This window comes from Lonchura striata, chromosome 7, assembly GCF_050655825.1.
Source record: "Lonchura striata isolate lonStrDom1 chromosome 7, ASM5065582v1, whole genome shotgun sequence".
NCBI classification, from domain to species: domain Eukaryota; kingdom Metazoa; phylum Chordata; class Aves; order Passeriformes; family Estrildidae; genus Lonchura; species Lonchura striata.
In genome coordinates this window covers 14,189,105-14,259,403 of record NC_140709.1, presented here as the reverse complement: position 1 = coordinate 14,259,403, position 70,299 = coordinate 14,189,105, and the positions used below count along the sequence as shown (strand labels likewise).

The 70,299-nt window shown below is 42.1% G+C and overlaps 1 long non-coding RNA gene across 1 annotated transcript; it reads left to right on the top strand.

Annotated features, from left to right (window-relative positions):
- Positions 1 to 11,562: 11,562 nt before the first annotated feature.
- On the top strand, positions 11,563 to 62,040 carry LOC146766889 (uncharacterized). Its single transcript, XR_014956504.1, has 3 exons — positions 11,563 to 42,766; positions 51,160 to 53,259; positions 54,320 to 62,040. It is a non-coding gene; the product is annotated as an uncharacterized LOC146766889 (long non-coding RNA).
- Positions 62,041 to 70,299: the final 8,259 nt, after the last annotated feature.

The following is a 70,299-nucleotide window of genomic DNA, read 5'->3' as shown; positions in this document are numbered from 1 at the left end:
CCAAGTTTTAAGCATCCTCCTTGGATATCTGCTAAAGTTTTCAGCTGAATTTTTCCAGAGTCAGTCCCTACTTAACTCCTGAGAAGTTCATGTTGGTGCAAGAAGCTGTAGGTTTGTGACCTCTGTTATCTCAGGTTATCAAAGAGGTCCCATAGGTGTGATGGCTGCAGTGATTGCATGCAGCATGCAGGCATGGTCATGCATGGGGGTTTCCTTTACTTCCTGACTGGGAGGGCAGGGAGTCTGTGTTGTGAGGGGCTCACACTTCACTCTGGCTGTTGGGGTAGGTAAGGACCAGCACTGGGAATAGCTCATTTCTTACCTGACCAGGGCAGAAATGTTCATGCAGAGCTGTTCCCCCTGCGCTGGGCTCGGGGGCGGTGGGGCAGGACATGGCACGGGCCTTGTCAGTGTGCACCAGCTCGAGGTGAACTCTGCAGGACCCTCTGGCAAAGCTCTGCAGAGCTGCTCACACTCGGATCTGCACTTGGAGGTGAGGAGTTCGTGGGCTGGTGGCCCTGGCCCATGGGAGGTGTGGGGGTGAGGAGGCCGGGACACGGCTCGAGGCTGCCGGGGCTGCTGTGCGCTGGAGCACTGCTGGGACCTGAGCTGACATCATGCCTGCTGATAATAACACGCTCTTTGGCACAAACACCTGCTCTGCTCTCTCAGTCCCCAAGCCCTGGAGTCTGCTACAGGAGGCTGTCAGTTGTAATCTCTCCCCCTCAAACGTTTTTGGGGATACCCAAGGCACACACTGTGACAGCATCACTGGAAAGCAGATTAAATAGCAGACAGGGAACACCTTGCTTGTCACCACTTAGCATCCAAGCTGCAATGGCTTTGAGGAATTGTCTGGGCCCTTCCAGAGTCCCTGAGCAGCTCTTTTTGCTAGTACCAGTCCAGAACAATCAGCAAATTGAATTCTTTTTATTAACTTTAAAATAAGACATTAGCCTCAGCCAGGAGAATAAAACCAATTTATGAGGCAATTAGCTCTGCAAAAACATTTCAGTCTCCCCAGAGCAGCCATCTGAGGAGCATCTTATTCCAGCTGCACAGGTTCTTCTGGCCTTGGGTTTACAGCACACTTCATTTATCATAAATAACAATAATAATGAATAAACAAATGGCTTCCTGATGAGTGTGTGAGACAGCCAGGAAAGTCTTCTCTGCCTGAAATTAAACTATGCTTTTGACTTCCTCCTTCCAGGTGTCATTCTTGTGGCCCGTTGCTTGCTTGTGAATAATTTTGATACTTAAGCTCTTTATAAGCAGTATAATCTTATGTGGGTTTCTTGTGGGATTTTGCAGCAGGGTTAGGTGCAATTCAAAGGACCTGGACTACACAAAGGTGCCATAGCAGCAGACTGGAGAGCTCTATGTGTATTTTATAAGTCCCATTGTAGAAATTGCAGCTTTCTCAAGAACTGCCTATTAATGCTGGAAATTTGCGCAACAGCCAGGAATGGAGTCTTCCTCTGCCATTGTTCTGATACGGAAAGTTCTGGGTGATGAAGATGATGCAGGAATAAATGTGGATTGGAATTAAAACAAATTTGATTTTCTATTTCTGGGCTAGCCTGAGACTTTCAAATTTGCCGTAAAAGCAAACTGAGATTAAAAGTTAAAACTCTGTTTCAGTGAGTTTCATAATACCAGTCTGCCAAACACAGAACTCCTATTTTCTGTATTTTCCTGTTCCAATTTTTCCATTTTTATTATAAACATCTATTTCCTGATATTAATTACACAGTGCTATTGCAAAAGCAAAAAGTAGAAAATAAAAACATTAGAACATAATATTCCTACTACAAATATTCTACATATTTTACAATTTTGTTAATTAAGCTTTTTTTTTTTTGTGTAAGCTGTTGACCAGCTTTGCTTAGCTTAGATATGGAGCACTCCCAGGCAGAGCCCTTGGCTTGCACTATTTTTATCTCCAGCAGCAGGAGGGAATCCTGTAGATCTTAGTGTGTGTTAAGAAACTCAAGGGGAAAGAAAGTGCAACTGCTGTGATCTTCTTAACACATCCAGAAAAAGAATGAGCTGAATCCCAGGCTTTTCAATAGGAATCGAGATGCCCAAAAGAAAATTGGACATGGGGGTTTCTCAGGTGTTAAAGTTGGGCTCTCTGTACCTCTGTTTCTCTCTGAGCTCTGTTTCTGAATCTCAAGAAATATGTATCCATGCCAGAAGTGCAACACTCCTTACAGCTATTAGGCTAAAGAGCATGAAAGGACAGGGGCAATTGATGAAAGCCAATGTTCAGAGTCACACCAGCAGCAGTCCTGCTGCTGTGACTGCTGGATGCAGCTGTGGATACAGCACAGGATACAGCAAGAACACCTTTGGATTAAAGACCTTCTGGGACCTGTGCCTCAGGCATGGTGGCTGTGAGCCCTTGAGAGGTGAGCTGCTTGGGAGAGGCAGTGTGAGGCATCCAGTGGGCTCAAGCCTTCTGCAGCGACTTCCCGTGCAGTTCCCAGTTGTGCATTTGCTTCATGCTCCACCATGAAGATGGGATTTACAGCCACTCAGCAGTGCTGCTATCAGTAGCTTGACCAGCTCAAGTCTATCAGGCTTTAAAGGAATTTTTTTTCTTTATTTTTAAAAATCTTTTCCTGCTCCACTTCTTTCTCCATCGAGTTAAAAGTCTTTTAGCATCTCCTTCGGAATAATTCTGCCTTTAAATTTTGATGAGTCAGTGAGTCCATGCAAAGCTTTTTAAAAGCTTTTAATTCTAAGCTTGGGATTTTACACAGCCAGTTTAATCTGTAATGACTTTTTTTTCATTTCCACTTGAACTTTCTGCTGTTCTGGTGCTCTTTAACTCCTGCAAGGCCTCATTTATGTTCTCTTGAAACACTTCACTGGGAGATGAATGGTTCTTCCAATACTCCCTTTTTATTAATGTGTAGGTTTATAAGTGAAGGAATTAAATGTAGCTTGAAGAAGACCTCACCTCGTAAGGTGTTTGCTGTTGTGGCTGCACCATTCTTTGGGGAGTCTGTAGCAGCTGAGCTGCAGCCTCTGTGTGTGTGTGTGTAACAGAGTGTGTTTGCACAGCACTGAAGCCATTCCTGCATCTCCCCTCACTGTGCACAGTGATGTTCACCCAAGCAGTTTTTGCATCTTAGGGACATGGATGCCACAACAACCCATGACAGCCTTCCAGAAAGGACCAGACCCAGCTTGGTTTTTAGAACTGAGGGGTTGGTTTTGTGCTGGGGGATGGTGCTAACCATCATACTGGCTGAGCAGAAAGAACTTGAGCTGCAGAAAACAAAATTGGACTTTGCATAGCTAAAGGTGAAGGGACACATTAGCACAACAGGAGCAAAGAGAGCAATGTTTCAGTGGCCCTTCTCTGCAGGACAGGTAGTCAGGCCAAGCCTTTGTGACACATGGAATGTCTCAGAGCAGCAGCACTCCTAAAACATCCCTGCTTCACCTGTCTTCAGGTGTGAGTGAGGTAGTCACTAGGCAGCTGCTTGAGTGGAGAAAAAGGAAAAAAATAAGCAAAGAAAATGAGGGGGAAAAGGGTGATTTGTGTTGTACTTTGAAACCCTCTTCTGATATATGTGTTGTAACATGTCTGAGCTTTGATAGCTGCTTAGTTATCTTCTGGCCAAATGTGATGATGTGCAAAAGCTGTCCCCCTTTGATACTCACACAAACATAGGCACTGTAGTGGAAGCAGCTGTCAGCTGGGAAATTGCACAGAAGCTGCTGGGTTTTCATGTCAATTATGCAACTATTCAGACATCCTAGTGGGAGGCTACAGCGTGATGTTTGGGCTGGATTTTCTACAGTGTTTAGGTGCTGGAAGATTCAGATAAATACTTATGGGGACTGATTGAGAAGCCTCCATGCCTACATCCTATTGAAATCATGGGTGTTTTGCTTTCAGAGGTGCCAAGACACTTCTGAGAAGTCCTATTTTCAAGAATGTCAGTCACATGTCCCAGAGAGCTGGCAGCTACAGAAATTCCCAGTGCCAAGGCAGAGTAAACAAGATAAATGTACAATTTGGTGTTCTTGCCATTGATAAAGGATTGCCACTGGAACATCAAAGATCATCTCTAAATAAGGGTAGGTGGGTCAGGAAAGAAGCTCAGCTGCAATGGCTTCAGGAGAGTTGGCTTTGGGCCTTTCCCTGCCCCAGATTTGCTACATAATCACAGGAGATCATGGAGTTCCAGGCTCTTAAGAACAGGGTAGCTGATGTTGGTTTATAGGTCTCTCACCCCACATCCTGTTTAGTTCCCGAACAGGTTTTGATGGCCACTGTGTTCAGGTTCTGTCAGAAATCATTAACATATTTGGCTTCCTATGGAACGAGATAGACTTCTTCTCATCTCCAGAAGTACTATTATTCATGTTTTCTCAGCAGGAAACCTGTCACAAGAGTCCAGTGTCATGGTAGGCTAGCATGATATGTCTCCTAAGGGTTGATTTTCCTTTTGGGACGGCCTGGATGGAACATGTCTCTCTTACAACAGCCATTGCAGAAGGGACAAAGTGTCTTTCAGTGTTTCTAGGGGCAGCACTGTATGACTTTGCTTCTTCAGATTCTATACTACATGGCAATGGGCTACCAGCTGTTGGGTATGAGAACAAGTAATGCCCTCCTCTTACAGCTTCTTCCAGACTCAATTCTTCTTCATGGCATTCAGATCTTTCTTTCCCACTACAGCCAGGGTCCTGGCTGGCTCAGGAGCTGGCTTTGGCAGTGGTGAGTCCTTGCTTGCAAACCATTTCTTGACAGCTCTTGTAGGACTTGCTGCATTTGGGGCTTTTGCCATGATCCTGACACTATGCAGCTGTTTCTGCTGAGGAAAAGCATTGCTGTTTCAGCAGAAATAGCTCACAAAGACCTCAGCCCTGTGGTGTTGCAGCCTGGCTCTGAGTTTAGGGGGAAAAAAATCTGAGTGGGATGGAGGTTGTGGAGCCCCAGCAGTTAGCATGCTTCTTGCATCCTGTCTCCTGCTGTGGCTGGAAATTGTATTGCAGGTGTCACTGGTCCATGGGATGGGATGGAAGAAAGATAACAGGCCCCATCTCAGCTGGGGAAAAGAGTTTTGTAATTAGGATAAAGCCTGCAGCTGCCAGAGTTGCTATTTCTTTTCTGCTTTCTTACTATTGGGAGCAAGTTGTATCACTCACTCCTCAGAGGATAAAAGTTCTCTTGTTTGAGGATGGATCACACCAGGAGTGTGGGCCAGCCATCAGATGGAGAAGGGCAGAGCATAATGGCAGCTGGGCAGATCTTTCAGCAGCAAATAAGAAGACAAGGCCAACTTCTCTGATGAGGAGCTGGGGTGTGTATGTTAAAGTTATTAACATGAACTTTAAAAGAACCAGCAACTCCCTGTGTTTTTTAAAGTCCAGTCAATAGCACTTAATAGCCCTGGCTCCCTGCAGAACTCCCTCAGCCTGTTTGCAGTCACTCCCAGCAGTGAGACTGGTAGATTTATATGATTTCACAGGGTACAGAGGACTTGCTTTGCAGCACAGCACCGTTTCTCCTTAATGGACTCTGCGACAAAGCAAATTTTGGTGATGTAAAAGTGCCTGGGCTGCTGGACCAAAGCACTTCATTTGCAACACCCTGTGGTGAGTGAAAGCCACAGGACTGGTTATAGCCACACTGAAAGGTTGTGAAAGCACTGATCACACCAGGCACTTATAACAGCCAGATTTATAGCACTGACCTGTGCATTAGAAAGAGCAGCACACCTTTTTCTCCTAAATTCAGGCTAATGTTAAAGAGTCAGTGTGCTGAGTGCTGCCAGAGCTTTGCAGACAGGGATCTCCATGAACACTTCAGGGAGCTGCTGTGTGTTACTGACATGCTTGTGCAAAGGGCACATTTCTTCCTTCAAGGTGGCTCAGCTCCTGTGAGGAAGCAAAAGAGTCCCTGTGAGGTGGCCAGGTCTCCTGGGAGCAGCAGGACCCCTCAGCCATTGCAAGGTTGCAGGAGGCAGGTTGTGAACAAGAAAGGATGCTTGAAGGGTGGTCCTGGAAGAAGAGGGATTTCACTGTGGGGAGAGAGAGAGAGATCCTACAGTCAGGGTTGAAACACTGCCACAGTTTGCAGATAAGTGGCCAGGTATGGGACTTTATATCATGATGCCAAGCAAAGTCTCTGCCCTTCAAACCCTCCATGTGGTTTTTTCGAGCTGCAGCATTCCTCCCAGTGATGAAGACTGGGAGGCTCAGCTATAGCTCTGTCACAGGGAACCTGGACTGATGGATTGGTGTCACAGCTGACACCTGAGTTCCTTTTATCAGCACAGCACAGCCATGAATGCCATGCCTGGTTAACATATTACTGGGCTTTAGGAATGAGATACATCTATTCCACTTTGGGAACTTGTCTGGCTGAAGCCACAAGCAGTTTGAGAGCTTTCTTCAAGGCTGTGGGGGCTCCTGCCTAACCCAGGCTACACAAAGATCCTTTAGGCAGCTGAACTTGCTGCCTTGCTGCTGTGCAGCTCTGCAGGAGCAGCTCAGGGTGGCAGTGTTGCTCTGTGATTTGCACAGTTCCCTGTGCTCATTCCATTTTCTTGCTGACACACGGGGAATTGTATCCCCAGAAGGACCATCGGGGGTTTCATACAAAATAGTCCACAGATGCAAACTGCAGAAGTCTGTCCTGCCATGCTGGGTTAGTTAAGGGCACTCTGGAAAAGTCTCTGTTTTGTAACATCTCTCTTCAGTCACACTGTGTTGGAATTCAAGTGGCTTTATGGCAAGACTGAGTTTGGGCTCACATCTGGCGATATTAAATCACTGCCATGCAGAAAGAGAAGGTTATTTCTATTTTCTCTATTTTTTGAAGTTCAAATGACCACGTATACCCAACACACATTTCTGCTGTAAGTGGTAGAAAGCATGTAACCTCTGTAGGAATTTACTGGAAAGGAGCACTGTAAAATGTCACCCCATTGATCATTAGCACTGTCTAGTCCCAAAGGAAAGTGTTGCCTTTGAGTGACAGCTCTTCATCTGGCTGAGAGGGAGCAGTGGCACATGAGTCTGGAACAGACACAGCCTCGTGATGTGCTGGTTGCTGTTTCATTTGTGCTCTCAGCACTGACCTGTCTCCTGGGGATGATTGACAGAATTTCATGGGTTTGAGTAACTTCAAGCAGCTGATAAATGGCTGTAAAGTCTGCCTGCTCGATATATTTAATTTATTTTCTTGTACAATTTATTATCTGTCAAATCTATTTATCCCATATAACTTACGTACCTACCTAATTAGACACAGTTGTATAAATAAATATAAAGGCAATGGAACATTATATTTTCTCCTAGGCATTTTATTGACAAAAATAATTGTTCAGTTTGATGTTAAGAATTTTGCTTGTTTTTCCTGGATTTCCAGTGACATAAGGTACCTAAGCTGTACTCTTACCTTTTCCCTGACAACATATCTGCTGTGTGGATGCTCTGTGCTTTTTCCATGAAACTGTGGCCCATGTGCTTAAGAGCATGTATATGTGTCCAGGAGCTCCCAGACAGAAATAAGGCAGCCCTCATGATGTATAAAGAGACTCAGAAATACATTTATGTGTCTGTGTATGAGTCATGAATTCACCCACTGCTATTCCCAGTGTCTTTCTGTCAGCTTTGCAGGGGAGAGTTTCAGGAGCCCTGGCAGGGAGGTGTCCTGTCATGGGCATCCTGCTGGGTGGCACAGCATACAGGTGAGTACATGTGTATATCTCCATGCTTCTTCTCTGTAATACATCACTCATGGTTATCCCAGCCTTGGAGGTAACATCCCATCCTGGTGAAGTGGCAGGTTTAAGGCCTGAAATATCCTTGAAGCTTTGGTGATTTGGGAATCAAAGCCTCTCTACTTGTTCTAGACAGCATCAGGGCTTCCCCTGAGGTTTGGAATTGCCCAGGGCAGCTAGCTAGATTTTGAATCATCATTTCTTCTCCTCATCCAGCTGGAGGCTTCCCTCACCAGCTCCTTTCCCTGTGCTGTGCTTTGGATCTGCTCCTTGTACAGTGAAGTAACTCTGAGCCATACATGAGCTGGTCGTGCTGATACAGCACGGCAGAGTGTCAGTGGTGCTTGGGCACGGCAGGTCACAGGGGTGGACACATCTCCACTCCTTTCCAGACCTGGTTTCTGTATCTCTATGGCTCCGTGGAATCAAATCCCGAGTTGCCTAAGGGGAAACAGCTCCATCAGAAAGAAGACTTGCTTTCTGGTCCTGCATTCATTTCCCCTAAGCATAAACAGCAGGGGTGTTTTACTGAGGCTGTAGAGACTCTTTGTCTGGACCTAGCAAAAGGCAAAGCACAAAAAAGAAAGAGAAGTAGTGATATGTAAAACAGAGCCAAATAAACTTTTCCAGGATTTACAAACCCCACAAAATCCAGGCAGGGCATTTTATCCTTAAGAACAGGGACAGCAGTGGCATTTTTGGAGGATGAAATATTCTGTTGACTGTCTGCAGCACAGATCTCTGCTGCTGTGTTTCTCCTGCTGCTGCTAGAAAGGGAGCACAAAGGCTGCTGCTTAGTAGATATGGCCAAGAATCTCTCTAAAGCATCAGATGTCAAATCAACCAGCATTTTCAATCTCTTCTCTCAGCCTGAGTTTTCCTTCATGTTCTTCTCACTCCTTTTCTCCTTCTAAATCCTCCCCTTCCTTCTCACTGATCAAATCCTTTCTCTCATGGCAAACATCATCACTTTAGCAGGTGAGATGAAAGACACCTCAGTCTACCTCTATACCAGTGCAGACAGAAAACCAGGAGAGAAGGGCAAAGAACAGCAAATAAGGAGGTTTGCAGAATGCCAACACAGCAATGACAGTGAGAAATCCAAGACAAAGCAGTTAACCACACAAGGAAATAAATGCTCCTGTGGGAAAAATCATACACTAATGCCTATTAGCTTAATAGCCCTGTGGTTTAGCAGAGGGCTCAGAGACAGGGGGTCTGGGCTCTGTGTGCTGCTCAGCTGCAGCCTGGCTGTCACTTGGGAGGCTGGATCCTCACTCTGCCCTTGCTCATCTTTGCTTTCAGCTTTGCCACTTCCAGTGTAAAACAGAATCCAGTTTCTCATGGGGCTGTTGGACACTGGCAGAGGCCAGGAGCACCCGAAGGAACCTGAGCTGCTGGATGAAGGATTTCAGCAGATGTATGCACACACTTGTGCAAGGGACAGGTCTGTCCCCATGTGTGGCTCCTCATCTCATTCTCTGTCCAGAAGTTGGAGATGAGTGAAGTCTTCAGAGACTTCACACAGTTTGCCCAGTCCAAACCCCAAGTGCTCTGGTGTTTTTTTATTGGTTGTTGGGACTCTGGGGGCTGAACCTCAGAGCAAAAAGGTCAGAGCAAAAAGACCTCATATTAAATGGAAACAAATGACAGAGCCAGTCCAACAGAGAGCAGGAGAAAATTGGCAGTACCAGTTTACTAGGAAGGTTTATGAGGGAAGGAGAGCAAAGATTCCCTTGGAGAAAAGATAAAGAAGCAGATTATGATATATTTTGCTTCATAGTGCTTCCTGAAATGGAGCTGAGGGCATTGTTTTCTGTTTTAATATATTGTGTTAAACATTAAAGGAATGAAGGCAGGGAGTCTGAGTAGCAACGAGTTAATCTGAAAAGCAGACATATTTTAGACTGGGGAGTAGAGGAAAGAAGAGGAACTTTATTGGTTATTATTAGACTTTTCAGCTCACAATGGACAAGTCAATATTTTTTCTTTTGACTGCTGCTGTTTCCTCCTTTGATTGTTAAACCCCCTCTCTGCCTAGAAGTACCCTGCTTTGAACAGAGTCTGCTTGTATTTAGCAAATGGCCTGAGGATGCTGAGCATTGAGTCTGTGGGGCATATGACTCAGTCTGAGCACTGCAGCAGCAAGTTTTGGGGAGGTATTGGGTTAATAGGAGATAATAGCCCTGCTCTAGCTCTCAGCATGAGGATTTGGGGCAGGCATGAATCAGCTCCCATCATCTTTTTGTTGTGGAAAGAATAAGACCTTAGAGAGGATAAATAATGGGATAAAATTCTGTGTTATGGGTTATGAATATTCTGGACAAGAAATTTTAAAGAAAAGTAGTTGAATGGAGATCCTAGTACTAGTAACTCAAGGTATGAGACCTTTGTCACTCTTTAGCCTTCTAAGACTGCCAGGAGTTGACACAAAAATAGTTGTTGGACAGTGAATAGATGGTGATGCTTAAACACTGCAGGGAAAAGAGAGGTCTCTAATGATGAAGATGTTGCCAAATACTGCAAAAGGCTTCATCAAGACAAATATTACAATTAACTGTTGTTACCTACTGCTCCTTACATTGCTTAAGAAGGAAGGACAAGGTTCCCTATACCTGGAAACTTCTACAGGCATGAGGATGATTTTTGATTAGAAATTTAAAAAGAAGGTGAAACATTATATGTTTTCTTTTATGACCATGCCATATCAGATTTACTGCCATGCAGCAGCAGGCAAGAAACTTATTAGGAACTAATACTGCTATCTCAGAGATGGGATATTAATTTTTAATCAATTACTTCTTTGTGATGATGATAGAAGTGGAATATCAAAGATGGGTGAATAGTGTAGCACATGCTCTTGCTGTTCTGGAAGCACATGCTAAGCCCCAAGCTGTTTTTAAAGCTTTCCTTTCCCAGCTGGCCAAAATAAGCTGTGCCAGCCTTCTCCTGCATCTTGCTAGCTTGTGAGCATCTCCCAGGCTCTAATGCATTCTTTATCACTGTGCCACCACAGGTGACAGATGGGGAAGCAAGGGCAGGAGGAAGGGTTAAAGCTTTTGGTCCCAGCAGGAATGAATCACTGAAAAATGGTTTATGATATTGATGAAAATGAGTAGAAATGCCCTGGCAGAGGAAGCAGAATTTGCATCACTCATGATCTGGAGGGGACAACCAAAGCATGGCACAGGACACCCAGGCTTGTCTTGGAAGGGAACTGCTGTGTGCAAGCACCACCAGAGAGGCACAAGCAGGGAACCCTGGCTCCTGCCATGGCTGCTGCACTGGCAGCCCAGTGCCACTCACTTGTGGGTGTCACCAGGATCCAGCTCTTCAGTTTGAGTGTCTTTGGCTTTTCCTGTGAGGTGGGTACCCAAGGCTTTAACCAGCTCCAAACAAATGCTCCCCAAAGACTCTGGTTGGAAAAGCAACTTCTTCCCCAAGGCTGTCTTCTCTACCTGCAAAATATGTTATTCACTGGAAAGAAAAGATCAGTTGCCTACACATGATAAGACTGAAAAGCCAGCATCTGAGGATAAAATAGGAATGGAAAAAGTTTTCTCCAGTTTCAGCTCCTAGTGGAGAGCAGCATGGAGTCAGGGAGGCTGAGAACCAGCCAGGGGAACACCAGCCCTCAGCCTCTCCCTGGATAAGGTTCTGGTAAACCATGCTTGCCACAAATGGTTTTGTGGCAAAACCATTTGTCCTTGCTTTTCAACACTCCACCCAAGGAAATGGCCCCTCTATGCCCCCAGCCCCTAAAGCTGCAATAATCTGGCCACTAGTGTGAATCATGAATACAATGATTTACATTAGTGGCCAAATTATTGCAGCAAATTCTTAGAAAAAGTTTCTTCTTAGAAACTTCATGAAGCAGTTATGAAGCAACAAACTTTGGCTTTCAAAGAGCAGGTGCAATCAGAGCTTCTGGTGGTGGGAGGATGTCCATGTGCATGCATACATACACAGATGTTATTTGCAAACAAATTAGGGCTTGTTTTCCAAAAGGACTTAGCTCCTGATTTTTGGCTTTCATTTGGCTTTGCAAACTTTACAAATCTTTCTAAGGTTGCAAATTTCCCCCAGAAGCTTTCAATCCCCCTTAATCTGACTCTGTTATCTCAGCTGCATAACAGCTCAGTGCAGCATGGGCTGAGGGACATGGTTTTCAGCCTTCTGTGAAAAACACAGGCAGAAAGAGCTCATTGCAGCTGACAGATATTGATATTTTGTGAGTGTGTGTGCACCCATGTATATTTTAGCCTCAGAAAACACAGATCTGCCACCTGCTTGGAAGCCTGCTTTGAAGCCTCAATAGCAAAGCAAGCAACAATGGGAAATGTGAAGCAAATTTTCCCCTTTTTTCTCTTTTGGCCTTTCTGATTCATAAAGAAATTCTCCAATGAACACTCTTGAATTTGTAGAAGCTTAGCTGGCAATGAAAGGACAAGCTAGAAGTAATGCAGTGAGTTGCTGTTGGAAGTTTGTTTCTATTCCTGATGGTTCTTTGTAGTACCCTGGGTTGCATGAACACAGTGTGCTTCACACAGGCTCACACTGCAATCTTCCTCCCTCAAAGGCAAGTCTTGGAGCTCAAAATCACAAATCCAGCTCTGCTCCTGTATTGCAGATGTGCCTTCAAGGGTCACAGCTGGAGGAGAAAGTTAGAGGTAAGTGTGCTTTCAGCCCCTGCTTCCACTGGGCTCAGAGCGAGCACTAAGCCAGGCTGTGGCTCCTTGCCTGTTATGCAAAGCAAATATTAGTGCATCCTAAATTCTGTGCACTCACAGACTCCAGCTTTACAAAGCTCCTAATGGGGCTTGTGATTTAGCACAAGCAAAAGGTCACAGCTGGGGAAAAGTCCTCTGGGAAGGGTCCACCACATTTGGTTCCACCTGAAAAGGGACTCTCCAGGAAGAGGAAGCATCTTGTCGCTTTCTGCTTTCAAGAAACAGAGATGGAAAAGGCTTCCCTGTTCTCATCAGTCTTCACTTCTTCACCTGACTGCTAGGTGCTTGTTGAGGGATTTAAACCACAGTGTGGGACACCTGGCTCCAGTGGGAGCTGGATTTGACTGTTCTGACTTAGTTGAGTTAGAATTTTTCTTCTAGAAACTGTCAGAGGGCATCATCCATTACTGTCATGTTTGGGTTTGGATCGATGAGCATCATCTCTGCCCACAGGGACAAAGCTGTCACTGGTCAGTCTGGACCAGAAGAGAAAAGAAACCTTCTGTGATTTCAGAGAAAGGAATATCTACTCTCTGGAAAATAAGTATGGTAGGCTTTTCAAAAAGTAGCTTTTTTTACTTATCCGTCTTTCTCTAAAGGATAAAAAGCAATTCAAGAATAAGAAAGAAGGAAAACAGAGCTAGGATTTACAAGCAAAAGTAGTCTATTGTGTAGCAGGACTGAACCCATCCTCAGGTTTACATTTCCCTGCTCATCTTGGGGCAAAATTCAATCCTGAAGTTTGCCTTCTCCTCTGCACTGAACACAGCGATTATGTTCATCCTATTCAGATTTCAGACTCAATTTTCCCTTTTCAAAGGCCTGTGCTGTTATTTTCCATCCATCCATTCTACAAGTTAGAAAACATACATTTTAGAGGCTGACTTGGTTTGCTCTTTCCCTTGGGGAATAATAGATGTCATGCTGTTCAGAAAAATGAAAAGGGAAAAAAAACCCTTTCCATGCACCAAAGGGTGTGGGGAGAAAACCCTATTAAAAACCTGCATTCTAAATACTGTTATCTAAAGCTGATAAAGAGGTCACAGACTTATTTTCCTCTTCAGGCTCAACTTTCCTTTAATCAATACAAAAATTTCTTGTAGCTCCTGTCTCTCCAGGGAGTTTGACCAGCATTGTCTCAAGCTGTGCTTTCCTCACTATTAATAGGTAACAATTGTGTAAGCTGTGACTCTTTTTGTTAATATTCTAGCAAAACAGATTTTCCAAACAACCACAACTCTTTTGTCCCTTTCAGGCCTGTCTGATACCTCATTGTAGGTGCCAGTGAAAGGCAAATAGACATCTGTGGAATCTAAAGAGAAGATCTGGCAATTTTACACAGTCCCCTGCTGCCTGCCTCTATAATCTGACAATAAAATTGAATTTTTGGTATCTCTTTAACACTCCAAAAAGTAAACCCCTTTCATAACATGTATCATTTTCCAAGGTAATTTGAAGAGAATACCTTTCACTTTCAAATTGCCCTTTGGCAGCTTTCAAACCACTGTTGTTTCGTGAAAGCTCTTGGCATTTAAAACTGCTTTGTAAGGACGAGGAGGAATAATAACAAAAAAAAGTTCCCAACCCTGGCTACTTCACGTTTGTTCTGCTCTGTCCAGAGCTTTTCAAGTGAGTGGGAGCACGCCGACAAATGCATTCTGAAGAAAATCTCATTTCGACCCTAAATGGTTCTTCACAATTTCCAATTCACGCTGTTGCCATTTTTGCAGGGGTTGATGGCTGCCATTGTTATCAGAGCTGACAGGCCCCGGGTAGGTTGCACAATCAGCACAACCTGCCCGAGCCTTTCATTATTCCCAAGTGCAGGTTCTCATGATATCTCTCTTTTATAGGCACTGCTCATTTCTATTTTGCATTTGACAGGGCTGCCCCACTCGCTCGCTGCTGGGGTGCCCAGATAAAATGGCTTCTCTGAAGTTAAAGGAACAAAGCTCCCACATGTGCCCAAAGTGGCTGGCAGCTCCCATCCTTCCAGCACATTCCAGATCAGAGGCTGTTTGTGCAAATTAGCACTTGGGTAATTGCCCAGTATGTGGCTCCATTCTGCTCAGCTCTGGTGTTCCAGCAGTGCTTTGCAGACATGCAAGTGTCCTCTAAAAGCAAATCCAAATCAAAGGTTTGGGAAGCTTTTGTGTTTACAATAATAAAGAGGACAGTGTTTTTGTTGAGCTGTTTTTTCCCCCTAGAAGTCTCTTTTTATCTCAGCTGGAAGAACCTGAAAGTGTGCTGAAACATTCCCCAAATGACCAAACTGGCCATCAGACTGTGAAATAGGACAAATGGGAAAAGGGTGACCAGCTCCCCAGGAGCATGAACCAGCTCAATGGAAGATAAAGCTCCCAGCAGCCAAGAGCTGTCTGCTTGCATGAGCTCAATGCAGACAACCCTAAAGGTTGATATCCCCCTCCCTTACACATTTTCTAATCTGTAAAACTCCAGCTAGAGGTTCTGCTCAAGCCTATATAGGGCCTATGATTTGATGAGCTTGTTGTGTGACAGAGACAGAACTAAAGGGCAAAAAAACCCAACCAACCAACCAAACAAAAAAACCAAAAAGCCCCCAACCTTTTGACTACACCTTGATAAACCTAATATTTCAGAATTTTACTCTGTAAGGTTTACATAATGTCATATAGGTGATACCTGGTGGATCTGACAGGAGATCCTCTTTTATTATCCCAAGGTCTTTGTGTTTGTCCCTACCCAATTCTCATAGATTTCTTATCTTGCCTTTGCCTTTAACCCCAGCTGTGCTTTCAGCCTGATTTTTTTTTTTAAATTATTTTAAATTACTTATCCTGAAATTTAACTTTGAAGTTGTTCTTTCTGCAGCTAACTCTCTGTGAGGAGAGCCCTGTGGCTGCCAGCTGTGTCTGTCCTGCTCAGAAGTGCAGGATCTGATCTGCAGTGGGTTTCTCTCCACCGCTGGACCTCAGGTCAGCTCTCTGAAGGTGGGAGCCACCAAGTGGTGTGTGGGACCAGCTGTATAAATGTAGTTCTGCAGCTGTTCTGTGTTTGCACTTACACAATTTAGAGGGAATGTGAGGAGGAGGAATCTCTTCTGCACCAACTCTGGCTTCTCTAGATTTAGTTAAGTTTAACCCAGCCTTCGGTAAGTGTTGTAAGAAGTCACATTTCTCCATAGGAGAGTGCCCAGTGAGAGATGTGGGTGGTTGCAGCAGTCAGTGCAAAGGAAATGGGGCACAGACCCACAAAACTACTGTACCAGAAAAAGCAAAAGAAATATGTCTCCCATCTTCTGGTCTTGCATCATGAAGGCAGCCAACAACAAAGGTTTTAATGGTGTGAGCTTCTTTCTTGTTTCTGGTGCTTGGAAACATTGTCATTAAAAAAAGATCTATTGCTAAATAGATCTCAAAAGAAAAAGGAAAAATCTGCCTTGAAGGTAAATAAAAAAAGTATTATGAACATATAAATTAGTGAGCATATATTGACAGATAAGTAACTCTACAGCCCCTAGTAACATAATCACCATAAATATTTGAGATAAAATCGGCAGACAGGGATAATATATTTTCTTATTAGATCAAGAGCCAAATCTAGAAAAAAATTAAATACTGAAGGAAATGGTGAGCACAACAGACTTTCTTTGGGCCTAAAGCACAAGCAGCCAGCTTCCAGGTAAATAAATGCTGGGGACTATTGCCATACTTTGATTTAATTATAGTCATTAGTGAAACAACTAGAGCGAAAAGGGTTGCTAAAATCTCAGAAACAGGTGGGAATATTCAGGTTTGATTTCCCAAGTCAAGCATTCATGGTGATACTGAGTCAGGCATTCAAACCTTTCCTTTCTCTTTCTGTACCTTTGCTGCAGAGACAGCACTGTCTGTGCAAAGGCACTGGAACAGGATCAGAGAACCAAGTGAAATAAAAAACAATTAATGAAAAAAAGATTAAACTTTTTTTTTCCCCTTTAGGTCACAGGACAGCTGTAGAGGAAGAAGGAAAAGACAGCCTTTGCTAAAAATGTCAACCCCCACTGCTTCCAGAGCTACTGCTATGAACAGCTGATGTCTATTTGGCTCAGCTGGAGCTGGCATCACTAGAAATTAGCAGGTAGTGGGAAAGGGTCGTCTGGCCACTGTCAATGCAGGGAGGACACACAGTGTTGTGGCATGCTGTCCAAAGGCTGTTTGTCATGTGAGCTGGAGCCTAAACTGTGCCCTAGAGAAAGCCTGGAGACAAGAGGGCTTTTAATGATGGATGGCAGAGAAAAAGATACATTTGGTATGTGTGGGTAGGGTTTAAGATAGACTGCTACTATTTGTTTTCTCTGAGTTGAATAATGCCCCCCCCATGCAATTGTGAGAGACTCAATTTTAATAAATGGTTTTGATATCACTGGAGGCCAGATATGCTATGAGGATAAAGGGCTCTTACCATATTGCAGCAGCTTTGGTAAACCAGATCTTGCTCTCCTGCTAAAACTCAGAAGAAAACACATTCCTGATGAAGCAGGACATTGGATAAGTTTCTTTTTTAAGCACCAATAAAAGTTCCAGCATGGGAGGGGCTCAGACTATTTCTCACCTGGCAGGAAGGCATGTGGGCTGCAGCAGCAGCAGCAAGCACAGACTCAGAGCCTGTAAACAAACCAGGTAAGCAGAGAGCTCTACACCTGTATCCTCTGCCTGGTTCTCATCTATGGAAATTCCTGCTTGTAAATCTCCAAGGGACATGCTGGAATCCCATAGCCTGACAGAAAACTGGTGCAAGTTGCAGACTCCAGCTACCCAGGGCACTCTACTCACGTCCATGTTCCCTACAGTTTCTGCTGGAAGGCAGCATCAGTGATGAATTTCACACTGTTCACCATCACAGAACAAAGTAATAGCTCCTTATTTGATGCATAAATTATCCTCTTTCATGATGTTGGATGCTTAAATACACTATTCAAAGCTGTATTCTTCTTTGTTTTAAGAGGTTTCTCTATTTTTAATGTGACAGAGAAACTTATTTGGAGAATAAATCTCTTGTTTAGAGGATAAATCCCTGCAATGCACAGTTATCTGGAAATGAGAGAAAATATTTTTTCATGGCCCTTCATCCAAAAGTTCCCAAAGGCCATGGACACACATCCAATGTGGTTCCAGTCCATGCACCATGAGTAAAACACAGTGGCCAGAAATCTATTGTTTTCATGGACATTTTGCAGCAGCTACAGCTGTTGTTTGCCCTATAACTTTTGGGGAAAGGAAAACCTCTGTGCTTTGTGTTCTTGGCCTGGCCCAATTTTTATTTTTAATTCATTTGTTGTGCTGCTGAGATGAAGAATGTCTTCCATGTCAGAATTTAGTTCTTGTTTCACTGAAGCCTTCTGCTCTGTGGGAAGCATTATTTAGATGAGTGACCAAAAGGTGATTCAGGGGCAGGCATTTATCAGCTGTTAGGGGTAAGGACTTGGCCAAGCTGGTGCCATGTATCCCTCTTCCTCCCTCCTGGTCCTTGCCTCATTCCTGGGGATTTGCTGTCATTACCACTTGTCTTTGCTGCTTCCTCTCACTGTTAGTGGGACTGATGGGCCATAGATGGAGCCTGTTATCTCTTCCTGCAGTTTAAGCAGCATAAGATCTAGGCTGAAATCACCATTAAGTGATTTTTTGAAGGAGTGTAATTTATATTGTGTTAGAGGCAAAGTGTACCATGTCCTGCTGTCTGCCCTCTCCCTGATCCTGATCCAAAATAATTCATCTTTTGTCATCAAATTCAGAGTTTTAATGGCGCATGTTGAAAAGTGAAATTTTATTAGTAGTAAGTAGTAAGAACTACAAAGTAATTAGAGCTACAAAGTGTCATTCTCAACACCCAGGTTGTCCCTATGAGTCTGTTTGGTTCTTTTTCCAAAGCAGACTGGAATACATTTAGATAATTTCCAGCATGATTCTGTGATGTCCCTTATAGCTCTCTGGGATTTTACCTTTTTTTATCTACCAATACTGAAAGCTCCTAATACTTGTCATGGCTACACAAGAAATCCTGCCTTTCATGTACAGATCCAAGTTTGGACAAGGTACATTTGAAATATTTTGGCCTTGAACAGAGCTCTTAAAGCCATATACCCTTGAGCTTGCAGCCAGTCATGCTGACAAAGGGGCTGTACTTGACTTTGTTTGAAATCCAAGAGCTAGAATGTTAACTCACGTGAGTCTATCACATATCCTGCCTGATTTGATATTTTGGGGAATGTCTGAATGAGAAGTGATTTCTAAGCTTCCTTCAGATACTTTTAGACCAACCCAGGAGGTGTTTTTGGCAGATGCTAAATAGCACACTTTAGCATTACTATTGTGTCAGTAGATTACAAATATTAGCCCTTTGTAGTTAGTATCTTCAAAGTGACAACAAATGAGCCAGACTGGCACATCTATAAGTCATTTGCATTTTGTGTTATTTTTGCACAATTATGTGTTTGAAGAGATAATGGTTTTTTTTCTTCTTTTATTTTTTTTTACCCTCCCCATCCAAAACTCCTTTAATTGCTTTCAGTTCAGGTTGACTTACCATCTTATTCTAGGTAATGAAAGTCAGGTGGGAAATAGTGAAACTTAGTCTAAAGTCAATCAGTCTGTTAAGTTGAATACAAAATGCACTTGTGGTTAATTCACTCTTGGTAGGGAAAAAGAGATGTTGACAATTCCCAGTGAACACCTAGAGAAGAAATGAAAAAAAAAAAATCATTAAAGCAAATATCAACACTGCAGATAGGAGAAGGAACAAATGCAAGGCACACTCTGTCTCTGAAGTGCTGCTGCATTACAGAAACATGGAAATAGTTCACATGAATTTCAGAAGTTTCTCTCTTTTCTTTTTGTTTTCTTGCCTCCTGTCCCAGAAGCTCCATCAGCCCAGATTATATGTGACACAAATAAATGGTACTGTCATTGCAATTTGCATATTCCTGTGCATGAGGCTAAAGTGAGGTCCCCATAACTAAACCTTTCTAGAGCTGTGAAGCATCCCTGGAAGGAAAATGGTTTTGTGGAGGGAACTCAGCTCTATCTCCTCTAGCACAGAGGCAGAGCTGGGAGAGGTTGTGACAATCTGGGCTGTTGAGAATTACCTTTGTGCTCTTGTGCTTTCAAGCTCTCTTCCTTACCCAGAGGGCTGTAAGTGATTGATAGAGGTCTCGGGCAGAGGCTGGCAGCTGCAGCTGGACCTCAGCAGCTTGTCAGGCTGTTCACACCACCAGCACGTTCCTGCTTTTGGCAGACAATTTTCTAGGATACTGCTGTCTCCCAGCTCCCTGACGAAGCAGCATGGATTAGTGGAACTGCAAACTCTGCCTCTTCAACCCTGATCAGGTCAACACCTGTGTGCATGGTCTTCCTAGAGCTGGGACTCGCAAGAGAACAATTCTAGTGCTGTTGTGCCTTTCCTTCTATGCTTCACTTTCCTTGGCTGTAAGATGAGGGAAATATTTCCAAACTTGTGCAAGCAGGTAGTTCTGGACCAGCTGCATGTGGAGTGCCACAGTGAGGTTAATTGTGCACTGGCTTCCCTAACTTTCTCAACTCCTTAGCTGTAAAGATCTGTCTAAGCAGAGAAATTCTCATTTTCAATTCACAGCCTGAACATTAAAGCTCCAGTAAAACTTCCAAGGTAGGGTGACATATGTAAAGTATTGTAACTGCTGATTTCTCTCTGGCTTGCAGGTGTTGAGTTTGTTTTCGGCTCATTGGCATTAATTGGAATGAATTTTAATTAGTTCCTGTGGCTTAGAATTGAGGCAGTTATAACTAATTCCATGTGTACATGCCAGATATATGTGTATGAGAAATCTCATGATCAAATAATTATTTCCTTGCAGGAACAAGAGCTGACAGTGCCAGCAGCTACCTAGTACCAGCCTGGATTATGCAGCCTGAATTAATCTGAGGCTTCAAAACCATCTCCAATTCCTCCTAATCCCTGGAACCACAGGAAAAGTCCTTCACCATTATACACTTCAGTTTGCCCTCTCTGCAAGGATGTCAGTGCCAGAAGACACCTTTCAGAAAGGTTTTGAGATAATTTAAAAAATAGTGCAATGTGACCAAATACACCTATAGAATAGTTTAGGTTAGAAGCCCAGTCATTATCCTAACACTGCCAACCATGTCCTTAAGTGCCACACATAGGCAAAGTAAGTGGAAATCGCTCCAGGAAAGGGATGACAGCTTAGCTTTCCATGACTCTCATTTAGTGGCATCTGTGAGAGGCACAGCATGAAGGAAAATTGCACATCTCAGCATCTCTCACAAATGGGGGCTCTATTTACAGTTCTGATAGAACATCCTTTCCTCATATAAAAAGACAGGGTTGGGAAGGTGGCCCTGTGTTAATTTTTCAGGCTTCTTCTGCCCTTTCCTTGTGCTTGATTTTTTTTTCAGATGCAGGGCTTTGTGCTGATGAAGATTAAAATGTCTCTGTGACCTTCTTTGGTGCAGGGATGGAACAAGTCAGTCGGTGTCAGTATGGCTCTGGCTTTCCTCAGCCCATTGTGCCAACAGGGCTCTCTCATGGTCTCACAGGGAAGAAGATGGGTGGCTGCTTGAAATGCCTCATTTGTCTCAGTAGGCAGAAGGTGTGAGAGGCTCCTGGATGGGCTATAGCACACATGTCTTCTTATAGGAGCTCAGAGTTAAACATCCCTTTTAATAAGGATGAGACACTTACATTTGCATAAGTGTCAGTCTTAATGGATATCAAAATGAATAAAAAGCACAGGGATCACTCCTGTACAATTGGAGAGGCTGGTGAGATGGGCTGAGAGGAGTGGTGCATGTGTCCCCATCATGGCGGGTAATGCTTGTGATCTTCCCCAGCACCTGCACAGGAACCTTAACAAGCTGTGCACTATAACAGACCACAAATCAGCCCTAAGCTACACAGCCTAACATGACAACAGCCTCCAGCATGCATATTAAAAGTAATAACATGAAATATGGGGCTTAGACAGTTTTCCAAATTAAACTTGCTCAGTATGTCACTGGGAGGCAGTTGGGCACTGCTGACTGCCCCTCCGTTCACATGGCTTTAATCAGACTGGAGCAGCATGATGTAACCTTTTCTTTTCCTGGGGATAAGCCATGCTGCATTATCTGGGATGCTACTAAGGCTAAGGAGGAGTACAATTACTGTAGCCCAGCTGCTGCATAATAATACACTGATCATCAGCATGATGTTCTGCTCCAGCCTGATTTTGAGCCTGAACTTTGAGTGTGATTCAGTCTGAGTGTCCCTTGGGTGGGTTCACAGCTCACTGTATTTTACTTAAGCTTGGGGAGGACTTTCTAAGACATATCTGTTTTCTTGCTGCTCTGGCTCTGCGCTGTCTTTTTCTAAACTGGAGGATGTGAGAGCCTGCAGGAAGGCCATGCTGGCTTTGACATGATTAACCAAGACAGGTTTCAGCAGGAATGCCATAGCTGAACATGTTGGTCCTATGGCAATCCAGTACAGGAGTTTCTCTGAGAAGATGAGAAAGTGGGTATCCACTGATGGCAAACAGGAAAGGGTCTTAATGAGATGTTTACCAAGTTTATCTTAGGAAAATGTTCTCACAGAGCTGCCACAATCCCTGACTGGACACTGACAGAAACCTGCCTTTTCTCCCCATGGCTACAGCTGCTCTGACCTACCACAACCCTTCTTTGGGGATCTCAGCAGGACTTGCTAATTCTGGCTTACCACTGAGCTAAAGCAGAAATGCACTTACTAAAAGGCTCCAGTAAATCAGAGGGTGGCCAGGGGGCTTGGATCCAATCCAGCTGTCAGTGTAGACACAGTAAATAATATATTGACTGAACTTGTCTATGTCCCTTTGCAGAGATCAGATCCTGGTTCCTGCTTCACAACTACTAACACTGCTCTGACAGAAGTGACTGATGCCTTTAGATCCCAGAGTCACAGTTCAGCTCATGTGCATGACCTAGCCAATGGACTGCAGCATGCTTTTGCAGAAAACTATTTCATTGCAGTATAGATTTGGTTTCAGACTCTTACATGGGAATGCTAGTGCCTCAGAAAGGTTATTTTGTAGCTGACTTTATTTTTGTCAGAGGAGTTGGTTTTTTTTTATTGGATCTACTCTGTAACAGCTATGATTATAAATCATATTTGATATAATTTTCCAATGCCTTAAAATTCTGCTAATCTGGCCTTTGGTTTAGCAAGCTTTGATCCCACAGCACCCCTAATCCCTTTTCTTGATGTCAGCAGTAGCCCCATTAGAGCTGGAGTCCAAAAGGTTAATTGACTAAACCATAATTATTGAGTTTCTTCTCTCTGGTGTGAGCTGGGGACATCCCATGCTAGTGATAAGTGAGTCCTCAGAAAAGAAAGCTGGGTAGCAGGGAGGTGGCTTCCTCATCGACCTGGTAGCCCTGTGTGAGGTGATAGATTCCTGGTTCTGTAAATATTTTCAGGTTCAGCAGCCTGAATACTGCCACAGTCTAATCCAGCCCTGTCTAGCTGGCCTGCACACAACTCTGTCTTGCAGACAGCCTGGTTCCTTCTGCAAACCTGTGAGAAACTTTGTGTTGATACCTAGTGGGTCCCTGAGGCAGGACCTGGTAGGAGTGTCCAGCTTGGGGGTGCAGGTGGTCACTGTGCTCCCCTAACCCTGCGTGTGTCTCTGGAGCAGCTCTGAAGGAGCACATGGAGTCGTGGTGTGACTGAGGATGTATGGATTGGGAGCCCAGGCACCATGAGAGGTTTCCCAGAGAGGTTTCCAAAGAGTCAACAACAACTGGTCCTGGTGCATGGTGCACTGGACTTTGTGATCCTGAAATGAAAGTGTCTTTGTAACCTCTCTTCTTTAGTGACAAGGGGCAATGTGGTGTGATGCTACCCTGGGATTTGTCCCCAGCTACTGCAGAGGGAAACAGGGGTAACACCTTAGGCTCTGCAGCCTTTCCATGTGGAAGGGAAAGGCTGCAGAGTGAAACTTGGAGGCTGCTGGTTGTAGGACAGATGCTGTCTTCCTGCTGTGAAACCTTGGCCAGAAGTGGAAATGCACGTGCCTTTTAAAAGAGAGTCTGTAGAGTGGGAACAAAAGGAGCAAAAGAACTCTCTCTCTCTCTTCCTCTCTCTCTTTTTTTTTTCCTAAGAAGATAAAAACAGTTGTCTCAACCCAGTAAGGTACATTTGAAATGATTTTGAAAGGCACTATTGGGAGCTGGACTTCTTCTCTTTAACAATTTTCTGCAGCTAAATAAGAAAGAGTAACAAAACCTGAAACAATGGTGAGGAAGTCCAGAGGCTTCTGACAAAGTTTGCTGGTGAAAGACAAGCTTTCCCTGTGACTGAGAGGGTAACTGCTGGCCAGAACAACCATTCAAGCATCTGAGCAAAGACAGAAGTGTATGAGTATATGTACATGTGAAGAAAAAAGCCTCATTGGAAGGAGGCAGTATAGGAGTCAGCGTCATCAAATGCTTCCCCTTCTTTCTTTGAAAAATACACCAGGCTATGTACTTCCCTTACAGATTAGAATGAAAGCAATGGGTTTTCTAGTGAAGCCCACATGTCATGAGGGAGGCATTTTCTATTCATACATGCATATTTTTATACATAAGGACACAGTGATTACATATATAAATATAGTCATATATGTATACATGTATGCATAAGAAATTTTAGACCATCTATTTAGTGGTTTCTTTTTGATTGTCTGTTTCCCTGTGCTTCTTTATGCTGTGTTTTATGTTTTTGTTGCTCACTCACGCATTTTCTATCCCCAAAATCAGAGTCTGTGTGGCCAGGTCCTGTCTTTCTGCAACCAGCCCACTCAGAGCCAGAGGTAAGGAAACCCAGGGCTTTGTGTACTGTGAAAGATTTTCTCATTTTCCTGGATAACTGAAAATAAATAGTGATTAGATTAAAATAAACAACTGTGCACTCCTATACCAAACTGCTGAGACTGGACCTGAGAAATGGAGGAGATTGCTGGTGTGGGGCTGGAGTAATCATAGCTTGGCATGATGGAGCACCCTTCAGGCAGAGGAAATAGACCCCCAGCTTGCTGCATGTTTTATTGTTCCGATCCTGTGGAGCTGTGTTGATTTAGCACAGCAGAAGAAGCTGTGTTTTCAGATGTGTGTTAGCAAAATCAATTCCCCTGCTCCAGAGCTCGGGCTGGTGCAGCTGAGCACAGCAGGGGCTCCACGCCCCCGGCAGCAGGAGGATGCTCAGGACAGCGTGAGAGAGATGGAGGAGGCAAACACGAGGGTGGTGGAACTCAGGATGTAACCAGGCAAGTAGGAAACCTCTGCAGTGATTGTGGGGATGGTCGTTCCCCCAGCTCCCTGCTCACCTGATGAAGATCAAAAGCTGCCTTCTACGTGGCCATTTCTGTCCCTCCAAACAGCCTGCCCTGACAGGCTTTTTGTGGGGAGCACATTACAAGCTTGTGGACATGACCTTTACAGCTCAATGTTGTAATGGGGGTTTCTTGCTGATAAATGAATTCAAAGATATTCAAGATGAAAGATCCCCAGCTCCTGTCTCATGAGGTAATGGCAGGAAAGACATCAGAAACCAAGGTGATTGGAGGAAGCTGGGAGTGGCTAATCTGAATAAATAAGAAATTCTGTGAGCAATGAAGTGATTGAAATGTTCTTGATCATCTCTTTCCCCCTTTCTTGTAACACTGCAGTCTGAGCAGACTTTCAAATATCTCCTTCCACACAATAGTGCTATAGGGCAAGGAAAAATTCAGCATATTACTTGAAGCATAAACAAGTGTGGAGAGAGAGCTTTCCTTAGATGGGACCAGTGGAGTTTGCAAGTTAGCTGAAAGCACAATGAAAAATGCACCACTTGGGGAATGTATAAATAATTCCATACATTATTCTATAGCACATCAAAACACAGAGCCAGCCTCACACGCTTCAGTAGTTTTTGCTTCTGAGTGTTTTAAATGAGCTTGAAACCCTCTCAGATGCTTTTCTTCATAGGTGAATGGCTATCCAATGTACCAAATGCAAAAATGTAATTAAACTTTAAACTCTTAAAATGCCAAGTACCACTGGGATAACACAGGGGTAAAACACAGTAATTGTTTATATTTACGTCTAGTTACGGTTTCTTTTCAGGTGTCTACCAGAACAGCTACTCGGGAAGGGCAAAAAATGTAAGAATCAGTATGTCTTTGTAAAGTCAGAACTTCAAAGTCTTCATTGACTTTCAATGTGGTGTGATCTCATTACCTGCCTGCTGAGAACAGTGCTCTGCTTGATGCTGGTAATGCAGGGGGGCTTCTTTCCCAGATATTTCAAAGTCCTCCCCTTCCTCTAAAGCCCTGGTAGCACTGCATCCCATCTCAGAGCATCTGAGCATGCTGTGTGCCAGGCCTTGAGACTGCAATTTGAAAGAGATGAATGAGTCTCTGCCCTCTTTCTCACAAGTCCTTTCCCAATTTGCCATGGCCATGGCCACTTCAGAGGCATTGGAAACTCCCATATCCTGGCATAAGGACATCTCTGGCTTATGTTGTCTGTTTAGTAGGAAGTAAGGAATAAAGTTGTTACAGGAATAAGAACAAAGGAAAGGGTGTTTAAATTACCACAACAAGGAATTTTTTGCTGCCAGGTCACATGACAAATCATATTTAAAGTGTTACAATCAAATGTGAGGTCCTGTGTCCCAAGTGTTATGATATAGATGCACATACAAGACCCAAATAATCCTAGTAAAATTTAAGGGACTTGTTTGAATTTATGAAATGACTTTGATAATATTCTCAAATCTCTGCTCAGTTTGAGAAGAGATGTTTGTTACGTTTCCAGTTCTGATTTTAATGTTAACTGTAAAAAAAGATTCAGGAGAGAAAAGCAAATATGAGCTAAAGCCTACATTTCTCGAGCATTGGCTTAGGAGAAGGTACAATCTTTCTTGTTCTTTGAAGGAGTTACTGTGTGTGTAACTGGCTGAGGCTGTGCAGGGACTTTGAGGAGGGAATTTTTCTCTTTTTATTTCTTTCCTACTGCAAAATGGACTTTACCAATAAGCCTTGGTTTCTAAGCAGAGGTGTAATGCACACAACGCCTTTTCAACTTGGCCCCAGCCTGCTTTTGAGCAAGTGTGAATGAGTCCAATTTTCATACTAATGGGTGTGTTGAGCTTATAAGACTTTCAATAGAAAACATCTTAGTAGCAATTGTCAATCTGTGTTTTGCCAGGCTGCTCCAGGTTACTGACAGTTCAGGTGGTCCTACAAGCTCCCAAAAGATCTGGCTTTGCAGAGCAAGTTCTGCTAATGCTCATATTTCACATTGAGTACATTGCAGACTGCTACAGGATTGTATCTTTCTTTCTTTAGAGGCAGTGAAAAGCTTGTATAACAATCCAATTTAAAGATCAGACTTGCAGTGCATTTCTGCAAAAAAGATTTCTGGAGTGATCAAAAAACTGGAAAAGGCTTTTGGAAAGTTTCTGAACTTCTACAGAGGTTTGATTAGTTCTCAAGGTGGAAGATTCACTTCTGCACATATACATTCCCTTCCCTCAACGTTTACTCTAGATCACCTCAAAGACCTGATCACCTGGCCAAGGAAATTAAAGCAAAAATAATCCTCTTACTTCCACCCCCCTTTATAAAATCACTGGTGGTAAAGTCTTGCAGTAAAGACCAGTGGAATCAGCACTGTAATGATTGTAAGAGTTAATTCCAAAGAGTTTTGTGTGGGTTTTTGTTTGTTTGTGGTATTTGTTTGGTTTAGTTGCTGGTGTTTTGTTTTGTTTGCTTGTTTTGTTTGTTCATTTTCAGTTACTGGAGCTCATTTAGCCACCCAGACTGTAGGCATCTACATCAGCCTGGCTATTTGTCCTCCCTTAGAAGTGAGATGGTGAGATGCACTTCCAAGGGGGTCATTCATGCTTTAGAGAGTGCTGCTGGTGGGAGGGATTAAACCAGCCCTGTTCCCTCAGGACCTTCTGTATGAAATATAAATGATAAAACCACAAGGCTTTTAGCTGTGTGGTCTGGGGACCTTAGTTTAAATTTGGTAGCAGTTTGCCTCTAGAAACAGTCTGCACACACTGCAGGGGCTGGAGAATATATATCAGTAGTCCCTTGGCTTGATCATAGCAAACTTGTGGCAATTACTATTTCTAGGTGTAATCTCAGTGTATCCATGGGGAATGGGAAGCCAATTGCTTTGGAAACCTTAGTTGGATACTGTGGCCCAGTCTTTAATTTCCAGCTTGTCTAGATAGAGATGAAAGACCCGTGTGCAAGAACAAGCTCATTCAGTCTGTGAGCACTGTGCAGCAGGGCAGCCAAAAAATCAGCTGAAAACCAACCTGCGGAAAGGTGGTCAGACAGGCCAGAGAGAATTCTTTCCTTTGAACACCAGGGAGTCTGCAGGCTTCCTATGCAGTGCTGTTTGCTATTAACAGCCAGCCAGAAGAATCTCTGCCCTCTCTCCAGGCTGGGGCATTTTGATGGATGGGTGCAAGGAGCTTGGTTTGGGGTGAGGGGAAAGGTGAGCAATGTGAACATATCCACCAGGCTTGTTCCTGCCAGCTGCTCTGAGCCAGGCAAAGTGATATAATCACAGAGAAGGCAAACCAGGCAGATCTGAGGAGTTGTGGGTTTACCCAGCTCTATGCATCCTGTCACAGGACACTGCCAGGGCTGTTTGGACTTCTTGAAGAAGTATCTCCGAGTCAGAGGGTTTGGACAGTCAGATGTTCCTCCCTAGGAGCAATGTTCCTATCCCAGTTCTGTCCCAGAGAAAATGAACTGTAAAAGTGTCTAACATCTTAATGCCTGTTTCTACTTTTTTTTTTCTCTAGGGTTATGGATGAAGCAAAGGCAGAACTTTTTGTCCAAAGCCAGAACCAAAAATGAGCTAAGGTGTGAATGCCCCAGAATGCTCTCTTGGCTTTCCCAAAGGATCACATCTCTTGGGATGTAATACATTTCTTTCCTTTGCACCCATTTCTTTGTTTCCTGTAGTTCTTCTCTGACTTTCTACTGGAATTCACTTCCTCTTATCTTTTCAAAATTTTCAATCCTTCTTCTCTTGCCCCTCTATTGGCTTTCTCAGGCTTTCTCTACCAACTATACACTTCAACCATTCTTGTGCCTTTCTTTGAATACCTGCTTTCTCCTCTCATCCCCACTTCTTTTTTCTAGCTTCAGTCTTTTGGAAATCCTTTTTCACTTTGACCATGTCCTGGTCAGCCTTAAGCCTGCCTATGTAGGCTTCACCTTCCAGATGATGACTTCTCCTTATTTCTCTCCTGCGCTTTTGGATTCTGTCAAATTCTGAGTTCATCTTTCCTATATTGCTTTATTGCAGGGAGGTTTTGTAGATTCTTTATTGATCAGCTTAGCCTTATCTTCTCAGCTTCTCTGTTATTGGGACTAAGTATATTCTGTGTGTAATGTGGGTTGGGTTTTGTATTACAATGCTGCTAAAATGCTGCAGCCATCCCAGGCTCCATAAAGGTATACAGCATTATACTGTATTAGGGCTTTACAATATAATTGTGTTAATCAGCAGAAAGGCTGCAATAATCTAAGATTACACTTCTTCCTACTAGGCGGTGAATTGTGATTAAAGAACCCCACAGAAAAACTGGGTTGCTCCATTTAGCCCTGGTCTCAATTCATCAGCCTGGGAGTTAATCGCTTGCCTGCAGCCACGGCAGCCTGAAATAGCACCATTTGTTCTGGCAAGTGGGCAGGGAGGACAAGGCTAACCTGCTGAGCTTCTCTCTGCCAACTGGCTGCTGTTTGGAGATGTGGCCCGAAGTGAAGATTTGCTTGTCTGTGCTTTGAATCTAATTGCATTTGTTGACCTTCTGACTTCTTTGGTTGTGAATCAGTTCTAAACCTGGAAGCAAAGTGCTATTTTAGTAGTCAGGCAAAAAGGGCTGCTTAGGTCCTACCTTTGTCTTTGTGTGTCTGGGAGTAATGATGAATGCTTTATTTTCATGAGATCAAGAATGAGAATTAGCTCAAGAGAGGCATGAAATGCTTTTAGAAACATATCTTGAAGTAGATAGCATGGTATTTGGCTCTTAATTAGTTTTTGATGAGGTTTCTATAATGCAAGGCAGCACAGATTGATGTTTCAGGATTGTTAACATTGTTTATTTCATGAGGTGAAAAGGGGAGTATCCCACTTTCTCTGTTTCTCCTGCACCTTACATTCATTGCTGTGTAGTCTTTTATTGAAAAGGGCTAGAAGGGTTACTCACCTGCCTTCTAAGTATCATCCTGGTTACATCAGAAACCCTCCAAGTGACAAATGTTAAAAGATGGTATCTGGATGCCCAACTTCCCAGTAGCTTTTGTGCTTTCTATCACACTCCAAAGCCTTTTAATCAGGGATGAAACCCTGAGTTGTGCCTCTCTGTTTCTCTGTGGTTTGGTTACTATTAGGTTTGAGTGAAGTAACAATAGAACAGGGCTATGCCATGCTGTTAAAATTCAGTGAAACTCTTTCAATTTAATATTAAATTTTTATGGGGGTAAATGGAAAAATGTTCAGACACTTGATCTACATCACATTTATACCTTCTCTTTCTATACCCTGGAAATATTGTCTTTGTTCTGCTTTTCATCACACATGAATTGGGTACACTTCAAGCTGTCTGTTGTTCTATATTTTCAAACCATTGCTAGTAAGAAATTATCTTATAGTACATTATGTTTCAGAGACAGATAAAGAACTCCTGACTGTCAGTTGAAGAGGTAATAATGTATAAATGTGAATAAATACATGAATACATATAGATAAGTACATAAAGGCACATGTATGCAAAATCAGAGTTCCCATTTTCAATTCCTAATGGTGCTGCTCTAATGAATACTGCTTCTGCCACACAGTTAAAAGCACAGTATTTTTTTCTGCAATTTTCCCTCTCTCCCTGATTTTTTTTGTTTTTGTTTCCTAAATGGTCTTAGTAGTTCTAGTTTGTTTCTTGTAAACAGTTTCATTTTTTCTTAGCATAGCCCCTCTAGTTTTTCCAATAGTGCAGCAGGAGATAACAGAAGACTAGCTATTCTCAGTTGGGATTTGATTTCTTGCAATGTTGTGGACAGAACAGTAATTTAACAACACTTTCTGTCTCAGAAAACTAAAAACAAAGTACCAGGACAATGGGTCCATGCAGTGCCTGAACACAGCATTAAGGTACTTGTCTTCAAGACAAGGTCTTCCAGGAGGTGAGAGTGCAATTCCTGTTTTTGTTGATGATGAATGTAGGCACCAAATGATTAATTGACTGCCTAAAGACACAGGGGGAAGAGTCACAAACTAAATCTAGGTCCCTCAGCTGCTGAACATTTATTAATAACATGAAATTCCTATCAATAACTCATGTATTCTTTATTCAGATTTAACAGGTCCTCTCATTTCTGTTTGTGTGTCCATCTGATACTGCTGGCTATGATTTTGGTGTAACATCTTTTGACAACAGTAAAGAGGAGGAACGTCAACTTCTAAAAGTCCTACCTCTTTAGGAATTTTGTTGTTTGGCATTACAGAAATAGGAATCAGCTACTTTTAGCCAAGTGCTTTTCCCCCAATATAAAAATGATATCTCTTGTCCAAGGCTTTGAGTTTACATATTCTGTTAATTTGTTCAAATGGAATATGTTTAGAGGATGGCAACAGGATGAGAAAACCTTGTTGAGACAGTTGGAGCCTAGTTGTTTAGAAAATCAAGTTTTTTTGTAAGATATCTATAGATCAAGTAGTTATAAAAAGCTTGGGAAAACATTGTAAAAAACCATTGTGATCTTAATGATCCTAAAATCATATGCTGTTAATGTATATTAATTTTTAATGAAGAACCTTCATATATATCTAAAAATATAATGAATTAGTGCTTTATGGAAAATACTTGGTCTAAGTTCTTAAAGGGCATGTGTAAGAAGTGGTTCTTGGGATTTTTCTTTAGTATTAGATTTATTTAATAACAGCAGCTCATCTTCTAGGGTAAGTATTCTGTGAATATGAAAAGACTAACAAGGTGCTAGATTTTTGTATTATCAGATTATTATTTTAAAAATATTATCTGTTTTTAAAATAAAGACCATTGAGATGGTTCATTGGTTTGGGACTGGGACTTTCTACAATGAACTGGAAGAATCAAAGCTAACCAAAATAATGAATGTTAATTAAGTTCTGACTAATGTCATGCAGTATGATTGTTGCGACTCTATTCTACTCTCTCCTCATTCTTTCCCTCATTCAAGCCCAGACACTGAGCATATTGGATGCTCCTTCCTCACAAGTCCCAGCTAGAGTCAGGCCGTAAGTTAATCTATTTTATGTGAAAAAGGCACAAGGACATGAAACAATTTGCCAGAGATCTAAAATGAAGTGGAGAAGTGAACAGCTCTGCCTACAAATCTCAGTCCCCCAAGCAGAATACAGAACATGGATGTTTGGATAGTGTTTTTACACTGCTTCAAATTTGGAGCTATTCCACTCACTGAACACTGTAAGCTTTCAGGGGTGCTGGTTTCAGGTCTCAAGGATCACGTGCTCTTCATTAGTTTATCCTGCAATTCATCAGTGTCTTACTAGAAAACAAACAAACCCAAACTCTGTGGTGAACTGACAGTCTGGAGCATTTCCTTTTTCACTTGTTCTCCTTTTCATATTACAAATTACCAACATTCACAGATGATGCTGAGCTTTTGATACTGGTTTGCTGGAAAGATGTTTACTTTGTTGTATTTTCTTTGTAAGAAAGTTGCAGTGCATGAACAAGGTGTGCTTGGTCTCAAGCCACGAAGATCAGGTGCAGGTGAAAGCAGTGCCAGAGCTACCATGGCTCAGCAAGTTGTCCCTGCCCGTCTGATCTGCAGCACAGGGCTCTGAGTCCTGAGCTCAGTACAGTTCCAAGCCCTCCTGCTGGTTGGTTATGCACACTTTTAGCTGTGCCCCTGGAAGAAGCTTACAAACAGGTCCATGACCATGGATGGTGATGGGAGGTGAGACAGTAATGCATGGAGGGGCTGTAACACAGTCTCAGGTAATCCACTCATGAGGTAAGGATCCCTTTGCAGAACCAGTGTTAGTTTCTACCATTTCAAAATCAAAATGGGGCTAGCTGGTGCGACCACATGGGTACGGTCTTGCCCTATAATGCCATCATATCTTTGTTTTATTCCTAAAATATTAACTATTGCCTATCAGCAGCAATTTCTAAAAATGTCATAGGTCTGCAGCAATCTGGTATCATGCTACAATGAGACTTGTGTCTAAATAGACCTTAATTTCATACTGAAGGGGCACTGTGACTACCTGCTCTTCTGTTCTGTTGTGTCTTTGGTAAGGACACTATATTTTTGGAAGCTGTAACCCAGATGCAGTCATTAATTCAGACAGCAGTTGTGAGTGAGAACTGGCGAGCAGCAAAAAGAAGCAGTTTCAATGATTAGAGCATCAGGAAAACTACAGACGGGTGAGCTGTGGTGGTGGTTGTGTGTGTAGTGCTTTTGTATTCATGACAACCTACTCATTTGCAAAGAGCACAGAAAATCAATCAAAATCTATACCAAACAAAGAAATGATAAATTAATCAATAAAGCCACAGGCTAATCAAATGGTACCCTCCTTGACGACTCTAATAGAAAAGGAACAATTGCTGGTTCTGGCTCCTGATTTAGAATGACAGTATTTGCAAACAAGCACTGATTCAGGCTTTAGCTAATTAAGTCAAGTGAGCTGTATTGAACAGGATTCCACTTCAGGTTTTTTCTCAGTTAATGAGATAAATGGATCAATTTCCCAATTTCATACACCTTTCCCAAAGACTGAATAAGAGTGCATTAGTTTATACACAGCTGTACATTGTGAAGGCAGGACTACAGGTCACAGAAGAGCTCTGGTCCACTGCAGAAACTTAAGTTTTTACACTATATAATCCGTGACATACATCAACATTCAGCTTCAAACTAATAATCTCTATTTGTCTTGTTCCTCTATCTAGAAATTTTCTCCTTCATCTTCTAGAAATAATTCCTAGTTTCCAGATTAACTGTGTCTAAACTACCTTGTACTTAGCTTATTCCAAATACTCAGTTCTTTCCAAAAGATGAGTGTCTGTGCTTGGGTTATTGTCACTTGTGTCTGATGCATAGTTGAGGATGCAGTGGTGGACATTGTATCACAGGGAGAATCCACCTTGTCTGTCAAAGAGCAGGTCACTTTCTGGTCCAAATCTTTCTCAATTTACACGTGATACTCAGAAGCAACTACTCTGTTCATCTGTCATAGCTATTCCCTTGTTCACTGCTCAACTTTTATACAAATGCTTTGAGAAAATTCTTATTCCATTGGAGTTGTGGGGGAAGGGGTTGTAAAAGAAAATTATATAGGTTTAATCTTGAGCCATTACAATAATTTAAGGAAGGATTTTTAGGTACATGGGTGATCATACAAATTTCTTTGGTCTTCATCCTCCCTGAGGAGGCAGAGGAATGGATTTGATTCTTCCAGACAAAGACCCTGAGGGCTGGAATGCTGCCTGCCAGGCCTGGGCCTGTATATTCCATGGGGATAGGTCACTGCAGAGGTGCTATTTTGGTTCTGCAACAGATTGTGCTTTTATATCCTTTGAGCTCTGGGGGTCCTTTCAAACAGGCAATTAGTGCTTTTACAAACATAATTATCAGTGGTGCTGCACCAGACTAATTGCAAGTGTTTCCTACTGTCTCCTCTTGCTCTGGAGGAATCTAATACTGGGAACCAGAAGCAATATTTGCCTTTAAACTTGTCCAGAAACTTTGCTTCCATAAAGTTTTCCATGAGTTTTTTAGTTTTAACTTTTTTCTTTTCTATGAGAGTGAACCTTGGGTGAAGATAACGAGCTTCATGCATTCAAATCAGTGCCTGAGTGTTAATTAGGTCACTCTTACTAGGATGATTTATTGACCTATATTCAGTATTAGCAGCCCTAAGTTTTCCTACATAGAGGATCAGTGAAAATTACATTCATCATTCTTTGAGACATTGATAATCTTATTTTTTCCTCTATTTTAGGTTTGCAGAGCAGATTAATAAATAATGTAATCTGAGGGCCTGATTGAGTAGTTTTTCAAGATGTTGAAAGTCCTCAAAAGAAAAAATAAGCCTTGATTTTTAGGTTTTCAAAGCAGATTAACAAAGATCAGCTTTTGGAGCCTGGTTAACTATTTTGAGCTGAATGGAGGGCTTCCACTGATTGCAGTAGTCACTGGATGATATTAATATATTGTACATAGAAAAGATGGCCCAGCTACTTATATGGGAAAAGAGCTTATAAAAGCCCCCAAAACCAGAATCAAATATCTTTGATGTTTCACAGTGTGATGGACATCTTGTAGAAAGGGACTTTGGACTGAGAACTTTTATTCCTATACTTTTTCTTTTCTGGGTTTCAGGTTGTTTTTTTTTTTCCCAGAAGTCTTGACATGAGGGATGGTTTACCAAGTATTAGTAGCCTTCAGATTTGTGTGTGTTTAAACATCTAATGTGACTAGTTAGATTCTGATGTTGGTCTCTGGAGTAGCCTGCAGGCCAGGCACTTTCTTGTACAGACTAGGGTTATTTGTTTGATTTAAAAAAAAAAATCTAATGAAATACAACACCATGCCTTTTCCAATATGGGGACATGAAGCTGTGATGGTGCAGTCTTAGAGAAAACAAAAGAAAGTAATCTTCACAAAATGTACTCTTAGGCTATGGAGTTCCTTGCTGCAGTTGCTGTAGGTGCTAGAAGTTTCTACGTATGTAAAATATAAATGAACAAATTTATTGGGAAAAAAAATGCTTTGATGGGTATCCCCTTTGGTTTGGGAAAACCTTTAACAGGATTTCCTGGAGGCTGAAAAAAGACTTGAAGCATCATTGAATGCTTGCCATGTTCTAATATGTTTCCTCAAATAGCTGGCATTGATCAGCATTGAAGGAAAATCTTGGATCAACCAATCCTCTATTGTGCTGTCCTTGACTTATGTGACCACGCTTCCTGTGTCTACGTAAGCATGTGTGTTCATCCTCTACCTGCATTAATTTTTTTAGAGGGTTGAATTGTCACCAAATTTGGCAGACGGTAGAAATCTCAAATATACCCAGCTTCTATGTGTTTTGTAAAAAGAAGAAACCTGAAAGAGATTAAGGAGAATTTTTCTGTGTTAGTGCATGACCACAGTTTTTGCTGGACAGTAGAGTCCACATAAGGCTACACTGCTATTATTGTCCAGACTTGGAAAAAGGCTTCAGAACTCACAATCTATTAGACATCAGAAAATTCAGCCAAGGACAAAGCCAACCAAACAACTAATTTACCTTTCATCTCAGTGTTTTCTCTGCAGAATCAAACCTGCAGAAATTTCTCTGAAAGAAAATTGCCATATTTTTCTTTGGACCTGATCCAAATGGCAAAAATGGACTCTTGGGTGTAGTGAGGTCTTCTCTCTTCCTCATGAATTTAAGGATCATTAAGCACTCTTAGCAATGATCCAGGATTGGTCTCTGCAGAATCTCCACACCTTAATTGTTGTATGGTTCAATTCTTTATTTAGGTCTGTAGGAAAGGCTTGCAGAGAACAATCAAGCCTGAAGTCCTCACATTGGAATACCTGAATCAATAGGAAAATTTGAATGTTTGTTCCAGCCTATGGGTAGGAATAGCAAACACATGCCAAGCCAAGCTCTACATCCTTTGCAGCTTCTTATTTAGCAGGTTTTCAGTCTGGAGCCCAGCTGAGTGCAGTGGAATCAGGAGGGACAGCAGCTGCTCTGTAATGGATTGGCTAAAAGGAGGCAAACTGGCTGCAGTCCTGGGACCCAAACCCAGGCTTAGTGGTATTCCAGGCCCTGAACACACCAAGCTGTGAGTACATCCCTGTGCTAAGAGCCCCTCCTGGGACTGGTGCTGCCACACTCTGTGAGCAGGGCTTGAAGGTCACATGGGATTTCTGTGTGGGAACAGGAACTTGACACTGTATATATATATATATTATTTTTTCCAATAAAATCCACCATTGCCAGCATTTCTTTATCCCCCTTCACATTCTAGTCCCACAGTTCCCATTCTAATAAGACCAAAAGGGCATCTAAAAGTAATAAAAGCTTTTTTCTTCTCCTAGTGAGCTTTCTTCTCCAGCATGTTGATGCTCCTGATAACTGATCATGCCTTCTTATTTATTCATGAGAGTGAGTCTGGCCTACAGATGCACACAACTGATAGTGAGCAGCTCACTCTGGAGACATGACTGGACAAGAACAACTCAGTGTTACACGAGGCTGGGAACATTTGCAGTGAAAACACTTCTCAGGGGAGGTTGGAAATGGTGAGAAATGTTATCTGCTCAGGATCTCTGTATAAGTGCATATAGATTGGCATTTAGTTAAATGAGAACGGGGAAGAGGGCACTTGGCTGTTTCAACACCAGTATAGATTAGCACCAACTAGTTATCATAAAATAACATGGACTTTGAGCTTCATGAACTATATGTAATTAGTTATTACATGCAAGTGTTAATTAACACAAAGAAAATGCTAATGACTCATGGAGGAAAGGAGTGTCTGGGGGAAAGTTTTGTATCAGCTCACTTGACCTCTTGTGCTGTGGAAGCATACTGGGCTGGACATATTTTTAAGCCCAGACTGACTGTTCTTAAGTTCTCATATAACGTAACAGATAATAACTTTGACTAGGGAAAAAAAATCTATTTTCCTTTCATACATTTATGTAATAAAGAAGGGAGAAAGCAAGATGGATTGGAAAATGTGCATCAGAAAAGTGGCCAAAATGTGGAAGGGTTTTGGCTCTCTTCTTGAGTTGAAGATGGAGTCAATGGAGTCATTTGATTTTGTTGCATTTCTTGCTTTTTGGCCTTTAAAAAAGTTTCTAATAAAAATCATATCCCCAAAAGAGAGCAGCAATTTTTCAGAGGTGGAAAATAACATCAAAGTAGAAATGATTTTTAGAGCTGGCATTTCTGGGATGTTTAATGATAAGTCAAACTTGCCAGAACAGAGAAAAGCTGTGCTAATGCACAGCAGTCGGAGATTTTTCCCTTGACTACCACAGCTAATATTATCAACAAACCTTCATATTCCCTGCAAAGAGCAGATGGGAAAGCATCAGTTAATGACCATATATACAAGCTTGGGAATCTCTCTTTTGCAAAAATGCAGACAATTCAGGTGAAAATTTTCGTTCCTATATATACTTATGAGTAACTATTAAGTGAAGGTCAAATTCATTGGAGAGAATCCTTCCCTTCTTCCCAATTTGGAGCTACTCAAACAGCTGAGTCACGATGGATGCAAAAATCTGGTGGTGCAATGAGTCATCAGGAGAAAGAAACGTGAATCAAGAGATGCAGGGTTATCTGGGACAGGTCTGGCTCGCTGATGGATGGCAAGGGATGACTTACAGTTGGACCCGGTACTGGTTGTATTCTGTGGACCAACTGGGAGTCCTATTGGGGACTTAGATTCATTGCCAAATTTTGGAGAATGATGGCTAAAATCCTGCTGGTCCTCCTAGTGCTGCACCCGCAGAAGTGAGCAGCCAGTAGAATTCAGTTCCTCAAAGACTTTAAATGAGAAGCAGAATGAGAATAAGCACAGAAAGAAAGGAAATTGTCAGCATGAAATGCAGGAGTTGCAGAAGGACTTCTCTGAACACATTATTTTAATGTAGGGTCTGAACTGTTCCTCATATCTAGCAGAGGGGTCTGTGCAGGCTCACAGCAACTCTATGCAGGAAAAGACCAATCAAAAAGAATATTATGTAGATATTTGGTTTTAGTCTAATGCTTAGCAGAGACCTACCTCCTGGGCCCCCCTCAGGAAGCCTGTTACCCAGTCCTCACAGGGATATTCTGCTTGCTAAAAAAATGTAACATCTTTTGAAAGAGAAACCTACACATAAGAATATGGAAAGGCCAGTTGTAAATGCTGACTTGAAACAGAGATTTGAGGGAAATGGAGATTATTTTTGGTCTTGCCATTAAGAGCGGTTTTAAGATTTCCTGTCAGTATTGGGATATGGCATTTATTAAATTAGCAACTGCTTCTGGTTTATGTGGAGGACATACTGCTGGTTTGAGAAGCTCATTAGCAATATTTGTTGAATTCATATTTATTCCCAAAATCAATACTTGTAGCATACTAATTAAATCATCTGTTTAGGACAGCCCCATGCTGTACCAGAAGGAGCCCGTTCCCATCACGACACATGCAATAGAGCATTTAGTTCCCATTATTATTAATGAGCACTGCAGGCTTAATTCCTGATGTGAGTCTCTGAGCAGGCACGCACAGCCTCAGCTGTCTGCTGAATGTTTTAAGCAGGGCTTTTCTCAGACTCAGGATGCATTAACCCTTCTGGTGCCTTTGCTCTCGGGTTCTGAGTGAACTTAATAGAGACTCCAAAACCACTGAAGCGCCTTTCAGGATCTTGGTGAACTTTGAAGGAGGGCCCAGGGGCTTTGCAAGGAATTCAAAGGGACAAGTTGGATATGGAAGACCCATTGAACTGCATGGAAGAGCAAGAGCATTCACATTTCCTCTCACTCCTGGAGATCAAGTCTTTGTAAGAGGAAGATAGTGCTTCTGACTATTGGTTATTTTGGCTTTATGTTAAAATACGAATGTTTTAAGTGATTCTTTATTGTATCATGAAATATTTTATGACTTTAATTTCTTCAATTGCACTAGAATACAACTTTCTGCCCTGGAATTTGGCTGCTGAGCTCAGGCTTTTCTCAAGAGAAGATGTGCACTGTGCACTGGTATCTTAAAGTCCCACCTTGAAGCTGCAGTTCCCTTTCAGGCCAGAGATTTCTGCAGCACTTCTGCCAAGCCCTGACCAGCAGTTGCAAGAAATGGGTTTGATTTTCAGACGTTATTAATTCATCAGCCCCAATGTTCCCCTTGCTGAAAACCAGGAAGCAGAGCCAAGTCTCTGCTCTAATTGGCAGAAGTTGGGTGTGTGTGGGAATCGCTGTTGACCTGGTGCTTTCTTCTCCCACTGCAATTCCTTGCTCCCTTTTTTACTTTGTCAGAGTGGCAGGGGGGAGTATCTCTTCTTTATGAAGTTTTGGATTTCATAGCTGAAAATTACTGCAGCAGGGATGAGTGGCCTCTTGGTCTAGGATTTGTGGCAACTTCAAGCTTTTACTCGTTATTGCAGAAATACAAATTCCTCTGCCATGACTAGACCATGATTGACAGTGGGACAATTTATGTTATTAAAAAAAAATGCACATGGTTGTCATTTTACTGATTAATCCCTCTTCTCCATCACTCTTTTGTTTCCCTCAAATGTTCAAACAGGCTCTTTGGGGCTTCCCTTACTCTGGGACTTTCTGGAAATTGTTGAAGCTCTGTGTGTCTGGCAGATACATTCCTTTGAGCTCAGGAGAAATCATATACTGCTGGAGGTGCTTGGCCAGGCAGCAAGTTCGAGCTGCACAGATGTGGACATGCCCAGGAAGCCAAGGGATGGCACTTTTATAGTTACAACAGGTATGAGAATACTGAGTGGGATGATGGTGGTGCTGCACTGCACGTGGGGGACATGGGGACATGGGGGATTGGCTGGAGGAGGAGATGTGTGACTCACAGGGCTTGTGAAATGATGAATTTCCACTTGGACTAAGCACAGTGCAGGCAAGATTTCGCCAGTTATCACAGGCATGCAGTTTCTGTTCTCCAGTTAGCCCACTTTAAATCAAGACTTTAGGGAACATAGGATGGGCTGTGTTGATGTACCAATTGCAAAATCCATTACTTTTAAGTGATGGATTAACAAGGAAAATTTAGAGTTAAGAGTTTTCATCCTGTCTTTGTGAAGATTGTTAGAAAATTGGGAAAAAAAGAAACTCAGCCAGAAGGGGTACAAATACTCTGGGTTTTTTTTGTTCTGGCTTGTGCAGTGCCTTTGTTTAGGGGTGTACTGTTCTCTGGGGAATTAGACCACTGCCTTTGATTAACCAGTGTGACTATCTGTCATGAGGCCAGCAAAGGACCTAAGGACACCTGGCCAAATTCTCTCCTGGGATTGCTGGGATTTCTATGATGATCTCATTTCACTATGATAAAGGCATATGAGGGAAGGAGTGTATTTTTGGCCTCTTTTACTTTGCTTTCATGCTTACTTTTTCAAATTCCATCCTATTCTTCCTCTTTCTTTCTGTTAATATAATTCTTAATATTAAAAAAACCCCAAGCCAGCCCTGCCTAATGAAATTTGAGGCAAGACCAGCACATTTTATTAAGCACTGCAAAACACTTAGCAGCACAAGGGTTTTCATGCGTAATCAGATGCAGCAATTGGCTTGATTGCAATTGCTTCTGGGTCTGTTGCACAGAAGCACCTGATTAGATTTTAGCAGGGCTGCCAATTCCAGAGGAGCTTTAAGCCTCGTGCCATGAAGGGACCTGAGGGAAATCATGTCCCTCGTCCTTAGTGCCGCCACTTGGAGAAGGGAGAGAAACTGTTGGGTGGGAAAAGCAATTCCACAAAAGCTGGAAAAAGAATTTCCAGCTCTTCTGCCTGCCCAGTTTAACACTGGGAGCTGTTTCCTTGTTCTTCCTTCAGTTTCCCTGTGGTTTTGGAGAACTTCATGCCAGGCACCCCCTCGTTGACCGCTATGCTCTGTTGCATGTCTCTGCTCCACTGTCACAGCCACACCTTGGAGAGGAGGATGAGCAGTGCCAGACAGGGAGGGCCTTTCTCCTGGCTTGTCCCTTTGTGTGGATGGGCAGCAGTGCTCAGCTGAAAGGAGAAGCAAGCAGAGGTGGCACATGGTGGTGTCAGGGAGCGGTCAGGCTGGAGACAGCTGGGTAGCCTCATGGCTAGGGCTGTGCTGGCTGTTCCATCCACAGTAATAAAATGCAGGGCATGTTGCACATTGCCTCTGAATCCTCAGAGTGAGTCTCTTGATCTCAGCAGATGTGGAGCTCTTCAGCTCAGCTGAGAAGTGAGCCCTTGAGAGGGTGCTGTGCTCTCCCCAGACGTGGTGGATCGGGTGCTACTGCACTGTGCACGTGCCTAGGAGGGGGCTGTGACAGGAGCGTGCCCCCCTCCCAGGTACTCTGGGGACTTCTGAGACACAGAGACAGTCAGTGGTGGATGCAGTCGTTTCATCTGGAGATTGGGAGAAGTTTTTGAAAAGGTGTTTTTGGGCTGTGATAAAAATCAAATTTTTGTTGAATGCTTTTGCTCTGGAAAATCCCAGTTCTGAACTATTGGATTGATGAATAGTGACACCTATGATCTAAACAAATGTTGATGTTCTTGGCATTTTTGAAATGTCAGTGCAAAGCTAAAATCCTCTTATTTGACTCTTCTTGACTAAAAAAAAATAGATCATCAAGTGGAAACAAAGTTTTCCTGTGAAAAATATCACCTGTAATTAAAAGAAAAAAAAGCAGACTCTTTTCTTTCATGAAGGAAATACTTTATGAAAATCATTCAACTCACTGTAGGGTGGAAAATTCAGTATTCTTCACATCACACACCACTCTACATGTTATTTGAGGGAGGACAACTTCAACATCAGACTTTTTATTACCCGTGTGGAGATATTCCAAAAACCCCAGATTTATATAGGTGAAATGCTCTGAAAATCACCCACCTTCTGGCTGTTTCCAGTTTGATGTTCAGAATTGCCCTGTGGCTCTGGAAGCTTTTGATGATTTCCAGTCACTGAGTCCCATTCAGGGAACTCATACCTGCCCCTGTCAGTGAAAGTGATGAAAATTTTGCCTGAAGAAAGTTTGCAGCATTGGACTTGCTCCAATTTGTTTTCCATCATGTATAACAAAGTGCTTATTTACTTTTTTTCCCTTTGCCCAGCCTGGACAATTAAACCCCTGAGTCATTTTGCTTTTATTTCAAATCAGTTTCAGTCCCTGGTTCACTGACTTGCCCAGAGTTTTACAACACTTAGATACCAGAAGAAAAAATGCCATTAGAACCCCTGAAGATGTTGAAATTCATATGCTTGAATTTACAGTGCTTCAGGGGCTGTCCATTAATTTGATGAATTCCTTGAATTCTCTGTATGTGTGTGTGTGTTCTTATTAATGTTTTTAACAGCAGTGGGATATATTAACAGTACTTCACCTCTGGAGAATTGAGCCGTGTGAAGCAGCCGATGCAGCTGAGCAATGTGGACAGCCCTGAACCTGGGACAGCAGATGAGCCCTGGCTGAGATATGATGGCAGAAATGTTTGTGGGGAAATAGCTGCCCACACTGAGGGTCTGTCTAAGGCAGGTGAGATATACACCTCATTCACACCAACAGAAATAAGTGAGAATTTTTGGGCTGGGAGCACTTTTCTTATACTGATTTAGCACCTGGTGATCACAAGCAAGGCAAAGATTCATTCTTACCCCACCAACCTGGGTGCATCTAGGAATTCTGCCTCTTTCTTTCCATGGTTGGGACCACTTTCAGCACAAAGTTCTGTTACATTCAACCAGTTAGATTTTAAAAGTTTCAACCCAAGAAGAGTTTGCCAGAAACATGTACATAGATGGATGTAGGAACACAAGGATGGACTAGAAACTTTTATAAAGTAAAAGTATTTCTAAACAGTTGCAATTTGTTGATTTCTAAGCATTTCCCGTGGAGACTGAAGAGGTGCTTTGAAATTCTGCATGTATGGTTACTCTACAGCACATATGACCTTTTACTTTGCCTTCTTTCCCAGTTGCTTAGGAAGTAGCTAAACTGTGAACCCTGGGATGACTGTGAATAACTTTCAGCTTTCATAGCTGGATGTAAGACTTAGAAATGAACCCTGCACAATAGGAAGCAAATAGCAATTCAGTATTCCTCTATCTTTATTTTATTTTTTTTTTCAAAATCCCATGTGTTTGTCGGTTTGTTTGCAAGCCTGGACCTAGAAATCCTATTTGAGGTTTGGCCTTTTCAATCCTCCACACAGAAAGCAGAGGCAGCTGTGACAGGGATGAGAGCCAGTTTTCCATCTCTGGAGAAATCAGGTGCTAACATAAATGCAGCCATGTATTAATCTCCAGAGCACCTGGGGCCTCAGTGTTTGGTTTATTTTAGTTTCATCAGTTAGGTATTTAAATAAATACTCTGACTGATGGGATGCAGTGCCCTGGGCCCAAATACTGTACAAACTCTGGACTTGTGTAGGAGGTGCAGGGGCAGATAGGCTCAGCAGAGACAGGCAAGGATCCTGGAAGCCAGTAAGGGACCTGTTATGACATATACAAAATGTATTAATTCCTAGGAATTATCCCTCCTCTTTCTTTCCCAGGTGACTCCCTGTGTGAGTCTGAGTGGGCAAAAGAGTCTGGAAGCAATTCTGGTTCCTTGTAGCTAAAACTAATGCTGCTGTGAGACATCCATCCTCCATCACCATTGGATTTTCAAGACAGGTTATGAACAGTTGCTCCCCTTACATGGTGATGACCACTTTGGGGGGGAATTTTAGAGAGTGCTCCAAGTCAGTTTAATTCAGGTCACAGTTTTAAGATTAATTCAGTACAACTTCTTATTGGAAAAAATAAACTTCCAAACCAACCCAACACCCTGGATAAAAAATAACATTTGCACCCCCAGACCACAGGAAATTGAAGGCTGGGGGAGGAAAGAGTGTCATCAGGCTGTTGGGCCATGTCAGGGAGCTCACTCAGTTTGCTGGGTGTCACAAGTGTAGCTTCCCCAGCCTCCAGCAACAGAGCTGAAAGGCAAGTCAGCTCCCTGCACAACAACACTCCCCTGCCAAAGGATTTTTCTTTCCCCAGGAAGCATATTCCTTCTGCCTCTCAAGAAAAAGCCATGCTGTATCCTCAGAGTGTTCTTGACCTTTTGACAAAAAGCAAAGAGATAAATCTTGGAGCATGGGCTTGCTGTGCTGCATCAGGGACTAAACAAACAAAGAGTCTCAGGGGAGGCAGCAACGTCCAGAGCAATCCATGCAACAGAGCCTTCCCCAGCCACTTTGTATTTGCAGCCCACTGTCTGCCCAGGTTATAAAACAGTGGGTAGTTCTTTCTTCCTTGGATTTTTAGAGAGCTTTGGCTCTAATTCCTTGCTGTGAGCCTAGCACTGTAAGTATCTTGGTGAAAGCTGGGTCTACAAACTGCTCCCTCCACAGTGTAAGACACTTCATTAACTGCAAGGGAAAGACAGGAATAGTACAGGAGAGATGAGGGGCAGGTCTGCACTTTAGTGATGGGATTGCAATTAGCAGCTTCAGCTGTCTGTAGGAAGAGAACTTGGCAAGTTGGGATGTTTTCAGGGCTGGGCATTAGGATGAAAAAAAAACAAGAGTGAGAGAGGGAAAAAAAAAAGGAAGAAAAGGGAGAAGTCCAGGTCGCAAGTATAATAGCAGAGAACATAAAGCCAGCATTTTCCATCTCGTTGTTATACAAGTCTTGCCTGTGCCTGACAGACAGTCTGTGCTGCTCCACAACAGAAGTGACCCATATGACTTCTTTATTGTTTAAACAAAGGAAGGTGCCAATTAAAATATTTTGAGTTTATTTCAGCACTTTGCACTCTGGGAGCCTCATTGATTGGAAGGGAAGTCTGCTCTGCTGTGAAGCAATGCACTCCTTTCATGTACATCCTACTTGTCCAGCTTTTGTTAGGAAATGTGTCAAATCACAGATATCAGATGTATAGCAGAGACTCAATAGATCATCTAATCCTATCCCTCCACCCCAGAGGCTGTTCCAGGATGATGTTTTTCTACATGGTTCATAAAATCCTTCTGCAAGAGTTATCATACTTGCCTCAGCTTCCTAGTTCTTAATTCTCCTGATATCTAATTTAAATCTTCATTGCTGAAGTTTACACCCACTGTTTTTGCTCTAGTGAGCTCAAGGGGATGTTACAGCACAGAGTTGGGCAGCTGTTGGGTGAACAGTCTCATTTTCAAAGCAGAGCTAGTTCTAGAGTCAAAGCAAGAGGGTTTCTCTCCCTGGATGACTTATTTGAATACCATTATCAAATCTTCTCCCCATCTTCTAAGCAGTTTGGTGTCCACTGTTTGAATATTCTTCATAGGTCACCATTTGTTAGTTTGTGTTTCCTGGTCTTTTCTGTGTTTTTAGTCACAGTTGTGTATCTGAGGGACATTGTCAGAGACATGTGTGTGCACCCATAGACAGATAATTTTGATATGCAGATGAAGAAAACCAGAAGTCTTTCCTTGGCAAAATGATTCAGTAAAGTGAAATTAATTCTGCAAGCTGGGAGTAGCAAACTGAGTTGTGCAATGTGAAATGCAATGAAACATTAAGGGCAAAATGCTATCCAGCTATTACAAGCAGCTGTATCTTGTCGTATGACAGATGTAGCATGGTTATTGATAAGGCAACAGAGGCTGTTCTTGGCTTTAACCATTTCAGCAGGCCTGGTGAATCTAAAAGTCTCTTAGGTCTCCTTTCAGTGCACATTGGCCTACTTGTCTGGTTGGCATTGCTGTGACTTTGACCACCAGTGTGATTTTAACCTGCTATCTCACCTAAATCTTCAGCATCCCTGTGCTTGCTGATATTGTGACTTTGAGGAAATAGACTGTGAGCAGGAAGGAGCTAGAACTTTTTGCAGGATCACTGACAGGTTGCACATTGGATCCTGGCTGTGAGAAACAGGGATCACTTTACATGTTGACTGACGTGGTTGTTCAGATATCTTGATGGACAGGAGAAGTGGCCCATAGTAATCTGTCTGAACATAGCTCTGAAAATTCAAGACAAAGAAGCAAGGAAATCAAACTGCAGTGCTAGTTTATTTATCCAGGAGTCACCTTATCTTTAAGAGCTTTGTGACCCCAGCTGGCCCACAATGCAACTACTTCTAAAAGATAACATCATTTTAACATTTGCATGTTCATAATGTGGAGGAAATCCAGATATAGATCAGGCTCCATTATGTCAAGTGCTGGAGAAACACAGAGAAGGGAATTCAGTGACTACAGACTAAGCATACAAAAAGGATAATAGAATGATATGAATGAATTTAATACAATGAAAATACAGATCTTGCAAAGCAGTAAAAGCTACTTAATGTTTACATAGTTTTGGGGAGCTTCTATGGCACAGGATTGTTGTAAGAAGGACTCAAGGAAGGAAGATAAAGCAGCTGCCATAAATTTGGCAAATTCTAGTAGCTGCTCTATAAGGATTGTATTTGTCACAGATAAAACAGATTTTAAACAAGTTCAGACACATGTACAATTACAAGGCCAATGGTGTGTGTGGGCTGGTATAGTCATGTCTTATTGGATAGGTATTTTTACTTTTATTTTACTTGTTATGTTATTAGAAAGTGATCAGGACAATGATATTATATCTGTAGCTAGTTCTGTGTCTCCTAGAGCATATAGAACATTCCTGAAATGGGAACTAAGAAAATAAAGTTGATTAGCAGTTGGCTTGAATCACTGCAGGGGGGCTCACATGCTGTCATTAGAATATGCTTAGACCCCTGCAAACCAAAAGAAGTTGAAAAATTGCTAGTGTAGAATGAATAAGCAGGGAAGAGTTGAACTTCTTGTTTTCATTTTCCCCAGCAGATGTTTGGTTGTTGAGGCACCAGAGCAGCGGGTGCTGGAAGAGGCGTTTATGGATGACCTGCTGTCCCGTGTTGGTGCTCTGGGGGTGCCACCAAGCTGTGCTGGAGGCACAGCAGCTGGTGTGTCACCATGGGGTGCTTGGGGTAATGGCTCTCATTTGCTGGACTGGTGGGAGTCACCATGGTCTTCTGCTCAGCTGCCACCTGGTCTCTGCCACACGCCATGGAGATTGATATAAATCAAACCTTTCCTGCATTTGGGAAAACAAATGGATGTTTTCAAGTACAAGCAAGGAAGTGTCAGAGATGCAGCCCTGACAGGCTGGCAGTGAGCTGGGGGGTTGTGCTGCTTGAGCTGAATGCTGAAGGAAGTCACGAACACACAAGAACATCTCTGGGAGCATTGGAATAGTAATAAAAAGGTTAGAGCAAGACAAAGGAGATATCTCTTATTGTTTATGTGAGCTTTGGGCTGAACTACCAGCTAGGGATGAGATGTTCTCTGCCTCTGAAAATATGCAGGCTACACATCACTAAAGAAAGTAGCTTCTAGTGAGCAACCACTTGCAGGCTTCCAGGAGATATGAGACCTTTAAGCTCCTATTATGAGTCTCATTTTGAATTAGTGAACCTTGACAAGCAGGTGGTTCAAAAGGTATCCTTCATTCTTTTTGCTGATGGTCTAGATTTGCTTCTTGTTCATTAAACATAGCCTCAGTGTGTGTCTCCATGCTTAAGGTTAGTCTTTTCAAGTTGGTCTCAGGGGTGAGAGAACAGAAAACCAAGAGAATATTGGATGTTCAAGCCCCTTGGCAAATTCAGGACATATATGGGTTCTTGTGCCTGGTACTAAGCAGGACGTCCAGGACCTTTATCTTTGAATGAAAAATTAAAGTGAAATGGAAGAGTTCTCTATGGAGTGCATTTTCCAGGACTCTCATTTTTCTGTGTGGTTTCTGCTGCCTGAAAACAAAATGCTAAGATTGCCTCATCCCATCCCTGGCAAGAGCTTAGTCAGAACAGCCAGTGACTCTGTTATGGAAATTTCTACAAACACTAACAAGAGGGACAGGTACAGATGGTTCAACAGCAATCAGATCTACATTCATTTTTGTACACTCAGTAAAAAAAAAGGCAAAAAAAACCAAAACCAAAACAAAACAAACAACAAAAAAAAAAAACCAAACCAAAACAAGACAACAAATAAAGAAGAAAAATGTAATTTTTGTTTTCATAAATCTGGATTATTAAAGTTCCTCAGTGTGAATCACTCATGAAGCATTAATTTTTATGCCAGTCAAGGAAAATTAAGTGGCCTAATCACAGTACATGTTCACCACTTCAGGAACTGCAAAGCTTTTCCCATGTTTGGTTGGAGTCTATTCCATTTGGCTGGATTTTTTTGACACTGCTTTGCCTGTGTGTGCAATTAAAATATTTTTTTTTTTTATTAACCAGTTTTTGCATTGCACTCAGCGGCCCCGTCACACAACTAAATGACCCGTTTAACAAGCATGATAAAATCCTCATTAGGGCCTATTATAGGATTTAGTGGAATCTTCCTGCTACACTACAGCACAAGCCTAATCTAATTAACTCTGCCACTTAATTCTCTCCCTCCCTCTTCTTGCTGTTTATTGGGCTTTTTGTGGAAAACAGATCCAAGGAACACAATTAACGTAATTTATCCTGGAAAATCCCCAAACATTAGCAAGCTACAAATGTAATTGGAAAAGGCCTCACAGAGTTCATGCATACTAGGCAATTACTCCAAAACTACAACACTGCATATTATCATGTTACTTCTTATTATACTTCCCCAAGATGAGCAAGGAGGTAATTCTAACAAGTGCATTCAAAGCTATAATTAAGGGTTATCTTTGGGCTTGAACAACTTTCATGTTTAATTGAGGAAAAATATGTGCCTTCAGGAATGAGGCATATTGCTAGGATGTGCAAAATGTAAAGGAACTGAACGTTATGTTCTTGAGCTCCTTGGTATAAATGGCTCTGCTCTTCAGAATTGAAGATGTGGACAGTTGTTGGGACTCCTAGTTGGATACCTGTAAGGTGAGGCTGTTGTTTGGATGAGAAACTTCTGACACTTCTGTGTTAAAATAGGTGTAAAGGTGACTGGTATGGATTCAAGATGCAAGTGGGAGAGTGAGCAAGAGATGAGTGATGGTGTAGAAAAATACAGGTCTTGTCTAACTCTAAAATAACTATTTTAGTCTAACTTCTAGTGCTTGTATGTTAGTAAAAATGAGAAAGAAGCCAAATTAACTCCTCTTACAGGGACAAAAGGAGACAGACACAAAGGGTTGCCCAAGTAATGCATTACTTAGAGGGGGTTGATTTTATAGATATTTGCAAATACACCATCTGTGGACCTTGACTTCCTTGTCTTGGAAATTAGCCAAATCCCTTGGCTAAACTGAGCAGCAGTCAAGTGTGAAGCATAGGATGAAGCAGAATTTAGTCCACATCTCCCATCTTTCTCTGAAATGATGGAGAGGAATTTTTTAGCCTTGTATGGATTTGGTCTCTTTTGAAGTTTTCAAATCAGGGCAAGCAGCCTTTTGGACAATGTGCTTTCATGCCACTCTGAGTACTAGATGGAATTATCTCATTTGCATTATGCAGGGAGTTGGACAAGATGACATGACATTCCCTTGGGATTTTCAGTACTACATGGTATTAATCTTTCTTATTAGCTTGGGCCTTAATTTTTGGAAGCTTGACTCCCAGGGAAGTTCAAAACTGATTTCCTTGAATGTAGAAATCTTTGGAAAAATTAGGCATAATTGCTGCTGTTCCTTCTAGAAACTATACTTTATGTCTATCTTCTCTAGTACAGCTTTGTCTAAGAGCAAGAATTCATAAGGATGCACCCTGAGGATAATCAGACACTGAAACTCTAGTGGAAAGGATCAGAAGCTAAGGCTGAGCTATACAAGAGCCTCCTTACCCAGGAGTAAGGGAGTTATTGTGTCTGAGCCAAATTCTTTAATGAATCAATGCATTTTGAATAATAATAATTATCCATGTGGTGAAGAAAGCCCTTAATTAGTTTGCAATGATCTGAGAGGCATGGTGTGCCCACACACAGCTGCTCTGGCATGTGTGGATCAAATAAACAAGAATGTCTCAAGCATTTTTTTTTATTTTTGGGGGGACCTGGTGTCTAAAGAATGGGATTAGCTGCTGGCAAGATGCACTGCATATTGCCTGGTTTTGTGGAATCTCTGCTGGTATGGAAAAGGATGCTCCTATCAGTTCTTACAAACTGTCTCAGGACAGTGAGTGAGATTTGCCAGTACAGAAGAGGGCACTGAGGGCAGGTCCCAGGCACGTCCCTGCTGCCTGGGGTTCAGCTCTGTCCTCCTCACTGATCCTCCTCCTGAGCATGGAGACTCAGTTTGCCCTGCCTTGCTGTTTTGTAGGCATGCACCAGAGTCAGAACAGGCATTTTGGGGCTAAATAAAGACACAGCTTATGTGCTCAGTAGTAGGTAGGACTAGGTGACCTCCAGAGGTCCCATCCCAGCAACATTTTTGTGATCCTCTATATTTTTTTGCTAAGTAGGCTCCATAACAATAAGATTGATGTGTCAATTTATTATTCTTGGAATGGGTTTAAAGATATTGAAAGAAAAAATGCTTTGATATTTAAAACAGTTAATGCACTCCATAAAAGCAGGGTTTTTTTTTTTTTACTTCCAGCTTTGTTTTTCAGGTTAAGTAAACTGGTATGAATTCACATTACATTGAGGTCACTGAAAATACAGTTGTGGTAAGCCAATAGAATATGATAACCTGAGTGCTTTTGTGAATTCATAATTGCTGTATTTACCTAATATTTACCTACTTAATAATTAAGTTAATTAGGCTTTTAAAAGATAAAAATAATAGCTACCTTGAGTGGTTTCTTAGGGTGATGTTGTAGGAGCTGCTGTTCATCTTATTTCTACTGTACTAGGTCTGGAAATAAGAGAAAACATCCTGTCATTAGTACTAAGGTTGATTTCAGCAATAAAGGAAACTGGCTCATATTTTGTTTATTTGTTTTTTTTCCCTGTGCAAACACAATTCCCTGTGATAACTTAGTCTGAGATTACTAAATAAACAGCTTCATAAAGAAAAGGAATTGGAAACTTCCTTCAACGATGAAATGGATCTGCATTCACAGTCACCCTGGGTTGGAGCATCAATGAGGAAAAACATGCCAAAGGATGTGTAAGTACTAAACTATGGCAGCTTCATGCTCTGCAATGTGGTGCTGTTCTTTACCAGTAAGCAGGTGTGCTCACAATGTGATCATACCCTGGCTCATGCCAGGCCAAAAAATGTCCCAGTAATTCTTTCTGGAGTCATCACTGAATTGAGGAAAGAAGTTTATTGTAGGTATGACTGTAGAAAAGAGTCCAAAACAACACCATATCCACAGCTGGGCTCAGCAGGGGTGGGCTTTGCTGGCTCTCTGAAGTGCTTTGCCTGCTTGGTAATTAAAACTTGGGTTTTGTGTTGGAGGGATGTATGTCCAAGGCAGCGTGATTTGAGTGCTCGAGCAGGGATCTTCTTGGCAATGAATCAAACTGCCATACCAAAACAGCAAGGAAAATATAGAAGCTGTAAGTAAAATAGGCCATCATTCTTGTCCCCCATTCACTGAGAAAAAATTTTCTGGCCAGCCCAAGCAAACCCCCCACACTGCAAGTATTGCGGTAGGCACCGCATGTGTGTGTGAGCAGCCTGATCTTCCTGCTCTGGTGGAAGGTGTCCCTGCAAAATCATCTTTAAGTTCCCTTCTGACCCAACCATTCTATGAGTCTATTAATACCTGCAATTGATGGATGTCTCTTTGAAAGGGGGTTGTCTCTGGGCTTTCTGGGATTTCATTTGAAGTCAGCTTTAGACTGTTCCAGAGCAATTGGTACAGGAAGCCACTGGAACAACTACAAAGAAATGAACGAGGCAGCAAGCTCACTGACAGCTGGTATCAATGGCCATCAACCTCTAGGTAAGCACAGGCTCAAAGCCCTGGAGAGAGCTGATGCTTCCTTCTCAGGCAGAATCTCATCTCTCCCTCCAAACTCCTCTTTGTGCTGGGAACATGGAAGAATTCAGGTTTCAAATACAAGTGGATCATGAGGAATTACTGGAAACCAGTTTGGCATTTGCTGGTAGACACAGCAGCGTGATGCAATCAGCCTTTGCTGGGAGCATCACATCAGGCAGCTGTGCTGGAGTGGAAGCTTTGGCTCCAGCTGGGCTGGCCTGTGGTTTGTGGCTCTAGATGAGTCAGCTTGGAGAAGTTTGCCATTAACATGGGCACAGGGAAATGCTGTCCACGCTGGGAATAACAGCTTGGAAGACTGAGCAGATGGAAACACCTGGAACTAATGTTGTCAGAGCATGTGTGCTCTAAGGGGGTAATTTCCAGATTGTTTTATGTCTTTTAATCTTCTGGTCTGTTTCTTAATTCAGAAGGTCAAAACCCCTTGCTGTAACAATCTGATATTTTGTGTTTGATCGACCAGATTGCTTCACTGTACTGACTCTTGTCATCATCAACATCTTGACTAGAAAAGCTGTCCAGTCTTGATTCCAGGTCTCCCAGTGATAGAAAATCATCACAAGTGCAGGCAGTCATAGCTCTTAGTTACCAGAACTGTTATGTGTTTCATTCTTGTTATCCCACTGCAGTCTCTATTTGTGGGATTCTTTTTGTACCAACCTACTGACTTGAAGAGTGTGTAACTCAAGTATTATTCCCTGGATAATTACTGAAAGGAAGACTGTAGCTTGTACCTTGGCCATCTCAGCTCTGAAGGGTGACAGCTTGTCTCTCAGGTGAGAGGACTGAAGGAGGGCAATTTAAGTGTATGAATGAAATCAAGGGAGACATGTGAAACAAATCTACTGAGTCATGTTTGCCCCTGAAAGGCAGGGGCCAATGGTCAGGTCTTAATTTTCACAAAAGCATGGACAGCTGTCTGATGAAAATGGGTTGTGATTTGTTGTTGTAACTGGAGGGTAAATAAGTGAGCTCTTGTTAATACACACCAATTTCTGCCATGTTGACTCAGCCTAGTCTGTAGTTTCTGTGGGGGTACCTGACACTCAGCAGACTTTAAAGACTACACTATTTTGGAGGACTTTGTGGGTATGTTTGAGGGAAGGCAGCTTTCTGTGAAGGCATTCAAGGTAAGCCATTTCCCTCTAAAGAAAATGAGGACTGGTCTCTGGTCTCATTTGCTGAAGAGCACAGAGCTTTCTTGGCCCTGCAAACTCAACGTGACAAGAAATTCCTCCATTGTGGAATATCTTTCTCCTTTTTCCGTTTCATTTTACGGAAAGAAAGCAGAAATAATAAGAAGTTCCATTTTAACTCATCACCCCAACCTTGGTCTGACTAATACTTTTGATTTAAGCCCTTAGAGTGTTTCAGTTTTTGTGATAGTTTTTTGCTTTGCTGTTTACCAGAATTATAGTGGGGAATGGCTCATATTCTCCATACGGTAAAGGAGGGAATGAGCAAGGTTTTGTTCCCACTGGCAGACTGTGGAACACACAGTAATTTGAAGTTCTGTCTCCCAAAGCAAGAGTAGACTCAGGCACTAGAAAAAATGGTCAGTCAATTTTTCTGCTCAAAAATTAGCTTTTAAAAAATAAATGTGCAGTTTTCTGGGGAAAAATAGTTTTTGATAAAAATGTGAGTACCATGAAGACTGATTTTTTATAAGTCAGCAATATATCTATGGTACCTCCAGGCTGCTGTAGTTCAAGCCTTGTTTTCTCCTAAGATAAATGAGTTCAACTACACTTCCTGTGATGCCAAATGGTGGAATGGTAAGAGCTCTTGAAAACTTGCAATGAAATGCTCAACTTGCTTTTTCATGAGTTTAGTGTCTATAACTCAGTTTCCCTAGCTGTTGAAGTAGGTGAAGCCACTATACCACTGGGGTACTCCTTCAGACATGCCTAGCTAAATGTAAGAATGCCTTACATTCCATTTCTGAGCTAAAAAAACAGCTGAAAAATGCTATTTCCTTGCCAGTACCACAGTTGGGAAGTGTGACCAGGCCAAGAGAAGGCACCTTTAATGGTTTTAAATAGGTTTCCTTGAGTACCAGTAATGCTGTGACAGCAAGAACTTGCTCCAGGCATTTGCTTTTTCTCAGCATGGGGGACAAGAGCCTCCAGAGCTGGAAAGTTGCTCTGTGCATAGCCTGTCCCTTACTGGGCTTTTTATTGTGTGGGACAGGGCAGGAGTGTGCTGAGCCTGTGGTTCCCTGCTGGATGCGGCTCAGCGTGATCCTTCTGGTTGAGAGAGTGCCACCCAAGAGACTTCCTCTTTCAGAGGCCAGAATTGTGTCTACTCCATCTCTTCCACACTTCAGAATGTGACTTTCCTGCCCTTCATTTCACTGCTCTACTTGACTGCTGCTTTACTTAGCTGGTGCTCAGGGTCAGCCTTTCCCAGGATTCGGCCTGGGCTGCAAATGCTAGCCAGTTGACATGGACACACACATCAGGAAAATGTCACTCACCTCTCCCTCTGCAGCCCTGCAATATAGATGTATCCTTAGTGAACTTGCAAATCAAATTGAATTTCTTTCTCCTGCTCAAGTAATAAGGAGATTTTGTTGTTAACTGACAGGTGCCACTTTGAATTTCAGTGGTGAAGCTCGAAATGGTTTGTATGTAGGTCAAGCATGGATTACTCCATTTGCAAAAGTGATTTGGAAGAATCTCTTCTCAGAAAGCTTTTCTGCATTTTGAGGTATATGTAGACATTGCCATAAGCTAAAATGAATCAAACTGCTGCCAGAAATAGAGTGAATGAGGTGTCTAGTCCCTGTTTTGTAATTGCAAACAATTTTTAGATTAAAAAGAAGGAAGAGGCCTAAATGTCTCCCTGCTGCTTATGTTCTTCTTCAATCCCTGTAAAACTTCTGCACAGTGGGCCTCTGTGAATTTTAATTCCCTCAGAAAAAAATGAGCAGCAGCTTTTTAATCTACCCATGCATAAGAGAAACATATGTAAGACAGAAATTATTTTGGTGGAGGAGTATCTTTTACTGAGTGCTTTTACAAGGACAGCTCCTGGATTGAGAAGATGATGGGGGAAGTGGAAATTGTTATTTCACTTCACATAAAGTAAGAATTTGTTAATAAAAAAAGCATTTTCAAAATCATCCAGGAGATTCAGGAGTTTGAGTCTTACCAATCTCCTGTTGGGTATAGGTGCTGGAGCTGAACTTTTGGCATTTTTGAGGGTCTGAGCATAGATGGTGAATAACATGAAAGGATGTAAGGGGCTTTTTATGCATGAAAGCTTTCCTCATTTTTTTAGCTTTATGAGTTGGTCTAGTAATTAATTACATTGAGTTATTCTTCCTGAAAACTGCATTTGCTGAGGTACAGCATAACATGACTAAAATTTGCAACTATTTGTGGTATTCACTATGTTCTAGTTCCTTGTCCTTGGACATTGTACCAGGAAGTACAGATGAGTACTGGGATAGATAACATTAAAAGACAGTAAAATTCTGGATGTGAAAATATTTAAGGATGAATGGGACAAACCTCTCATAGGAGATGAACTGTGTCTATTCTGTCCACTCAGTTAAGGGGATGGAGCAAGCCCTATCAGGCTCCTTATGGCCATGAATTTTTGGGATTCTGCCTGAATTTCTAGGATCCTAGCTGAATGCCCTTGAGTTAAGTTGTGTAATATCTGCCTTGTGAATTCTACTTTTCCCTTCACTTGCTGTGGGAAAGAGTAGCATGAGAAGAGGCATGCTCCTTATGAGCTTCACCTTGCTTTTTATTGCTTCAATCATCCCATGTCCCTTTTGGGGAAATAGGACTGAAAACACATACCTGGAACTCTCCAAAAAACTTTGAAATTATTCTTGGTCTTGTGGGACTCTGAGATGATTCTTGTTTCTTGCAGAGGTGAGATTTACAGCAGAGAAATGATTGTGGCAGTGGAAAGGCTGAGACCTTTCTTACCTGCTGAGCATCTCTTCTTTCCACTGTTCAAGGCTTTTTGTGCTTAGTGTCTTCAGGAGCAGCTGAAAGAAAGGCAATAAAACTTTGTGGGATGTGTGAAATGTGGGATTTGTAAAGTTAAGTCTGTGTGGGAGAAACACAGTTTTAAAATATCAGGTTTGATTTTCTGAGTGCATGAGATATCAGGGTCCCAGGCATCATCAATATGTCCAGATGGAGATACTGGGATCCAGCTGTCATTTCACTCTCATGTTAATACTAAGCAACTTTTCAATAAGCCATTTTGGATCCAACTTCAAAGTATGGAGACAAAAATTAAAAATCAAATAATGAAAGAAAAATATTAACTCTATATGTATGAAGCTGTTTACCCTTACTTATGCTTGTTTGTTGCTCTTAGCAAAAATGCTTTTCAGTTGTTAAATTCATAGCTCATAGTGTCAGGCAAATATTAAATTTGAGTGGATCAGTGTTGTCACCCACTTAGACTTCCCATACTCCAGAATCAAAGCATTATGGCCACTTTGCCTGTTTTAAATTCCAGATGTGAAATATGCAACGCAATTGATTGGAAAAACTCTTCTACCCATTGCAGAGCTATAATTTCACTCCTAATTTATCAACTGACAATAGACAAAAATGCTTATTTTAAATTTGAGGAGCCCTGTCTTGTAACAAATTAGTCTGAAGATTTGGGTTTTACTTATTAAAGCAGTGAAGGGAAGTTAACCTCAGAGAGGCAGTGAACCTTTGCAAAACCAAATTGTGTGAACAAGCAGTTGCCCAAATTGTAAGAGGCCTCTGATAAAACTTCATTAAATAAGAAAGGTTTTTTTATGTCTGTGAGTATGAAAAGAAACTTGAAACTCATGAGTTTTGATTCAACCAAAATGTATTAGGCTGCAGGCCAATGTCTTCTTCCAGTATTTGATGTCATTGAGCAGAACAGAGGAAAGGGTATAATTAAAAAGGAATCAGGACAATTAAAATGAAGAAAAAGCTCTCTCTGCTCACAGAGGCAGTGGCAAAAGCAGAGCATTAGGTTATTTTGGAGGGTGGTTTTGGATTGTCAAAGTGAGATTAACTCTTCTGAAAGCCTTGCTCTGATTTCTAGTTTTTAGGTGTTTTTCTCATTTCTTCCAATCTTTCTTTGCAGATGATATGGAAATGGTTTTTTTGAAGCATCTATTATTCCATATCATCCACAAAAACAACTTCATGCATTTTACAAAAGAAATCACTTCCATAGCTTCCATTTTGCACAAGGAAAAATGTGTGAAAATTGACTTCAGAAAGGAGTGAAGGCAAATTTTGCAGGCCCAATAAAAATACAGAAATCCTCAAGAAGTTCCACAGTGCTTAGTTAGAGGCATTTATTCTCACTGGATCCCAGTGTGGTGTTGGTTCTGTGAATGAAGAATCTTGCCCCTAAAAAAAGTGCTGCCTTGGCAGTGTGATGAAACAGGCTGAAACCTGGTGGTGACAGCCCAGAACTGGACTGAAGGGGCACTTGAGTTACCATGTGCTCTGTTCAATCCCATCTTCTTTGGTGCATTATACATTGTTCGGGTCAATTTTATGAAGCTTAGAAATAGTCTCACAACAAAGCTTAGGAAATCAGAGGGTTTTTTTCAGTGGATTGATTGATAGACACATGGATTTTAAAGATCATTAGAGCATACTTTCCAGCATCCTCTTCAACTCAGGCTGCAGAATTTTTCTTGGTTTTTCCTCAAACATGCTGAAATAGATCAAAGCGCTTTTCTTTCTCATCACAAACCTAGAGCACTAAAACAAGATGGAGAATTTACCATTTAAATCTTATGTCAAATAGAACATTTTTTCCTGTGAGATGTGAAAAACTGTTGAAGTCCTAGACAGGAAAAAACCCGGACATCTCGGAGAATAAAAAAATTTCTGAAGGTATTTTACTACTGGGTAGGAAGATCTTCCCACCAACAGAGATGTGGAAATGCCCACATGTAGTTATGTGGGCAATATGTATGTATTCACTTGAGAAAAAGGAAATTATGTTTTTGGAATTAGCTGCACATGTCAATGTCCAGATATGCAGATGACGGAGATATATGGAAAGCAAAGAATATTATGAGATAAACCAGAACACATTTTCAGAAGAAGCAATAGCAGAGGTGGACTACACAGAAAGAATGGCAAATAACTCAGAGGAGTAGACTTGCCTAGCTTTTGCCTAGAAACTATATTAGGGGAAAAAAAGAAATCCAGTGTATCAAGTTTTTGTAACCCTGACTTAAGGATATGAAGAGATGGAGGAATCATGACTTCCTTTGATATTTTTAGTGCTTTAACAGCCATAAACACAGCTTAAAATGTTCCCTTACATCTGTTTCGAATTTGCTTATCTCTGAGTTAATTTTACTTTCTCAACTGATGCAAAAATCACACCAATTCCACTCCATTCCAAGCTTGAGCCAACCAAAATGAGTCATGAGTCAGTGTCAGACAAACCATGACCAAATCATTGCTCACACATTTCCTGTCATGGCCTGTCTACCTCAAGACCCAGAGAAAGAGAGGGACAAGTATCCTGAAGGGAGAATTCACATTGGAGGCAACCAGTGACATTGAGCCTTTATGCAATGCTGTGTCAGAGTCAGAACAGTAGAAAGAAATATAAGTGAGTTACAGAGGACTTAAAATACATATTTGGGAAAAAAAATCCCAATGCAGAAAGAATTGTTGCCTTTCAGATAGTGTAGACTGTTTCAGGAGAGCAAACTTTCATAGGGTGTGTCATAACCATTGGTTGATATGAGAAGAAGCACAGCAGCCACTGCTGAGACTATAAGCAAACCAAGCCATAAAAATTAAGCTGGTAGAAGAAGTTGTGGAAGCTGCAAAGTGGTCTCCAAGCCTGCAAGACAGAGCAATGGAGTGGCAGAGCGTGGGGAGTGCTGGGGCTGAGAGAACGTTGACACAAGCAATCTGTGCTGTAGGTCAGGGAAATAGAGGGCAAAACTTGTTGTACTGATAAATCCAAGGAAAGAAATTGAGAGGATGATTCACAGAGCTCATATACAGATATGAGATGTACTTTTGGGCTGTGTAGAAAAGGAGAAAGTGGTATGATTCACACAGTTTTGGAGAGTTGCCTTCACCTGCCTTGACGTAAAAAGTTTTGGAATGGGGCTGAGAACTCTGGAAACAAGTGGGAAAGTCTTCAGTTTGGAAGGTCTGAGATTATGCCAGTACTTCTGACTTTGCTTTTACCAAGCATCCCCTGCTGAGCAAATTCTAGCCTGGATCTTTAAAGTGTAACAGTCATATAATTCCTGCTGCTCCTGATGAAGATACTCTGCTGTCTGTTCTGAAGGAAGCTCACTATCTCTGTCCTGTGGTTTCCAGCAGCATTTAGATTAATTGTTTGGTGCTGAGCTCTGCAATGGACCAGAAGGTACAGACAGAGCCTGCAGCAATTGCACTTCAGTACCTTTCCTCACTGATATGTGTACTTTCATTAAATGTCTAAAGTTAGGAAAAGCTGGCTCTTTATAAACCATCTGGAGAACAGTCATTCTTTCTTTGGAAATATTTTTCCTTTTTATAATGCATGACTTTTTCCAGGAAGTTTCCTGTCTGTGAATTGTCTCATAACACTTCTGAGTGTTTGCCAAGGAGTGGCTTGCCTTGAGACATTTTTACCTGCTTGTTTGTTCTTTCAGGACAGCTCCTATTAAATTAAACCATATATTCATTCATACAGACAACATCCCAGTAACCGGGTCAATACACACTAGTCATAAATTATTACAGAATGGGTCCAAATCCATCACTCAGGCATCCATTGATTATCTATACAGCTAGTCTCAGTAAGTGAGCACTTTGTATGCAAGGTCACTGTAGAATCCAGCTATTTTTAAAAGGCCGTTAATAGCAACACGGAAGCAGGCTTTGATTGAACTGGAAGTGTAATTTTCAATTAAGAGCCTTCACTCGGCCTTCCTCCCATTAGGGTCTAATTAGATTTCAGGAAGACACGAGGTTTCAGCCGTGCAGCCCCTCCATTAGCTGACACCATATGCTTTGCGGTTTCCTTTGTGAAGTCCCGACTAATTTTCCAACGTTAATTTTAACTCTAGCTGAGATGCTTCACCAGGGACCTGATTAATGGACTAGCTGTAACTAGCCCATCCCTGCTTCTTCTGCCATCAGTTATGCAGTAATGAGGTTAGTGAACATCAGACTGATAAGTTTTTTTCTCTACTACTCTGGGAAATGCCCATATTTCATTTGGATTCTGTAAGGAAAGGAGCGGTCCCACCAGTTTGTCACCTGGATTAGCTCGCTAGGTTACAGACCCTCTCCTAGCCGACTCCTTCCTGCATCACTTTGTCTCTCTGTGATACCTATAGTATCTACACAAACCACGGATCTGTAAATACACCTTGGACAGTAATTTTAAATTAAATTTTTATTCTTCCTTTTCCATCCTTTTACAAATGCTTTGCTTGATCCAAAGATTGATGATTTAGTAGAGTACCTCTAGTGTGAAGCCACAAACTTCACCTATTCTGATATTCTTTCAATGAAACAAAATCGTCTGGGGCTGTGGTTGCTAATACAAATAGAACAGGATTTTGTCAGTACTCCCAAAAAATGCTGATTTTTTTAGGTTTACCATAGTAAAGAAAGGTTTATCATAGTAACAAAATGGACATGTGAGGTTGAAGAAGCATTAGCTGGAGATCCATCTCATGTTGGTGACAGGAGCTCCAAGAGATTCATTGGAAAGGTTTTTGCAACACAGACAGTGTAAATCTATTTTGAATGAGGACCAATTTTTGTTGGGCACACATCAGATATCACAAATTAGATACTTGGATGATGGTCTTTTTTTACAGCTGTCAAACTGTGGAATTTGCACTGCTGTTAAAGCAGCTCTATTTCATAGGCATTCAAGTGTGCCACGGTATGGAAAAAGGGTGTGACATAGGCAGATGGGTGATGGGAGACACCCACCAAACAGGTAATCCTTGACAGATTTTGCAAGCAGTAGAACATATGTGACACATTTCTTGCAGCTCTACTTGCTGTTTGTATTTCAGCCCAAATTGCACTAGCTCCTCAGCATAAACCTGAATGATCTGCAGTAAATAAAAGACCAAGTTAGCTAACTTTTGACTTAGAAATAATCAAATCCATCACTGAAGTATAGTATAGTATAGTATAGTATAGTATAGTATAGTATAGTATAGTATAGTATAGTATAGTGATTTTCAGTCTGTGAGGATCTTGCCTGTAATCCACATGGAGAAGAGCTGCAGTAGGGCTCAGCTGGGGAGGTGCTATTGTGATTCCACAGCTTGTGCTCTTGGGAAGGACCATAAGATCACCCAGGCTGTGCATCAAGTCTATCTTTATGATATTCAGATCCTGAACTGCTCCCTCAGACACACCTGGGAGATAAACACAGACCTTCTGTATTTAGGAAATTCCTCCAAGTCTCCTTCTTATTTCTCTGTGTGGTTTAGGCTGCCAGACTTTTTTTAAAAACAAGACACCACAGTAATATCTTATTGACTAGGTTTTATAGGAAAAGAAAGAGTTGTAATAACTTTTTATTGACATTGTTCTTCCAGAGAGACATAGAAATAAATCACCAGCCTGCAGGAGTCAGAATTCTCTCATTCTTTCTGGGACTGCAATTCATGGGTTTCACAGCAGGAATTATCCAACATGGAATCATAAAATATTCTGAATTGAAAGGGACCCACAAGGATCATCTGGCTATTTGCTGTCAAAAAACTCCCTCACCAAATGAGCTGAAATGAGCCCAAAGGATAGAAAGGTGCTGGGTTTGTCACTGACAATAGGACAGACCAGTGGTGCTTGAGAGCTGAGGCTCTCTCAGTGGCAACCAAGAACTTAAGAAAGGATTAAGCAATGAGCTATCCCACACAGGGAATCCAACTACTGCCGCGCTCCCGCCCCGGTTCCCTTTGTCTCAGCCCCGGCTAGCTCTCATCCTGGGGCGAGGGCGGGCGATGGAGGCACCCTCCGCCGCTCCCAGCTGGGGTTTGGAGAGTGCCTTTGTGGGTTCCGGGCAGCGCTAGCAAGCCTCGCGGTGGTAAATGAAGAGTGGATCCTGTTGGGGGCTAAGTCCGAGTTTATTGTAGCCCAACGGGGCCAAATATCCTAGAACGGTGCCAGCCAACAGGAACAAGCACAAGGTGCTTGCACTGGCTTATAAACTGTAAGGGAGGGGTGTCTAACGACCAATGGGATAGGGATAGGGGGTGGCTCCGGGATGGGGGGATATGGTGGGGTCCAATGGGGGAAGGATATGGGGGGAGCCCCAGGTCCTCGCCCAATCACCCGGTGCCCTGAGTAGAAGCTTCTGGATGGATGGGAAGGGGCACCGAGTGATAGACAAGGCACCCGGGGGGGGTAAAATGCCTCTTTCAGGGTGATGGATAGATACTGGGAAGGTGGGAAGGGCGGACAAGGCGGGAAAACTGGGGATAAACCAAGTTGCACACGGGGGTACAAAGGAATAAACCAATACATAATACAGGGATAATAAAACATATACATAACGCAACTCCACAAACTACAATGTGAAACTTCATGGGTTTTTTTTTCCACTTGATTTTTTTTTGCATTCTTTGCAATGTGAATCCTGTAAGAAATAAAGGAGCTGAGGGAAGAGCAGATTATATATTTTGAGTATAAATCAGATACAGAATGATTAATAAGTGTAGGTTTTTGCTACAGTATTTTAAGAACTCTGTCAATAATCTCCCTCCTTCCTCTCTTTCCCAGCCTAAAAGCAAGGGCCTAAAATTAGACAGCTGATTAAGGAGAGCTGCAGGGTGAACTAATACATCAATCTTGTTTGTAATGAGGAACATGGCTACATTTGTGCAATGATGAACCTCGGGGCCAGGGGTGGCTGCATACTGAATATTTTCCATATTGATCTTCCCATGCAGCTCCTACTTCTCAGTGTTTCTGAATGGCTGAATTTGATCACAGGAGATCTCTGGGAAAGGAGGCTGCTGGTGACTGAAGTGGGAGAGTTTGTTTTTTGTTTTTTTTTCCCAGGGTGAAAGAGATGGAGCAGCTTTCTAGACTCTAACTTGTTTGCCAGCAAAATGGGTTGTCACATGCCCATTTCCCTTTTCACCTCTCGCCAAAAAATGTGTAGCAAAACTACACTGAAAGGTTCACCTTGCCCTAGAAAGCCTTTCCTTACAGTCTTTTACCCTTAAAGACACATCTTATGGTCCTTTTTAAAGACTAATGGCCCATTTCATGTGCCAGATGAAGAGCTTTTATTAGACAAAGAATAAAGATGTGCCCTGCATCACAGGAGCAGAAATCCACCAGAGGGAGAAAAAGCCTGAACCTCCTATAAGCAAGAGAAATAAAGTTCTACTAAACAATCTGGTTTATAAATTAAATTAAACTAAATAATATTTCTGCATATGACAAACAAACAAAACCTATTCTGGTGTCTAGGCCAACTGCAAAATTGCCCTTTCTCTTGTAAACAGAAACTTCACTACTAAACCACTCCTTATGCTCTGATACAGTTCAGTCATATTTACCAAATATTTTAGGAAAGGCCTATGGACTCTCCTGGGATTTAGGATCATCCTAAAGGAAGATTGGAAGGTCAAGTAAGCGCCTAAATATGGAGATGCAATTCTTTTAGGTATCCACTTCAGCTTCTGCCTTAGCATCACAGACTTTGCTTAGAATTTGTAGCTCCTGAAAGAATTTTCATGGTTCAAGCTGAGAAATCCCTTCTGATTTAAGCCAGAAGACCAACCTTCATCTGCCCACATGCTTGGGTGGAGCAGGAAGCTGTTCCAAAACAGCCCCATGATCACCCAAATAATGCTTAAGGAGAGAGTTGTGGGCTTATGTCACCTATGGGCTCAGTTCCCAGAATTAGACCCAAAGTATTTATCTTCTTTCTTTTATCTTCTGCTCTGCTGTTTGTGGGGAGCAGCAGTCCCAGGAGACAACAGCACAAACACAGCTAGAGAATAATAATTTCTCAGCATTTTCTGAGGGCTGAGGGCTCTGTGATACTGGAAAGTCATCTAAGAAGGGAAAGGTATGACTATGTAAGCTTGTTGCTGCCATTTGGTTGTTCAGTTTTCACTGTGCTTGGAAGATGCAGGGGCAGGTAATCAAAGAAAAAAGCTGCCCCTGGACATGAGTCTGACACAGCAGAACATCTCAATATGCCAAAGGACCCCAAGTGAGGAGACAGAAGATCTAGGCTAAGATACCCTTTCATATGCTTATCCATTGCAGAATACTTATGGTTACTTCATACTCAAGTCTGAAAGTCATTGAAATCTCTGATTTCTCCAAGAGAAAGGAAATAGGAAGAATTTCTTTGAGATTAAAGGGTTCCTGAAGAGTACCAAGGAGGGAAAAAAAAAGATGTATGCTTCAGCTTAGTAGTTAGTGATTTGTGTCCTTTTCACTCTTCTGTCACCAAAGGAAAGAGAAGGGAAAAAAAGAAGAGGAAGAAAAAAGCTAACAAGGGAGAAAGTGCATGGGTCTGTCAGTTTAGACTTAAAGTTTGAGGAAAGAATTTAGTATTCTGCACAATTTCTTCCTTCTTACTTCTTGCTGCAGTTGCTTTTTCACTTGCTAATTCATTTTAATTATAGAATATTTGGACAGCTCAGAGTAAAGTTATCTGTTGACAGTGCTTGAACAAAAAGTATTTGGGCTCATGAATAGGTGCTGTGGTGAGGAACTCTAATTGTCTTGCCATGACTGACAGTGTTACAGATTACACAAGTGGGACTGGTGGTGTGCCTGGATTTTGCACAGTTTTCCCTGATCTGCCTGTTCTGTCACTGCTCTCCCATATTCTCCTACCCCCTCTGTCTCCTTGCATCTTGTCCCTCCTACAGGGTGAAGTAATTGGGGTGAGAAGCTTCAGGTACCCAGAGGGTTTCAACAAGATATTTATAAAACAACAGAGGATGTCTTATTCCTGAAGAAACCCATATGCAGCTCTTCTTGATCCTGGAAACAGGGTATTAACAGTAATACATTAATTGTATGGATAGTTTTAGTAGCTTGATTGCTACAGAAATAAGGTCTCAAGTAAGATAACAATTATAACAGGATAGCTAAATGATTTTCACCTTGGATGCCCAAAGAAAGACCAGAGGACCAAATGGAGTGTCAGGCTCAGATCAGTATGGCTGCAGAGCTGAGAAAGAGCAATAAGACTTCCTCTCAGTGGATCTTGTGTCCCTTTGCTGGTGGTGATGCTCCCTGGATAGGGCTGAGATGCCCTCTGCTTTGAGCTTGCCCATTTTCCTTGAAGCCATATGGTTACCCTGCAGATGAGTGGGAAATATTCTATTTTAAATAAGTTATTATCTCCCAGGACAAACAAAGTGAAATTGCCACTCTTCTTGGAAATAAGCAGTGGTGTTTGAATGCCATGCTATTCTAATGCATCTCAGTCCTGCTGGGAGTGACCTTCCAGAAACTTCTTTTTCTCTGCAAGAGATCTCACCCCCAAAGCCATCCCATTTTCTCCTGCCTATCTATGCAGACCAGAAAGGAGGTTTTGTTTAGGTAGCTCTCTCTTTGCACTTTAGGCCAATTACCTTTTCTGTGTGAAGAGCACAGGGAAGTCTATTTCAGCATAAGAGGATGCCTCTAAATGGTTTTGAATGGTAGAAAACAATTGACACAGTTTATTAAAGAGGAGAATATTTCAGGGACAACTGGTCTTATGCACACCCTTCTGCTTTATGTTATAATATGGAAAAGTTTGTATTATAGTTTGTATACCACTCTCCATCTCTTTCCCAAGATCTTTGTATTAATGTGAAAAAGTTTTTCAGTCATGATAAACTACAGAGACATCTACAAAATGGAATCTATTCACTTTGCAATGTCCAACTCTGTTGTTTCCTGTTTCTCCAATGGGTTGGGCAGCTGGGTATGCTCCCCAGCATTCCTAGTCACACTCAGAGCAGGCAGAGGAAGGCCCTCCTTGACCTCTTCTAGTCACTGAGTCACACCTGTGATAAAAAATCAACCAAAGCAGAGGGCAGACTGCACATTGCTCTGTTACTTAGCTAAAATGCTGTTAATCCCTTTATCACTGAAATTGGATTTTTATTTTAACAAACACAAAATCATAAGCTCCCAAAGTTTCAAATCTCATTGAATGTCTTGGGAAGTTGAGCAACTTTAGGATCTCCTTGAAATTCCAGCCTATGAATGCAGAAAGCAGTGCTATTAAATTGGGCAGTCTCTTTTGGTACTGCCAAAGAATAATGTAATTTATGGTGGAAATCTGTATGGAAACATGTTTCTAGGACATAACTTTGTCCAAGGAGCACCAACTTCTGTAGTAAAAAATGCAGGAGGAAGGGACAGTCAGACATCACCTCACCCAGATGCATGCTCAGAGCAGAATCAGGTTTAGCCAAGGTTTTAGTTTATTTTGGGCCAAGGTTTTAGTTTATTTTGGGCCTTGCCAGCTTTTTCCTGATGTCTCAATTAAATCCTCCTTCTGCTTTTAAGCCAAAACCTTCTTATATCTACAGTAGATATGCATTTATTTATTTATGACTCACTCTGCTGCTACCTTTAGTGCATGTAAAATTTGCTTTTCTAATTCTCCTCTTTCTCACTCATTGGAGACTTAAATCACTCAATTTCTTTTAGTTTTTCCAAATTAAGTCAGACTTCCTAGATATCTGCTGACCTTTTTTGTTCCGTTTATAATTATTTTCAGTTAGCTAGATTACGTCTTTCTCAAAGAATGGTTTCCAGACCAGGATGCAGCACTGCAGCAGGGCAAAGAAGGAACATTTCACACCTTTGTACTAGAGCAATCCTGTATTAACATGTACATTAACACTCAGTTTGATGCTGTTTTTTCTGTGTGTGTAACAATACAACAGGACCCCAGGGCTCCGCAGAATTCTCTGAAATGAAATTTTGTTACAAGCTGCAATGTTTTTATAGATACTGTTTTTTTGCACTAAGGTTTAGACATATTTTAAAGCAGCAGCTGGGTTGGCTATGAAAATGTGTGAGTAGGAGACTTAGCATGAGCAAAGTAATAGCCATTTTTCTATTTTCCATTTTATGATAGCTAAATGTTGCTGTCTTTCTGGTATTAATAACAAATAAGCAATAGTGTTGCTTTGCATGCTACTGTTCTCATTAATCCTGGTTTCAGGATACCATAATGCAGTCACTGTTAGGGCAGACCAGCAAGGAAAGATTTCAGTGATGTTTATGATGTTCTGGTGGGATTGGATTCACATGTTCCTGGCATAAGAGTTGCCCATGAAGGTAGAACACTTTGATCCATCTTGACATGAAAGAGAGAATAGGTAACAAAGGGAACAAGGAGAGGAAATATCCTCAAAAGGAAAAGACACATATAATGAAGTTTTGCTGAGATGGGTGGGGAGCCCAATAAAGCCTGTGCTGTCTGAACCACAGATGATCTATGAGAGGCTGCAGAAAGAGGGAGGATGGGAGTGACTTTTGGAAACCCCAGTGAATGCAGTGGCTCAGCAGCAGCTCCTTTTCACCAGACTTCCTCAAGAACATTTTCCTACCTTGCCTTTTCTTTTCTTTCAAGTGAGGCACTGTCAGGATTGCTTGTACTTTTTGTTTTCAGCTGTCACCCAGTCCCTCTGCAGTCAGAATTGAATTTATCAGCCCTGTCATGAAGGTGCAGCCACTGAAATAACTGCAAATAGGAAAGGCTTTGAGTGCTGAGGCAAACAGCTCTGTCTGGATGGGCTCTCCTGAGAAACAGCATTCAGATACAACCAGTGAGAATTAGGAAGCTACTGAGCAGGATGGGATATTTTCTCAGGAAAATGTATCTACCTTGTTTGGTTTGGTTTGTGGCAGCTGGAGATGATGGATGGATGGATGGATGGTGCTGTATTCACCTTCCCTGTGATCTGGAACAGGGAGGGAAGCACCTACTGCACCTGCTGCAAGTGGTTTACTGTGGAGACTTCTGTCTGCTAAAATCTCTTTGGTACCAGACTTTGGGCATGCTGTTATGCTGAGGAAATGTTTAAATACAAAAGTCACACCTGCTGGCTGGATTTTCAGGGAAGATGGTCACAATAGCTGAAGAGGCTTCTTCAACTTGAGCATCCCCACTATTTTATGATTGACTGATTTTTTTTTTGTTGTTGTTTCTTTTTGTTTTTTAGCTTAGGCACTTCAGAAGACTTGAAGCTCAGCAGAAGCCTTGCAACTGCCCCTTCTCTTTTGAAACTCCCACCAAGGAGGGAGGGTCAAATACCAGCCCCAGCCATGCTTGACTGGAGGGCAAAGTGCAGTGACAAGAGCACACACCTCCTGTTCTCCCTGTTGGTCTGGGCTTTTGTGTCAAGATTTGACAATGCTTCATTTATTGGCAGTAGAAATCAGTGAGGTATTTATTAAGGCTTTTTTGTGAGGGAATGGCAAACTTCTTTTGAGTGTCACTGCTGAAGATGAGGAAATGGGAACAGGTGGCAAAACAACCCCTAGAATGTATTTATTGCATGACTTGGCTGAGAAGGAGCACCCCCAGCTTTACAGCTCTTGGAATAGCCATGGCAGCTGCAGCTGACCTGCAGATGTTGCCCTCTCAGAGGGACCCACTGGCCACCTGCTCCAAGTTGCTTTTGCCAGGAATTAGCTTGAAGCAGAGATGCTGATGGCTCCAGTGGGATGGAAGCTTTCTTCTGATGGACACCTGACCAAATCCAGCTCAGCAGGGAGTGATCAGAAATGATTCATGCTGTGCTCCAGTCAGATGGGTGCAAAATTGTCAGTAACACTGCTGATGCCAGTAGCTACTCAGAGGTAACTGAGTAACTCCTATATACACTTCCCTCCTATGGAAGGGGGAAGCAAGCAGGGATTTGTCTGCCGGTCCTCTTTTTCCTCTGAAGATTCAATGCTCAGGCAGGTCTGTGTGAAGGAGACAGCTGTCCTCCTATTCCTTCATCCTCACTCATTTAAACCTCTTCAACTGAGTCTCAAAAAGCACTGTATGTTACACAAATAAGTAGTTGTGAGGAGATGTAAACAGAACTGAGAAACGCTTTACTGCAACAGCTTTTTATTTTTAGGATTTTTGGGGAAGCAACTGCCCTTTGCTGGTGGATAGGCCAAGATGCAGCACTGATTAAACCTTCTGCAGGCACAGAAATTTTTCTGGTTCCCTCACTTTATTGAAATTTAACAAGATGCAAAATTATTTAATAAACCATATGTGTCAGTGTGTGCCTGAACAGCAATAAAAGGAAAGTTTTCCAGGGCCCATTTGGTGAAAGCAGGGCACTTCAGCCGTGTCTCACTGATTATAAACCTATCACACATTTATTGTTTTCCTCCTGGAACAAGCCCAGCTCTGTGAACCTCACGCTGTGCAGAGGGTCCCATTATGAACTGTGTGAAACCAGCAAAAAAAACCCATCTTCAATCTTTGTGAATCTTGTTAGCCATGAAATGTCTTGCATTTACTGCATACTGTGGCAATAAATACAAGGTGAAGTGAAAGGATGCAGATTATTAAACTATACTCCTTAATGGGTTTGATATCATCTAATGTCTAAGTCATGCAGCATTGCTGAGATATGAACAGCACTTCTAGATACAGCAGAGCCCTTTAAATTGAGGGCTTGATGAAGGAAAAGTCCCTCTATGGTAATACCTATTCAGTGTCTGACAGCATAATGCCCCATTATAATGGTAGGACACACATCTTCCTTCCCTCTGTGGAGCTGTGATTACCATCCTGGACTGAACTGAAGTGGCTTCAATAATATGGACAGTGCTTGCTCCTGCTGTGCTTTTCTGCTTTTAAATTGGAGTAATTTGTTACAAATCTCTCCTACTCTTGCTGTCAGGATCCTTGCATCAGTAAGAGTGGCTAGCTGGCAATAGAGCTAATCTGAAGAATAATAATGGAAATGGTCATTGAGGAAGCCAGCTGATGTTCACCTTTTTGATTTAGAAGGGAAAATTTTAACCATATTAGAAAAAGAGAAATTTGTAATTGTATAATGTTTTTCCTGAAATAAATCTGAAGGGGTGTGAGTAGTGAAATGAATAACTGTGTTTAGGAATAAAGCAGGTAGTGACTTAGCATTCCATGCTAAAACCCAGATGGGGAAGGACTGCCAGGACTATGTGCTGCTTGCCTGCACTGCTAACTCC